This window comes from Melospiza melodia, chromosome 2 (assembly GCF_035770615.1).
Source record: "Melospiza melodia melodia isolate bMelMel2 chromosome 2, bMelMel2.pri, whole genome shotgun sequence".
Taxonomy (NCBI): domain Eukaryota; kingdom Metazoa; phylum Chordata; class Aves; order Passeriformes; family Passerellidae; genus Melospiza; species Melospiza melodia.
The window spans coordinates 66168886-66240446 of record NC_086195.1 but is presented as its reverse complement, the minus strand read 5'-3'; the positions used below and the strand labels follow the sequence as shown (position 1 = coordinate 66240446).

The following is a 71561-nucleotide window of genomic DNA, read 5'->3' as shown; positions in this document are numbered from 1 at the left end:
TCCCAGCTCACAAAAAGACATTCAAGAGGGGAAAACCAAACAAGAGCCACACAAAAGTGCATCCTTCTCGGTGGGAAGGAGCCAGTGAGGTTTTTACAGACCCACTGTCAGGGGCAGCTCTGATCTGATGTGCTGACTTGACACACAAGCCTCATTGGTAGTGTTCATGGTTGATCATAATTTAAGCCAAAAATAGATGGCAAGGAAAGAACAACTAAAGAAAACATTTGGAAGTGACAAGAATAAACTTCTCACATTTAAAATCGTGGGTGGTCAGACTCTTCTAAACAACAAAAAAAAAGGGCTAGAAAACCAGGGTTAGCTGCTGCCTGCCAGTGGCAGTGTGAATGCTTAAGGACATCTGCTTGCCACATAAGCAGTAATGCAGTGAAATTTTGGTGATAAAATTAGAAAGGAGGCCGTGCCCAGAGCAGCACTGGCCTGGCACAGGCTTCTGTTCCCATCGAGGTGTCACCTGCAGCTTTACGTGGTCACCACGAATCACATGAGTGATTCACCTCCGCTAGGACCAGCCATTTCCTCCAGTTTCTCATTATCTGAAACCCTCCTGAACTTCTCGTATTACGGCATTTTCCTGTTAGTTTTGTAATTTCATTACTTATTCAATTCATACAATATTTGTGCTACAATAATTTCAATTCATTTATTAGTTAAATGAATAGGAAAGCCAAAAATCTGTAGTTGCATTAAGGCTCTGTTTGGCAGCAAAAGCTGTTTTCTAACATTTTTTTTCCTTCTCTTTGCTTGTTTTCCCCTCTCCCCCACAGATCTCAGAGCTGCTCAAAACCAGGTGTTTCATACACCTCTGTTCTGTCCCCTCATTAAAATCACCCAAGGAAATGGCCCTAACCCTTGCTGTATTTAGGTCTCAAGCCTGTCAGTGCTGAACCATCATCCCTCCATGGTGGGAAACTCCAGCAGCAAAAGGCAAATAACAAAATAAAAGACAAACCTTCAGTCTATGAAGATTTTTAAGGGGGAAGAGCAGACCCTAAACAGGTCTCTAACCCCAGAATCCCCTTTATAGTCTTAAAACCAGCTGCCAGGCAGGCGAGGGCAGGGATGGAAGGTGCTGCTGCTGCCCCCTGGGAGGGCAAGGAGAGCATAGAGCCTCTTTTGATTTGTGATGTGTTTTAATTGAGAGACACTCCATCAGTGTAAGTTAATTAATGTGGTCATCCATCCTTCCTCTCAGCAGTACAGGTACCTCTTGCCCAGTTAGCCAGTGTGGGCTTGCTTTAACAGAAAGTAATTTCCTACTGAGCTGTTTCACCAGTTTGACCCCAAAGCTGCTGAAGGGGAGGATCTCACTGCTGGGGACATGGGGACAGAGGGGCACAGGGTGGAGTTTGTCACCCACAGGGGTGATGAATGATGCTGTGCAGAGCTGGATGAAAGGATTAAAAAGAGGAAAATGAAAAGAGAAAAAGGACTCACCCTTGAGACAAATCAACAGCAGGAGCCTGGCTTTTATTTTGTTAGCAGGCTGGAAAGCACTAGGGGAAAGCTGGAAAACATTAGGGAGAAGCTCTTCCACCGCATTTAAGCAGCAAGTGAGTCCCCAGACAATCCTCTTGCCCCACAGGGAAGTGGAGCCCCAGCCTGCACTCGTGGCAGGCCCAGATCTTCCTGATTAACTTAGTTGCATTTTCGATTTCAGCCTCAGTGGGGGAAGGAAAATTATGTAAATAGGATTTATAACAACACTTCACGTGTCCTCAGTGCCATGCAAATGAAGCCACAGTGACAGGGCTGACATGGAGGCTGTGCAGGGGAAAGGAAGAAATAACAATGCTTTAAAACCAGACCCCAAAAATAAGTAGGAATAAGGTAAAAGGCAAAGTGGATGAGGAAAGCTGAAGCTGGTGATTCCTCCAACAAATAGAATATCATGATTCACTCTGGGATTTCAAAGCAGATAACTTAGTGAGGTTTTCCTTCCTCCCAGGAATATTTGTTGTTCCTTCTCATTCTGGGGACCCCCAAGGTGAGATTTAATCCCGGGATGGTTCGAAGTGAGTGTCTGCCTGCCCAAAGCAGTGGGAGTTGAAGAGCTGCTCAATCCTGCCATCCCTGCTCCTGCAAGGCCAGCTTTCCACTCCCGAGGGCATGTCTGGGTGAGTAAAGTGAGATGATTGCAGATGGGCAGTTGGTGCCTGTATCCTCGCTTTTATGCCATGGAGATTCAGGGAGCAACCTCCAACAGCCCCATCCCCAAGGCAGGAGCTGCCTGGGGAGAGTTCTAACTCTGGTGAGTGATCCCATCAGGTTGCAATCTGCTACTCCTCTTTGAAGACATCACCAAATGAGCTTCTGGTTGTCCATCTGCACTTGAATGAAATCTCATTGTTCAGAATTCTGCAAAGTTTTTCATCCCTGAGTTGCAGTCTCTGGAATACCAGTAATGTATTCTCTCCTTTCCCTCTCCACATGATTGCAGCATAATCTCCTACTCACTTGATTTATTTAGGCAGGCCTTCAGATGCTCCAGTAATGGGAGTCATTTAGGTCCCTCTGCAGATATGTATTTATTTATTGCTGTTCATTTAAACTGCAGAGCCAGTTGGCAGGAGAGACACAAGACTGGGGTCACAAGGATGTTAAATTATTCGCTGTCAAAAATAGCTGGTTGAGAAAGTTAAATTAAGCAAGGTCACTCAAGGTCATAGTCAATCACCAGTGGGAGGAGATGGGCATTAATTAGCTCTTTTATTTATGGGGGTCATCATGACCAAAGGACCAGCAGTTGTAACAAAAAGGCCAACTGTAGCAACTCCTCGTATTTTTGGCAGAAGCAGCTCTTGGATGAGAAGCTGAATTGCTGCCCTTGACCATGTTGGAGAAGTTGAGGCTATTGAAAGGCAATGTTGTGATGCTCAGCAAGCCCCACAAAGCATGGGTGGGGGACTTACCCCTTTCAAAGCCTGTCTCGGGGCTGAACTCAGCAATGCTCCTTCCACAAAAAACCTTTGCCAGCGGTTGGGGAGTTGCTTAGCAGGGGGGAGGTCTCAGAAGGCACCTGAGATACTTGGGGATATCTGGCTGCTCATGCAGACAGGCCCTTGACTGAGATTTTGCCACCTCCCTTGGCAGACAGTTCAGAAGCTGCATATCCATTCTGCTAATACTTGTATTTCATTTCCCATTTGAACTTCATCAGCAGCTTCTTGCTATTATGGGACCTCGTAATACCCTTTTCCTCCTTGTTTAAGACTGCCTAGGGTCAGGCCTCTCCGGCCTTTCCATTCTCCTCTACCATGCACTGCCAGGGACATGACTTAGTGGAGGAATGGCTGGGCTCAATGACCTTAGAGGACTTGCCCAAGTAAGTGCTCCAACTCAAGTAAGTCTATGACCAGTTTAGGTGGGAAATTCAGTTCATAAACTGGGTAGGAATAACCTGGCAGCCAGAAGATCCTCACTTTGTAGCTTGCTGCATGACCATGCCCAGGAGAGCAGCACGAACACGACAGCCAAGTATTTAATGGCAGCAATGACATCTTTACCCAAAGATCTGTATTGTAACTGTTCATCATTAAAAGACCCCCTTTTTCCCAGTTTCTGCAGACAATGCAAGGTGGAAACCATAAGCCACCCTCTCCCCACTGAATACACTGGCTGTGGTTCGGGGTGCACATGCACTGTGATCCGCACTGCGGCCGGCTGCAAACAGCTCATGCTAATTGAGAACTCTGCTGGGAAATCCATACCATTAATTAATTGACTTTATCAGCACTCACTTCTGCACAGTCACAAATCAGCTCTCTACTGGGCTGCCTGCTAGTAAAGCAACATGGAAGGGAAACAACAAGGAGCTCCTTGATTAGAGGAATGAAATCAGGGCATCGGGGTTTGTACTGGAGGAGAGGATTGATGCTGCCCCTGAAATGAGGGTGGGAGCTGTGGCCCTGCGAGATGCTGAGACTGGCCTTTCTGAAAATTTAGTGAGGTAAATCAGCAGAGGAAAGGTTATCTGGGATTGTATGTAAAGAAGGTAACTCAGGTATCACAAACCAAGTTCTGGCAGCACCTGTCTGCTTAAGCATTTAGTCTTCTCCTCTATCCTGAATCCTCCTTGAATTCTTCTCATTGGAGGTGACACCAGGTGACACAAGCATGAGAAATGGGGCTGAGGTCCCCAGTCTCATGGCCATGTGAGCAACCTTTTGCTCAGCACTGCATAATCGGAAGAAAACTGGACTTACTCTAACACCTTTCCTACTCTGCATTGCTCTGGTCTCCTACATGAGTGCTTCACAGAACCACAGAATGGTTTGGGTTGGAAGGGACCTTAAAGATCATCTAATAACAGCCCCCCTGCCGTGGACAGGAACATCTTTTGCTAGACCAGGTTGCTCCAAGCCCCATCCAACCTGCCCTTGAACACACCCAGGGATGGGTGGGACCTCTGTTACAGAGACAGGCTGAGAGAGTTAGTGTTGTTCAGCCTGGAGAAGAGAAGGCTCCAGGGAGAACTTAAAGCATATTCTGGTACCTAAAGGGGCTACAGGAGAGCTGCAGAGGGACTTTTAACAAGGGCATGGAGGGGCAGGACATGGGGGAATGGCTTCAAAGTGACAGGGAAGGTTTATATTAGATATTAGCAAGAAATTCATTTATATGAGGATGTTGAGGCACTGGCGCAGATTGCCCAGAGAAGCTGTGGCTGCTCCATCCCTGGAAATGTTCAAGGCCAGGCTGGGTAAGGGCCTGGAGCAACCTGGTCTCGTGAAAAGTGTTCTGTGGATGGCAGGGGGCTTGGAACTAAAAGGCCATTTAGTTCTCTGCCAACAAAAATCATTCTACAATTCCTGGCCACAAACCCTCCAGGGCTTTGGTCAACATTCAGCCATGACCACCCTGCTGGAGAGGGCCAGGGCTCAGCTGCTTTGGCAGGAGTACACCTCTGCCTGAGAGCGGACAGTGTTATAGAAGTTCAGTCAATTATCTTGATTTTTACACAGGATTTTCCACAGTGAAAAGCAAGACTGTTTGGAAAACAAGCAGGTTGCCAGCAATCCTACATTCCCTAGAGTGGAGAGGAAGGAAAGGAGCAAATGGCACTGCTGTCCTCTCAACTGCTCTTTGTTTATGACAGGTTAGAAGCAACCCTAACAAATGCTGACTCCAAACCATCCTAACAAGCATTTTTCAGGCAATTTGCCTGCCCTTTCTATTCTTCCCTGAAAAAAGGAAGTTTTTTCCACTTCTGCCACCATCTCTGCCTTCACCTCCCAGCAGAGAGACATGGAAACTCCTGATCCAACAGCTCCTGAGCTGGGTAAGGCAGAGCTGCATATCAAGGCACTTCCACAAAACTCATCTTGCAGATAAGTAGCTTGTTTTGATATAAGATCAAATAAGATCTTGGATTGACAAGCCTAAATCATCCCTGGGATCACTTGAATTACTTTGGATTTACACTGGTATAACAGAGACCTAGTTTTGCTTGATAAAATCTTCCCTCTCCTACCAGACATGCTCTCTGTGCAAAAGCAGTGGCTTGTTCCTGAAGGATTCACAGAAAGGCAGAATTCACTTTTCCTAAGGAAATTTTGGAAAACCCTGCTGTGTTTCGAGTTTCTCCTTGTTTCCCAGCTGCCTAGCAATATTGTCCATTTATAAGGTGTAGATACATCAAAGCACTGCCTGGTTCCTGTGGCAGAAGTCTTTGTTGTTCCAGGCAGTGACCCTCAGATGTTACTTTTGGACTGCCCTCCTTGGCTTTTGGAGTGGCCATACCTGGAGAGGACGAGCAGGGAAGTGTTGGACCTCGTAGGAACACCTTGACCAAGTCCTTGCTACCACTAATGTAGAGCAAAGCTCCCAGAAGAAGACAAATGTGACTCAGATGATTCTCTGCAAGGCAAGACAGTAAGATGAGTAGCCAGTGGATCAAAAAGGACAAATTTTCCCAGGAATTTCTTAATTTTGTGCAGTATATTTCTTACTGAGCTACCTCCAATGAACTCCAGGATCTATGGACTGGCCACTCACATCCCCTGCACTTCAATGAAATGGATGTTTTGGAGGGGCTGAGGTACTTTCTCATGGTGGCCACGTTTTCCAACAGTGCCTTTTCCCCTGCACCAGGAACTATGCCCTCCTGTTTTCATCACTGACACCCCATGGGAACTTGACCCCTGTGAATTTCCCCACCACTTCCAAGGCAGATATTTTCATTCCACAACCTTCTCCTCTTCAGCAAGGAACATCTGTAGGACATGTCCTGGAGGCTTGTAGGGTACTTCCTTCTATGTATTGTTTATCAGCCTAACCTTGACCTAGCATCAGCATGCAGCCAACTCTAGCACTTGTGCTGACTCCTGCACTTGGTGAGGAAACCAACTCCAAAATCTGCTCCCAGGTGTCTCTGATTACAGAGCTCAAGGGAAATTGCTTGGGTATTAATTGGAGAGGTCACCTCCACACCTCAGCTTCATCCGGGCTGAGATTCAAACACAAGGCAAGCATAAAACCATCAGTGCAGTCAAGATTTATTTGCTGCAGTACAGACAGGCTGGAAAGGTAGGCTGTGGGGGAAAAACAATAGTGATGTAATTCTTTGTGAAAACTCCAGGAGCAAGGCACTTCTTAACATCCTCATCTAAGCTCTGAACTGTAACTGAGATGCTGTGCTTGGGAGTTCACAAGAGCCTTGACTTGGGTACTCAACATTTGCTCAGAAATCATCCTCACTACTTGCAGTGTCTGGTGATTGACTTCTGCCATGTCCTCCCCTCCAAGCTCTATGTTTTAGGGGAAAAATACTGTACTGTAGCCAAAAAGACTATGTAGGAGAAGGAGATGTTCCCAAGTGTACTTTTTTCAGAGATCTTTGACACCAATAGTCTTTCATTGCTGCCAGTCTGAGAAATGAACTCAAGCATAATTTTAAAAGCTCCGGATATGCTTTTTTAAAATGCACTGGGGAAAGCAGCAATTATCCAGCACAGCTGATGAGACTGATGCTTACCAGCAGACAGTCCCCTCACACACCCATAATCTGGATGCTAATGAAACCAATGACATCTTACATACCTCAATTTCCTGCTTTTACAAAGTTTTAGAGAATGGGAATGTTTCAGTCTTGAGGCGAATATGAGTATTTGCCCAGAGAAGCTGTAACTGCTCCATTCCTGGAAGTGTTCAAGGCCAGGTTGCATGGGGCTCTGAGAAGTACTCTAGTGGGAAGTGTCCCTGTCCATGACATCAGGGTTGGAACTGAAGATAGATGAGGAAGTAGATGATCCTGAAGGTCCCTTAGACCCAAACAATTCCATGATTGTAATTTTAGATGCTCTGTATCACCACTGCAGCCTCAGGCATTGCAGACAGGGTGACAAGGCCCCCTAAGTTTTCAGAGGGTTCCCAGAAATGCTTCTCCACAACCCGCAAAACTATGATGTGTCCAAGGCCTGCCTAAACTTCAGCAAAGCCTGCTGATTTATCTATGGGGTTCTTTTTCAAACTTTATATACTTGGCCCTCCAAATAGTTTTCTCCCATTTTTTTGCACAACACGACTGCATTAGTCAAGTAAATGAATAACAACACAGTTTCTGAGGAGAGCTGTGGTGCTGTCAAGAAGCAGTTGCCTCATTAAATCTGTGTCATATCTACTTTCACTCACACAAGGAGGCATGTCTTGGCTGCTGGACAGTGGTCAGGAGCTGGGAATTTGGGCTTTTTTTGTGTTTTGGATTCTCAGTGTTTTTTTTTTTTTAATGAGCCAGTGTTGCACAGCCTGTAGGATTCAATGACAAAGAAACCAGGAATGCTCTGATGCTGCAAAAAAGTAAATATTAATCCATCTTCTGGAGAAAATTATATGCAGCTCACAGTTAGCATTTTCCTTGCAATGTAGAAGAAGCAGAGTTTCTCCATTTCTCTCCTGACTCTGCAACTGTGCAGTCTCGTGCTGCAATTACTGATCTCATTAATAAAGCACTGCCTGACCTGGCTGGGATTTGGGGAGGAGATCTAGGGAAATGATAGCTGTTGCAAGAAGAGGTAGGGCTGATTCACAGCTTGGCTATCTTCCCTCTGAATCAGCAGGAAAATAATTAATATACAGGCTAGCAATGGGAGACAGCAGCCAGCAGTCCTCCTTACAATCTGAAGTTCTCCTTATTTTTCAGTAACTCAGGTAATTTTACTTACTTTCCAGTTGCGTTAATTAGCAAAAAATTGTGTGAATCATTTGGTGAGGAAAAGCAAAGACAAAATTATTAGCTTTACCTTTAATTCTCAGTGGAGCCTCTTGTTTCACCTGGGCAAATGTTTGCCACCTAAATGCCCAGGACTTGCCACAATGCTTTTAGTGGACCTCAAGTAGTCTGGGCTGTGGAAGTTCATAATTTCTTCTGCATGGGGTGTGTGGGAGGGATTTGGGATGCCTGACCTGGGTGTTGCATCCTTTGAGAGCCCCTGATCTTGCTCAAAGATTTCCTGGGGGATGGCATTATCTCATACGTACATCTCTGTATTTTAAAAGGGAAAAAGATAGAATAAACAGACCCAGCAGCAGTCATACAGCACAGAAAGACCAATCATCATGTATGAGGCTGGGAAATCTTACTGCCCAAGGATATAAATCCATCTCAAAGCATCCAGATTACTTCATCTTTGCATATGGCGTTTTAATGGCTGATGATACACACAGCCAGTGGAATGTCTTTTCATTGTTAGATGTCTTTGCCAAAAAGAAGGCATTAAGCCAAAAAGAGACAGAGGAAAAAGTGTTTCAAAAGTTCCTATTTCAACTCTGAAGACTGGAAAAAAACCTAAAAAAGCCCCAACAAAACAACCAGTTTACTGACATCAAAAATTTAGAGAAAAAAGGAAGATTAAATTCCCCTTCACATTCAGCTTCTTACAAGGTAAAAAACCCAAAGGAGGGACAAGGCTTGTATCTAATTGGTCTATTGGGGAATACTTTCCAAGTCTAACTTTGGAGGGGGCAGGCAGGGGATGCTGTAGGATCCCTGTCCCCAGAGGTTCCAAAGAGGCTGAGCTGTGCAGGGCATGGCAGCTGTAGGGGTGGAGCATCGTGCCAGCTCTCACTGGCTCATCTCATTCCCCCAAGGGGAAACAAGGTAAGTCCCAGGCACAAACACCCCTGTGCTTTTGGCACAGCTCCCACTGCCACAGTGTGGCTGGGTGCCAGTTTTGATCTGGGGATGAGTTAATCAGCGAGACTCTTCAGCCAGGGACACAGGGCACCCTAATTGGAGAGGCATTGCTCCAGTCATACCCACAGATCAGTGTTATCAGCCTGAGGTCTCTGTCAGGAGAGGTCCCACAGCCTCATGTCTGGGTGAGTGCAAGTGATTGCAGGAATCACATCAGTCACTTCTCATTAGCCAAGCCAAGGGAAAAAAAAAATCCTTTAATGCGAGACCATAGTAGAGTTTCAGTCTTCATATTGACGTGAACCATACCTTCACAGCTCATAGAGATATATGTTCTTTTCCAGGACCCATGTATGAGACTTAAAACTACTGTCACACCATAATGAATAAAATGAGACTTCTCCTGCCCTCTCTAATTTGCTGACTTCTGACTTCAAGCTTCAGGAGCTTGAAGCTTCAAGCTGCCATCTCTGATATTATCAGAGAATATATATATACAATTATAGTATGGCTCTCTAAGAAGAGACAGCCAAGCTGGGCATGGATTCAGGCAGAATAACACCAGGGTTTCATTTGAAATCAGAGGTTGTAAAGAGATGTTCTTTACTTTCAGCCTTCCAACATGATGATGTTTCCACTCCAGATAGAAATCACCACCCTTGCTGGAGGTAATTGTCTCCAGTACTGTGTTTAGCACTGTTGAACCTAATTAAGGCAAGAATGGCCAGGTTTTTATTCTGATTTAGGATTTTGCCCTTAATATGTTTAAACATTGATTTCTCCTAAAGCCTGATCATCATGAGTTTGACCTGGAGTTGTTGCTCTCATGGTTTTACAAACCTGACAAGAGGCTGCTGATGTGCCCTGTGATGCTTACTGGAGCGGAGGGGATCTACTGGGATGTAACACAGCTCATGGCTTGGAAAAAAGGCTTTTTATGCCACCCTGAACATGAACACAACACGATGTGAGCATATGGACAAAGCCACTTAGTATCAGATGTCCTGGGCATTACTGAAGAGCCACAACCACTCTGGAGGGATGTGCACGAGTGCCTCGGTTGCAAAGCAAATTGATAGTGAACTGTCAAATCCAGGGGGATGTGGCAGAAAGAAACAAGTCCACAGCATTAATCAGCCCTCCTGCTTTAATTAATGTCAGCAGCAAGAAAACAGCTGGAGTTTGTTTGTTTTTCAGATAACCTGTATAAAAATATCCCTTCTGTAGCAGCTCTGTTTTCATGCTGTGGCTTGCAGGTTCATTGTTGTTTTTCATTTTGTAACTAGCACTTAATCTTGCTTTCATTTCAGCCGAGGTGGGATGTTAAAAATGAGATGATTAAAGAAAAAATCCCAAACAAATAGAAGAAAAAAACCCCAAAACAAATGAACCCTCAGAGGACTCTAAATGAACAAAACCCTGTTAAGCAATAAAACCCTGTGAAGCAATGACTCACAAGTGCCTGGACAGGTTTGCCTGGCTGCAGAGGGGATCTGGTTGTTCTGCTCATCACTTCTCCTACCTGAGAAGTTGGATTTGTCCCCAGGCTTCTACAATACTGCAATATTTTAACAAATGTACTCCGTTCCACTGTTCGGCACTGAGTCAACCCACCAGCTATAAGGAAAAAGCAGTGCTAAGGTTAGACATCCACATAAATCACTGCAGCTCTGATACTTGGCCAGCCTATAAATACTAGGGCTTTGACATCAGTTTACATCAGCAGAGTAACTTGCTTAATTCCATTTCTGCGAGATCATGTGAGCTGCTGTTGATTAGCATTCACCTGCCTGATTTCCAGGATGAGAGATCAGAGTCAGCACCCTTGATGTCCCAAGGTGTTGTTGGGTGCTGTGCCATGGGCACGAGGTCCACAGGACCTGCACACGCTCCAGCTGGTCCCTGTGTTCACTCTATGTGTGTGTCAGGGCCACTAATTACTGCTAATTTCATTAAGTTGGTGTGTGCCTCTTGCATGCACTATAAAGTCAGTCTGAGTGAAGATGATTAATGAGGTTGGATGTTTTTAGTAGCTATTTGTATTGCTGTAGCAGCTGGAAAGTGTCATGCACTGAGAGCCTTGGGTGTTGCATGTGAGCAAGGTGAGATATCCAGCTTGGGGGTGACTTACCTTGGAAAGGAGTTTACGAGCCAGAATGCTAAATTAACTATAGTGATTGCAAAATAAGTCTAAAGTAAATCCACAAAGTTTCTGCTTGTAGGTTGGGATGTTTTATACATCGCACACAGCGCTTCACACAACATTAGTTCTGTCTTGGCAAATACAGAGTTTTATGTGTCGCTCACATACAAAAGGTGAATGAGGTGAATGAGGACATCATCCCAGCTCTGTTCCTGCTGAGGGTGCAAGGAACCTCTTCTTGAGCTCATCACATTTTCTCCTCTTGGGTGACCAAGTTTGCATCGAGGCATTTATCCTTGTCCTGCTTCTGTTAAGCCTCTCTCATGCCAGCACAACCATGGTCCATGTCCCATAGGACCCATCAGAGAACGTCTCAAAAATGACCCACAGAAGAGACAGACCCATCACAGCTTCATTAGTGCCTTCATCGTCTTGTCCATTTCCACAAATTTAGGAACAAATATCCAGGCTAGATAGTCAGCTCCTCTGCTAACTCTGTCCATACAGCACCATGAACAGCTAAATCTATGACTGGAGCCACGGGGATTTAAGTGGTGCAAGTACAGACCTTCACTTTTAGCCTCTGCACAGGCTGAATTAAAACAAACAAACAAACAAACAAACCAAAACAACAACAACAATAAAAAAAAAAAAACAAGGACCAAAAAACAAAAACCAAGGGGGAAGGAGAGAAATTAATAAAACTGCAAGTAAATTGGCAGTCTTGAAAGAGAATCATCAAGCTCAAAATTCAATTTTCTGTTTGGGAGGAGGGCTTTGACAGAACCACAGTGTTTTTATCCCCAGGGAAATTTCAAAGCATTACTCAGCTCTAGACCAGCCACAAGCTCAATATGCAAAGCTGGATTTCACCCAGCCTCAGAGTTCTGGCAATGCTTGTCTGCAGAGTCTGGATGTGCCTCTGTATGCAGCACCACTGAGGGGAGATGGCACAGCTTGCCCCAGCCATTTACACCACTGGCTCTGAGGTTTGCTGCCCTGGGTCTTGGCCCCTGAATAGTTTACTCCAGGTTGTCCCTGCAGATATACAGCTTCAAGAGAGAGAAGCAGGAGAAAAAGGGGTCTCTGAGCATCTGGGAGAACAGCCAGAAGAGGAGAAAAAACCTTATGGTCATTACCAGACTCTGGCTGCCGGGGTGTGACGAGACTTGCTGGATTAGTGCCTGGCTGTCCACAATTCCTGCCTGGAAAGGTTCTGCCCTGCAGTGATTATCCTCCTCTCTCACTGAAAGGAACAGGAAAAGGCTGAAGCAAAGGCTGTGCAAATTGCACACTCTGGGCTGCCTGCACGTTCACCTGACTCCTGCCTTCTCCTCTCCCACCCACATCACCCACCTGCAGTCCCTTCTAACTGGTGTGTGCTGGGAAAGGCCTTTGAAGGGAAGATGGTGCTGCAGTGTTTACAGCCAACACTACTCTCTGAGCAAGGCCCAGTGCCCAAAGGGCCCCAGCACAAGGCAAAGACTGGGGAACTCTACTGCCATGGAGGCTCTTGGCTGCAGGCACGCAGCTTCTTAATCCATGCAGGACACACAAACCCTGCTGTTGTACTTGCACACCACTGGCCAAGATGTACAACCACCCATCTACTGAACAGCGTCCAGAAGAACCAACCAGCCCTGTGCAACACAGACACCAAGAATCACCTGGGAAATGTTGTATTTAAAACAAAATTCTTTAATAGTTTGTACTATAAAGACACAAATTAGTGCTTGACTGCAGCATGAAAAACAAACGAAACATATTAAATATTTCAAAGCTACTGTGCTTTGGAAAACAAGATACGCTGATACATATAAGCCTAAGGTTGGTTACCAGCTGGTTTGGTAGGAAGAGTCAGTTCAGTGTATCAAAATTGTCAATAAGCATTTCTCAGTGTAGCTGTGTTCTACAAGTCAACTGCTACTCATCTGTCACAGTGTTATTATCAATCTGCAACAATGTACTGAATCTCAGGAAGAGAAGCCCACATGTTGGAACTCATAGCGTCCACATTAGAAAGTTTGGTCAGGTAATGAACAGGAGATTTCATATCCACTCCAGGTGGACAGATGGTGTTTGATCAGACTCTATCATCATCCACGCATTACACTGAGATCAACAATCAACATGACACAGTCATCAATTTGGAAAATCAAGAGAAAAGCTAGTTTCTGTTCAGTCTAAGGAGTAAATACTGCTTATGCTGCTTGAAACCCTCTCTTCCAAAATCCAGGGAACAATAGGATATACAAACAAAGTTCTTCCACACCTTTAATGTGGAAAACATTTTGGTACATAACTTGCTATGAGCCATTTTATTCAGCACTGTCTTTGGAGAAACATATATATGTTCCAGAGCTTTGGGGACAGAAGAAGGAATCTAAGATTGTGCTTATAGCTATTCCTGTGGATAAATAAGCAAAAGACCCTTTATCTTTGCATTGTTAAAAATCTTAACAATCTTCTCTTATCAATTTGTGTGATATACGTGCAAAAAACCCCCAAAATTGCAGGCACTGTTTTAGGGTCTCACATCAACTCTGAACTCAGTTCTTCTTAAATCTACAATTACATACTTAGTAAAACCTAAAAAATTTCAAGAAGTAAAATGGAAGAATTCTGCAGTAAAGCAAGAGGTTCGGGCATTAAACCTGCCTCTCAAACTGTACATACAAATCCCTCTGTCCCCAGTCCTGTTTAGAGCATCTGGCTGGGAGCTCCAATAAGGGGGCTCCACATAAAGTGCTTGCTTGACTGCTGCGCCCTCACCCTGCCTGTCACTGAACTACACAACCCGAAATAAACACCTCTTGTACAGCTAAATCCCTCACCCAGCCTTCAGAGCCTTGGAAAGATGCAACAGCATCAGGAAGGTGGGTAGCCAGGCTCAACTTTGAGTCAGAGGCAGACATGTATTGGATAACTAACATGAAAGCCAGTAAAAATAGCACTGGGATTCCTGCAGAAGCAGGACTTTAAAAAAAATATTGACCCCCACCTACCAAAGACTTTGTCTTAGAGACCTCAGGAGGAAACACAGCCCCAGATCTCATAAAAGCCTTGTAACAATGAGATCAGGCACTTGGCAGCTGTAGGCAGTTGTGCGTGAGAAACTGAACAAAGAAACCCAAACCCAATTTTAATAGTTACATAGAAAGTTCTCTGTCTTTAGGTTACAGACTCTCAAAATAAGCTGGCAGAAGACATTCCAGATAGGTCAGAAATGCATTCATTCATGTACAAACATTTCAAAACATGTGTCATGTTCCATCTTCATAAAACCACCTCTAAGTCATCTACAATGAACTGAATGTAACAGAAACTACATCACTTCTGTGGTGAAGAGAGTCAACATGGAAAGTTAAATGTATAAATAGCAAAACATCCAAGTATCTAAAGTGCAGATACCAGGAGGGTGGTTGACGTAATACTACGGGATTCTGTGCTTAATCTTTTGTTATTCTCTTTTCATGTAAGATTTCTTAATCTCCTTCTGGCTGTGCTCTGCTCATGTGTAATAAAGCCTCCATCCCCTCTTCATGGTAAAGTCTCACAGTCAAACAGCACTTTGCAGTTAAAGCCTCCCACTGCCTACTTATAAAGTGCAGATGGGGTTTAAAGTAAACTGAAAGTTTAACCTGAATATGTTAATCTAAATTACAGGGCACACATTCCCCCAAAATGGATGTGTGTTCCTGAATTCTGATGTCTACTAAAGAAAACAGCATTGCTGCTCTGTTACAGCTCCTCTGTACTGAATTGTTTTACCACCTGCTATTAAAATGCTGTAATATATCCACAGAGAGAAAACAGGTTTTAAAAAATGGTATTACTGAAATTCTTGAATGCAGATTAAACAAGTTGATAGTGACTGCAAGAAACACTGGTAGTATTGGGAGGATTTTCTGTTGCTGAGATTCACATGGAAGTGTTTGATGAAAAAGACATTCAGCTGCTTGAAATGAGGTGTTAGAAGCAAATCCACGATGGCCAAAAGAATCAACTGCATTTCAAATCATACAATTCGCCTTTAGCCAAGCAAGACAGCACAGAACAGGATTAAAAGAGAATTAAAACTAATTAAAGAGCAATATTTTCCACTATATCCCTCCCAGAAGATTTCACTACACCTGTCTGAATTGAAGTCCTCCTACTCAAATCTCTTTCTAAAGCAGCCAGACTTACACAAAGATGAGTGGCAGACTGAGCACAGGCTGTGGGTGACAGACACCAAACAAGTGAGGATGTTTACAGGCAGTGAACAGTCAGCCAGGAATCAATACAACACCACTGCCACTCCCAGGGGCTGCACAGGCTAAGTCAGGCTGCTCTGATGTGCACACATTCAGGCAAATGTAATTAAGGGCACAGGTATGGTACAATACATGACAGAGGTAGACTGGCAAGTGGTAACACTGCATATTCCAACTCTGACTGGAGGGAGTTTTTAAACACCCATGGGCAGTACAGCAGCCCTGTGCTAACAGAAAAACCATTAAGATGAAGTCTGGAGATGACTAATACTGCTAGCCAACAGCACTGCCTTTGAAACATGGATGAGATTTCTGCTCACTGGAGAATGCATATCTTGAGCTGTATCTAAAAAAATCTAAATTCCCAGAATTAGGTATGGGTTTGATCTGTACTGTGAGAGCAATTTTGAAGTTTTCCCTCTTATTTCCAAGAAAGAATTTTTCAGCTCATGGACTGCAGAGCTACTTACTGCTCATCTGTGTCAAATTGATGGTCGTACGGTGGCAGATTTCCTGGTTCTTCACAGATGTTAAGGAATAGAAGAGTTCATTGTTATCAAGTCTGTACAACACATCCTGCAGACACCTGCTACTTCCATAATTCTCTTTCCAGTAGCTGCTGTCTGAATCCTACTCAAAAAATAGGATCACACATGACTTGTGTGTCCAAGATGTAGTGCAGGAAAAGGTTGTGATATACTGCTCTAAGGTCTGTAGAAAAAAATCAACATTGTCATACAAGCGATATAAATAAAAAGCAATTAACAGACATTTAACACATTACAGGAGTAAGAATGTATGTCTTTCCAGGCACTAGAAAAGGCAGTCTGAATTTCAATGACATGTAGTTAAAACTGGCTTGTCATTTTCAATATCACTCACAAGATCAGTAAGGCAGTCAAACCAAAGCACCCATGATTTTAGATTATTTATGCTAAGAAGGATACACAAGTAAATTACATTCCTCAGGGTCTAATATAACCTGCTGAAAGAAAGGCTGCTGGCAAGGTGGTAGAAGTGTGCATGTTTTTGCTCATTTGGAATGCAGGAGAAAGCCAATTTGCATTTTTTTTAAAGAAAAAAACATGAACAAAAAACAATACATAAATGAAAAAATAACAGCACTATAAAATTAAAATATTACCTTTTCAATTTTTAAAAAATCCTGACAATTCAATCCAACAAGATCTGAACCCCCATCACAGACTTCCTAGTTGCAAATGTGTAGAAGAATCAAGAAATATAAATATACCATACCATTGCAGAGATGCCTGATCAATAAGAAAGTGGCTTTCCAAGACACTCTGGTTCTTGCAATTAATTAACTAAACAGAGTGCCCAGATCCTTCAGTAACAAAACTAAGGCTACTAAAATAAAGGCTTTATTCCATTTCCATAAAAATAGTATCATACCAAGCAGATGTCACAAGTGACTGTTGATACGTCTTGCTGCTGCACTGCTTCTCTTACGAGACTCCTTCCCTAACTTATGAACACATGTAAACATACTAAATGAGAAAATAGGATACAGTGTGTGGAAAAATGCTTGAGAAAGCCTGGAGGTGAACAGGCAGGCACTTATTTTCAAGCTACATTTTTGAAACAGTTCTCAAATATCTTTATAAAAAATATACCTTCTGGATAATTAAAGACACCTGATCCATAACAGCTTTTTCCTACCTCTGTGCTAGTTCTGCTAAGTTCTTTCAGTCTGAAGAGCACTCAAATTTCCCAGCACAGATGCTGACCTTGTCTATGGAACTGGAGCCTACTGATATCAAAGCTATTCTGAAATTACCCTTCAGGTGTCTTTATAGGGTGCACAGGTTGAAATGCATTGCTATCAGCATGTGCTTAAACCTCATTGAATTCACTCAAGGTTAAGTATCTTTTTCCAATGCAGTTTGGGGTTATTTGATCTCAAGGGTCCAGGGTTGTCACATAACAGAAGCCACATTTTAATTTGGAGGTTCACATCAGTAGAAGAGTTAATGATGGATGCGAGAGATGCAGAGAAACTGCAAACAGAGAAAAGAGACCATTTTAACCAGCACTGATTGTTCAATAGTCAAGACTCTGAGACCTGGGACACAGCTTTACAGCTATATTACCATGCTTTGCTGCTGTGAGCACATTGTAAATCAATACAAAATGGGATTTTGGATCAGTCTGAGTGTTTCCCTTTTTTCTTCATGGCAAGAAGGACAAATCAGTCAGAGCATCCAAAGCAGACAAAAATTGCATAGAATGGCGGCAAGTAGGCACAGAGATAGACTCTGTTTGTTGCCCCAAAATTAAGAGCATCAAAATCACAGCCTTCATATGAGGTATATTTTGAAAAACTGTGTTAGTTTAATGTTTTCCTTAAATTTACTTACTAACTTTCATCAGCTGGGTAGATAAAATTTGCAGAAAACAGAGTTTGTCCCCCTCATTAATCCCCTAAGTCTGGTTTCAAAAGGTGGTCAGCTTTCTCACAGACTAAGAATGTGATAGATTAAAAGCAAGCAAAGCACTGACCCTTGTATTTGGGGATATCCTCAGCCTCAGTCTTGTCCTTTACTCATCTTCTGAATAAGATGCTGCTGAAAGTTCCCACCAATATTTAAGACTTGTAAAGTAAGATGATGATGAATTCAAGGCTGAACTAGAGCACATCTAAGGTGTTTGTCAATCTGTAGTATGAATGGGAAATGGGAAGTTGAAGAAAGGGATAGAAAAGTTAGGTATGTAAATAACAATTACAAAAAATTTAAAAAGAGTGTTTCTTATGTTTCTACAGTCACTCCACATGTTTGCAATGAATCACTGGTCAAAAAATTAGGAACTGAGCTCCCAGATGCAAACAGGAACACCTATAAAGCTTCACCATTTCAGTATCTTCCGCTGGTCACACTTTGGAACATCCTCTATGATGAACCTCTCAGTTGGACTAAAGAGAAAACAAGCTTGGTAGAAAATGAACTAAATGGCACAGGTATCCCAACCATTTTGCTTAAAATATAAATTGCAAAGGAGGTTGTGGAAAAGCAAGGTAGAATAAAGGCCCAAATCAACCATTACATACTTCATTAATTGTATAAAAGTGCAAGGTTAAAGTAGTTTGGGTTAAGCATTCAGTTCACTATAGGCCACACAGATGCTTAACTTGGCCATCAATGGCCTAGTTTTGTCATTTTTGTCATTCAGTTACTAATATTAGTTTAGACCACAGAAAGAACAAAAACTGAATGAAAAAATGTAAGCAATCCACTTCAAAAATGGTTAGTTTTCTGTGACCAGCACGAAATATTACCGCAATATCATCAGCTGTACAATATATACATAAAACCCTTGTGTCTTAATCTTTGTTTTAACAACTTCGAACAAAGCTGCACTAAGTGCTATTTCCCTAGTGTGCCAGCTCTTTGCTCTGTTCCAGCCGACTGGCCTTGCAGCACAGAGAAGTCCTTTAATAGCAATGGTACTTGGATTGATCCAGAATTTTGACACTTCAGCCTGAGCAACTGTTGAAATGCTTTATTCAGCCAGGCCAGGGGATCACGTGCGGCTGCCCAGGGCTCAGTCAGAGGTTCTTGGGTGGCTCCACAAGAAGAACAGGCCATATTCCAAAAACAAACTGTCAAAAGAAAAATAGGAATAGGGGAAAGATTCCTTGGAACATTATGTTTCTTGGAACTGAAACCAAACACTATTAAACATAATCTAATGATAGGATGAAAGGGGAATGGCTTTAAAATGAAAAAGAGTAAGTTCAGATTGGATATTAAGAAGAAATTCTTTACTTTGAGGGTGGTGAAATACTGGCATGGGCTGCCCATAGAAGCCATGGATGTTCCACCCCTGGAAATGTTCAAGGCCAGGTTGCAGTACCCGAAGGGCTCTGAGTAACCTGGTCTAGTGGAAAGTGTCCCTTCCCATGGCAGGGGGGCTGAAACTAGATAATCATTGAGATCCCTTCCACCCCAAACCATTCTGTGATTCTAGGAAAATTTCAACTGCATTTCTTGGGATGTAAGCAGAAGTCAAAGACAGTACCCTAACAGGCATAATTATTGAGCCCCACCAACAGTTCAAAGCACAAGATATCCAAATGTACACTAATAAATACAAAATACAGCTTGCTTACCTTCACCTTTGGCCTGTGTTTCAGGAAAAGTGTCCTTGTATATAAACTGAGGAGAAGGAAAAGAGCATGCTTAAAATTTCAAGCATAAGACAGCATATAAAATAAGGATGTCCTGATCCCAGTTTTATTTTCCAACTATAAAAGAATTGTTTCTGTGATTGCAGAGCTACCCATTCTGCCTAGATTTAGTCAATTCAGGAGATGTTAACCTCCAGTAAATCGCCCTGTAGCAGACTAATCCACAAAATAATTTACCCTATCACCTATGTGGGGAGAAAGAAAGAAACCCTGAGAGGTAAAAAAAAAAAAAAAAACCAAAAAAAAAAACCAAACAACAAAGAAACCCCCAGGGACTGGAGTCTGCCATTTTAGAAGGATGAAATTAAATCAGTGTACCACAAAATACAGCAGATGTTAAAGGGGGGAAAAAGCAGCATAGCTTGATTCTACATCTTATTCTTAGATGCTTTCTCCTCTCAGTCGATCTTTTCCGGTGAATGACCTCACATTTTTTTAAAAGGCAATGCCACTTTGTGGCATGTTGGAAAAACCTTGCCTATGCTTGATTCCTGCAAGGAATTTTTTTTGAGGCAATATTCTAAAATATTACCTCTAGCTCTTTAGAGTAGCAGACAACCTGTAAACTAAAATGGAGCAACTGTTTTCCATATACCTTGACATATTTCTATGTATATATACATTTACATGCCTACATATATGTAAATGTATATATACATAGAGATATATATACACATAAATGTAACAATGAGCTATCAGGTCATCTAATGGAACTGTACTTATTTTCCTTGCATTTTCCTTTTATTAGTTATTTTAACATCTGACAAAAAAGGTCAATTCTATGTTAGATGTAGAAAAATTGATATATAATCAAGTTCTCAACTACATAGGATGTAAACATATAACAGAAATTCTCTTTGTTATTGTTAAGTGGTAAAATTTTATTTAATTAGATGATGAACAAACAGCAGAAATTCTTCACATTTCAGTTTACATTCTATTCTTGCCCCTGGTTCCACTAGATGGTGGTATAGAGCAAAAATGAGAAAAATCTGCTGCCTCCAGACTTGCTAACTTACATTCTTGTTTAAGCCCTTTTGAGAACAGCTCCTCTAAAACTACTTTAGCCATCACCTTCTGCACTACAGCAGGATGCCTGTTGGTTTTCAGGAGTGACAGTGCCTATGAAAAGATTTGTTAAGCTCCTGAATTTAAACATGTTTTAGTACTTCAGGATTGCTGCTCAAGAACAGACAAGTATTAATGGCTTACATTCTGAAATTAATATACTGTCAAACAGTTTTGGTTTAACTGCCACAGGCTTCCCATTTCTGAATTAAATTTTCTTGAAGAATCATGACTATTTAAAGACTAGTGATTACATTTTGAAAAATATAGATTAGTTTTAAGAGAGTTTTTAGATCAGTTACAAAGAGGAAAGAAAACAGTACACCAGTTTAATAAGTCATTTTCCTGCTCTTCTGGATGGTACAACATTCTGAAATCCATCTGAAGCTGAGAAAACTTGTAAGATCTCTGTGAACTTCCAGTTTAGAAAACATTTCCTACCTTAGCAGGATATGAAGGTAAGAGCCCAGCCCTGTAAGAATATGCCACCATGCATGAAACTGTGTCACAGCTCCCACCACAGGAGGCATCTTCTCTCGTAATGCTCTGAAAGAAAGGAATACCATGCAATGGAATAGTTTTTCCCAGCTAAGCAATCTCAAATCACAATGTTGGATTATCAGATCACCCATTATTGTTTCCATATCTCAGGCATGTGCTGGACAGGGGAGGCTTCATGGAATCAGGCTTTCAGCAGGTGAGGAGCAGCACTTACACTTTACACTGCCACTACAAAGAGATATCAGAAAACTGACTTTCTTATACATTTAAAGAAAACAGACATTTCCTCATATGATGAGTGACCAATTTCTTCTGGACTCAAATTTCAGGGAATATACTTATGGCATCCCACAGTCCCAAATGAATCCTACCACCCTCCTCCACAAGACCCTGTGAACTACTGTCAATAGGATGAAATGTTGAGTTTAAGGTCCAAGAGAGGAAATGAGATTTATCAGACATCATCACTTTAAATTGGGCAATCACACCACCTATTTTGCAGGTACATGAAAGCTCAACTTGCCTTTATCTGTTGGACTCTTAAAACAGGGACAAAATGGGTATTTAATGAGGAAGCAATTAAAGGAGAGGGTCTGAGATACTCCACCAACATGCTTTGTATTTTGTAGTTATGGGGTGGTGAGCTACTCGAGAAGGGGCTAAGGGATGGAGATAAAGAAATAAAGAGAAGGAACTACATTGCTCTTATTTCTCCTGCTCATTAGGCTTCTGCAGATAATGCCTATCTTGGTTGATGGTGGAGGAACTGTTTGCATCTGCTGGTCTTTTTTTCCACTTTAATTTCACTTGTCAAAGTAAAAAGTGGAAAACAACGATTGCATGTGTTAAGCAAGAAAAATCTGCAACTCCTGGAATATGTCCTTACTGCTTGATATTACAGTGCTTAGTCCAAAGCTGCTCAGTCACAATTACTAGCACAAAGCTCCAATTGAGTCAGCCCAGCAATGACACAGTGGAACATGCAGCCTGGCACAAACTTTGAGCCTTTGGATGGCAGGAAATTTCAAAGCTCAAATTCAAAAGTGCGTGGTTCCAACCAGAGAAACTGAGTGCTACAGAGTTTTTGCTATTTTGATTTTTTTTAAATAAGCTGCAGATTTACTAAAATATGGAACAAAAAACCCTGAATCAAAACGCAGTTTTGAACTTTAAAACCAAACAGAGCAGGTAGGTGGATGATTCACAAGCTAGACATCCAGAGAATAAAGAATTTCAAGGGATTTGAATGTATTTTCTCCAAAGGTTCAGAGTATAATACCTCCTGGAGAAATCCAAGGCTCTGCAGATGTCTGACTAAAGCTAGTAAACAAGCATATCTTTTTTTCTATCACCATAACCACACAAGTCTTACAGGAAAGATGCTGACTTTTTTTCCCCTTATGAAATGAGAAGGGAAGAAAGTGCCTCAGCAGCTGGTGTCATTTTTGGGCCTAGGAACCAGTTCAAAACCTCCATGGACCCACAGCAGCTCAGCAGGTTTGGTGAATTGGGGGTTGTGATCTCACCAGTGACGTGAGGCAGCTGCAAAAATCAACCCTCATGCCAATATTTGCAAAGTAACTGTAAACCAATGCCAAATTATTGGGCCAAATCCAGCACAGTTATTCATGCTGCCAAATAACTACTCTATCCCATCTCTATCAAGTGCTCCTAGGGATGAGGATCATGTATTATATTAATTTTTAAAAAGCTTCAAGAATACTCTGTTGGAATTAACTTTCAGTTTGCTTAACCCAGCACAGGGATTGAAGAGCCAGAAGGGATGGAAAACTTTAGACTTCTTTACAGCACACTGTTATTTAGCTCTTACAAACCAGCCTACTAGGACAATTCTGTACAACACAGATTCCATGGCATAACAGTGTTTCAAATTGTCAAAAATGTATTTTTCTGAATGCTGGAATTAACATTTCCATCTCCTCCAGCTTGCTGAACAATACATGAATTGCAACTAAGTGCTGTTTATTGGTAACACGGATATTGAAATAGGTATTTCCTGAGCAGTAGTAGCAGAAGTAGTTGTGCATGTCTTCTTTAACATGCAGAACTACTGGTTTTGATATTTTCATAGGAAATGGAAGAGCAGAAAAGAAAACCCAAATGAGCAGGATAAAAAACCATTCAGATGAAATCAAGTCTGAATAACAGGCTTTAGTCATCCACAGACTCTCAAAATTACTTCAGTGGCATTATTTCTCTCAGTTTAATTTGAAGTTAAAGAGAAATTAAAAACAAAAATTCTATAAATGGTTAAAAAATTTAAAAACCCCTGTTGAGTGCTGACTCTAGTCATGAGCAATCTGCATAAAATCTCATGGATGTTTTGTAGGCAGCATGCCATACATACAATGAGATGGACTTGAATATGCACCTCAGAAATAATCCAATCTTTGTACTTAAAGGCTATTAAGAGTTATCCAGACAAGTGAAAAAACTCACCTCAATTTATCACAGAAAATGTTGTCCACATTCCAGAGAAAAAATCCCATTAAAAACACAGTTAAAGATGTATATCCTAAACCTCTAAGCCATGGGTATACCCTAGAGAGAGAAATAATGCAAAGTTTAGTTCAGAATGGTTAAAGATACAGAAATATACTAATATATACTACACTAAATATGTGTAAATACAGAAATGCTGTTATATGTAAATAAAATTCTTTATCAATTTGGTTTTTCCCTCAAAAGAAAAAAATACCAGCTTCAAATTTCATCTGTTTAAATATTGTATTTTACTTCTTCTCTCTCCTAATCTCATATTCTCTGAGACTGTTATTTTACTTTTACTTCTGTAATTATGAATGTTTTCTAAAATACTGCCCTCTCTGAGTGAAACCAAAAAGTGGGAAAACTAAAGTTGGCTAAAAGGTACTAATTCTTCAGTCCTGTGTATATTCTTTCATTAAATAAAAACAAAAAAGAAAAAAAGATCTCTGCTACCAAGTAGGACTCTCATTCCCAAAAGAAGCGGGTCTCTGCCAAGAGATGATATCTCTGTACTAGGGAATTTGTATATATATGGTCTTTCAAAATTCCTCTTTTTTTCAGTGTAGACCACCATGACCAACAACTAACTAAATCAATGGTATTAAACCCCAGTACTTTTATGTTCATCTTTTAGTTGGATGCTACTGGAAATAGAAAAATGTCAATTTAATTTCAGCAGAAAAAAATTTTTCTTCAAGATATGGAAAACACACTGAAGAATCAGATGCAAGAAAGTGCATTATTAATAAATTTACTTTCCCTATCCACATTCAGGTTGGACCATGAAATTGTAAACTTCCAACATGGAAGGCTCCTTTCCCACTAATAAGACAAGTCCAAAAGTAAAACCAAATCCAACCCTGAAAGGCTGCCATGAAATACTGTTCAAGTTATTTTTAAGCATTATGAATGCACAGTTGAGATTCTGGGTTAAAACACATTCTTGAGCTGCCTTTTCCTCCACTGTGTGTGTTACAGCACATTTCAGAGCTGTGAGCACTGAGAACCAAAATGTGCAAAACACAACAGGTAGCTTGCCCTGTGGAGGAGGCTCTAACCAGACACAAGCTGTACATATTTACAAAATGACTGCCAATATAAACTAGCAAAATTATTATTTGTTTAGTCTAATAAATGTGTAGAGCACCATGCAGTACATAGCCAAGACTACACTGTAATATTACCCCCTCAGAGCTCCAGAGACAAGCAAGACCATGACACAACAGAGACCTAAATAGTATATCAGACATGCTGGCAATTAGGTAATTATAGCTGGAATTATTGAGGAATAAACAGTGGTGTTTTGTGAAGGAATCAACTGGCATCATTTATTAACAGGGAACGTGCTTTGTGAACAGAGAACAACATTTGCCCACTTGCAATCTTGGGAGGGAACAGAACTAAGAAAGAGATGAAAAGTGTGGGGGGAAGAGGCAGGAAGAGGAACAACTGGTGAGGATAGGATGAGGTAGTAGCCTGGAAGGAATAACATGCTGTTCTTTGGAATTTTTACTGTAATCTCAGAGTGACTTCAAAACCCACTCTAAGAAATACGAGTGACAGGAAGTGAAGATACAAGAAACAAGCAGAAATCAGGGTCAGTATGTAAGCTGGAAAAGGCTTTGCCAAGTGCTAGCACTACTGATGGAAATACAGGAATATGTTCTAGCCGTGCAGAGAAAGTAAATCCAAAAGTGTGCTTGGGGATGAATTTTAGAGAAAAGAAAGGGTACCTTCACGTTGGCAGAACTTCTCTAGCAGAACTAATTTAAAATTAGTAGTAGTTTAGTTAAAATTTAGAAGTAGTTTAAACCTACTTCTCTTCCCATCCCAACTTTCTACCCAGTTTGCATAGTAACCAACAAGGGAAATAAGTCTTTGTAGGGGGCTGATTCAATGAAGTGATCAAGCTAATTAAGAATATACACTCCAAGCCCCTAGAACTGAAGTGAAAAGTAGGTAGGACTTCAGACACAGACTTGGCGGGAGCAAAACAATCAGTGATACTTTGAGAGGAAAGGTGGTGATGTTATTGATAAAGACAGAAGACTATGAAATATTTCAGAAATAATGAGAAAGCATAACTGTGTGGAATTTGCAGATGCAGAAGAATAGGAAGCCCGAGAGTTTGTCTACACAGACAGAAAGAAATTTAATCTAAAAGACTAGAACTGTGTTAAATCCTTGAATAAGGACAAAATTAAAATGACTTCAATTTGATTCAATTTAGTTCCCCTTGGGGGCGAATAAACATAGTGTCACTTAAGATCTCTAGGCGAGGATTAAAATTTCCAGTCCATAGATTTAAAAAGTGCCTTTAAATTGATGATTGCTTCTGAAGCTGCAACACACTATCAGTTTTAAGTTCTTCTTGCTTAATAAAAAAGTCTGTGAACATTTGCACTTGGTCTGTGGGAATTTCTTGGGGAAAGCCAAACCACATGAACTGAAATGGCAATTGGAAGGTGATTCAATGAATGTACTTGATTCTTGTGGGCCTCTACCAACTCAGAATATTTGAAAATTCTATACTTCAAATTCACATTTTGTTAAATTCTTCCTTGTGTTCCTGAACAGACATAGGTGGAACTTGAAACAAAGTTTAACAAAAAGCACATTTAGAATGATGACAGAAATAAGTAATTTTCAGAAGCAATCCCCAAATGCATAAGAACAACAAATATTCACAGGAGATAGACAGAAATGGGCAACCAACTGAGCCCCTGAGAGCTAAAGGTATGTGTTTACTTCAATACTGATTAAATTCCATTTTCCTTCCATTTACCTCCCTTTTACATACCATTTTTAGAGTCTGTGCTCTAATGATTCTAATACTTCTCAGTATCTCCTAGCGTTTTAATACCTTTTGTTTGTTACAGTTTTAATTTCAATTACCATAGCATTATGCTTGATTTTATCCAATGAAAATTGTGAGAAAAACTATCATGTGTCATTATTTTTTAAATACTTGAACAGGGAAGAGGAAAGGAAATTACTAAGTGATGGTTCCACTCTGCAGTCTTAGTCTTAGCACTCTCCCAGTATTATCATTAGAGTTTGGACATTAGCAGCAGATTTCACACTATCCAGCAATAAGAAGACAAACTCCAATTCTGTTTAAATCCCAGTCTAACAGCTGAAGTCATCAGCAGAACACCTGACAGTAAACACTGACCATAAGTGTAGAAATCTCAGTTTAGTTTAATGTTATCACAGTGGCTTCAAAAAAGTGCAAGGTGATGAGCCAAACCCTTTCAACCCAGGGGAGTCCAGGAGCTAACATTATGTACCTAGTTAAATAAATTCTCCCATTGCAAATTTCTCGTGCTAAGCTGACAAAAAAAAAAAAAAAGGTGCAAATACTATGTTGTAACTTACAATGCTGAATTAAATGGTTACTTACCATAACACTATATAAACAGATCTTAGAACTATGATGGATACTAGTGTCCCATACATGATCTGAAAATAAAAAAGGAGATAAAATTCAGCAGTTGGGTTCAAGAGACCTTATAAAATAGTCCAGAAGTAAAAACTTTTGAAGCCTCTGTTTGTTTGTTTGTTATTTTATTTTTACATCTCAGGAAAATAGCATTCCTTCTAACTTCATCTCCAGAAAGCCTTCTGTTAAAGTTTCAAATAAAAGTGTGATTACAAAGCATGTCCTTTATACAATTACAGGAAAAGTCAGTTGTGTAAAACCAATGTTCCACTGTTCTGAATTAGAAAGCAAACACTAGATGGCACTCAGAAAGCATTCTGAAATCAAAAACGGTAACCAAACCCTATTATCTCTTCTCGGTGCATTTTAGCCCAGGATTGTGCAAGCATCAGCGAAAGCTGTTTTTGAAAGCTGTACTTCTTTCATTGATACTTGATTAATATGTTTTCCTGAAAGCAAACACCTGGATAGAGTATGTGCTATTCCCACACTGAGCATCACTATGGGGAAAAACTTTCCAGGAAGCATTTCAAGCAACTATTGCAGATTGTTTGGATTCAATATAATTATATAGTGGGAAGGCTGCACAGTCTGAAAAGATCCATGAGCAAAATCTGACTCATTGTAGGCTTGATGAATTTGAATGCAATCACCTGACTTATAAAAAGTCAAAGTAATATTTTTTTTTCCCTCGTGATCTTTAAATCACTCTCTTTTATTCACAAACTTAAAATCCATGTAACAGCACTTCAAAGACACAAAGATTAAAGAAGAGAAAAAAATTTAGCCAGTCATGCCTGAGAATGATGCAGAAGTCACTGCAGCAGAGAGGATTTTTAGACACTGGTGACATTCAATTACTTTCTTTATCTTTTATTCTGAACACTGGTTTCCTTCAGCCAAAAGGCAATTTGTTCCAAGCAGCTGTGCTTTGCTCTTTTTGCCTCTCTCCAGTGGCCCACAGGCCTTCCAGTAATTTTTCCTTCCTTGTTCACTGACTTAACTTTCTCATCTTGTTTCTAGTTAGCTACTATCAATTCTGCCTTTGCTTAACATGAAATAGAAAAGTTATAAACCTTTGCTGTCTTTTTTTAAAGGCCACTAAACCTCACAGAAAAAGTGTGGACCCTCACAAACCAGGGTCCTTACCATGTTCTAGTGACCTCCTCATATCCCTTCTTCTTTTCCACTGTCTTTGAGACAGGGACTGCCTCTCAATCTGCTGTAACTGGGACATTCAGATCCTACTATCCTGTAAGCATGTCTAGTCATCTCACATAAAACAGGTTACTGTAATAATGCAAAGTGAAACCTTCCTTCCAAAAGTCCATAAAGGCAAATCTGCAAACTCTTTTTAGATTTAAGGACAAGGTTAGTAGTGCACTGTATTATCAGTGCATGTATACAAAACAAGACAGACAACAGAGCCCTTATGGTTGACAACAGGTAAAATAAGCCCAATACTGACTATTCAAAGTCAGTCAGCACAGCAGCTCTTCATTTGCATTCAGAACAAGATTAAAGAACTTCAGTAAATAAACTACTACTACTGTGTGTTCTGCTCTGTAGAGCTAAACAAAGCAAAACTATTTGAAAGGCTAATTGGTTCTGGCTTGTAATTTATACAGAGCTGTTAGTTAATTCCAGTCCCCTTATTGAAGTACAGCATGTAAACCAGAAAAAAAAGAAAACCAACACAACCTGCTAGACACAGCCTGAGTATCAAGTGCTTATCAGTCCCAAGCTAAGAGTAGGAAGGAGAGTGCTCAGGTGTGCTAGGTGCTGCCTGCTGGTACAATTCTTCATTACTAACATTTTACCTAAAAAGATCCCACCACACAAATATATTATCAGACTCATTTAAAATAGCCCTTTTCATTTTTTCTAATCAAATCCAGCAATTTATTCTAAGAGAGGGATGGTGCACAGGAAGATACTCATAGGCAGGGCTCCTCCAGGATCCAAAATACAGTTTGATTTGCTGATTTTCTCCTTCTTAAAATTTCCATCACTAAAGCACTCCTTTGCAGTACAGATGTGGGAAAAACCTATCCATTAAGAGCAATTTCTGTCATACACATTAGGGGTTGTGACCACCCTTATGCTTGTACCCAAATTGCTTTTGAATTCTTTGTACAGGGAGTTCAATAGTGTCAGACTCTGCCTAGAGAAACAGATCTTACAGGCAGCCCAAAGCCCAGGTAAAATGTTACCTTTATCAGCAGTTGCTAAAAGCAGGAAAGAGCAAAAGCTAAGAAAAGCTTTCTTTGTAGAGTTTCTGGCTTGATATTTCCTAGTGAGTTAATGGCTTGCAGAAGAGGACAGTATTAATGGAGGAAGGAAGGGGGGAAAAAAAAGAAAGAGAACCTTGGAGTGACTGAAGAAAAATATGCCCATCGTTGACACTTCAATTTTTTGCCTTTTCCGCTTCCCCACCCAAACAGGTTGTTAGCAGTAAAACGCATTTGTGTTTAAAAGCCTGTGAAAGACTGGAACAACAAACGGTTCTGCTCTGCATGCTCCAATCCTCCTCGCTGAAGGTGAGCACCCAGGAGGTGCTGCTGTGATATACAGAGACTGCAGCTGCTCACCTCCCCCAGCTGTTTCTTTAGAGGCTACACATCAAACTGCACAGCTTAGTTCAGATGTCAGGCAGCAGTGCTTACTTCATCTCTTGTACCATCCATGGCTTTACTATTTTTATCATGGTAATACTTTGTTAGGTATTACCCATCCATCCAGAGAAGGACAAAGTATAATATTATGTAAAAAAAGAAAAATCTGCCTTATTCAAATTAGCTCAAATTTTTCCATTCCTTTAACTTCTTTTGTCTTTCTTGTCTTTAACTAAGACATCATTTAAATGACAGATGACAACCCAAGCAAGTTTTCTGCTATTTTGTCTCACACTGCCATTAAACTGTAAGCCAAAGAACATAATTTTACTGCAATTGAAACAAAAAGAAAGATCAGAATCTCAATCTTCTGTTACCACTAGACAGTTCCCTCTTTGCTGTTTCAGATGCAAATAAAGCTCTGCATATTTCAGCTTTGAAGGTATCTTTACAATTGAGGGAAAAATCCAAAGTCTGATGAAGACACAGTGGATTGTGTCATAAGAAGGTGAAATATGAATAACTTCCTAATTCACAAATGGGAAGTAAGCACTTCGGGGCTCAATGTCTGGAAGCATTTTTAATGTGGAGGCAATTAAGCAAATCATACATAAATTCACTTATGTAAGTTAGAGGCAAGGTTGAGAGGGAGAGCATACAAAACTGGTTCTTCATCTACCCTTCCAGTACAGAAAGCAGCAATAAGCTGCTATTTCCACTTCTCTGTTTCCTCTACTCCTGGCTTTCTACCTATCTTTGGTTAATAAAGTCAATTTATCAGCCTCAAATATTAGTATTCACATTGGGCACTGTACTGAGAGATTTTGGGTTCTTGGCAACCAGCTTATCTAATACTCCAACCAGCTATCAAAAGATAGTTCAATACTTGAATGTGGAAGCTATATTTGCAATTTGCAAAAAAGAAAACTGAGCTCTACATGGGTCTGGATTTCTAGAGAAGAAATGTGAGCTGAGAGAAAAAGGAAGGACAACCCCAAGATGACTCTGAAACACCAAGCAACTCGGCACAGTTACAGCTGTGTAGCACCACATGCTGCCTTGACAGCTCCTGAATGAACCACCTCAGATTCACTGGGGTTGGTCCTGTTTAGATGCATGCATGTGATAGCAAAATGACACACAAGTCACTGCTGCTGTAGAGCTTCTGGGACACTGTCTGCCACAGAAAGCCAAGCTTCCTCTCCAAGGACTTGTAGAGCTGAGCCTCAGGAGAGTCAGAATATCCTTCCTCATTCCCTAAGATACTGTGCAGGTAGAAGCACCAGCCAGAATGAAAGCTGTACTCGCTTGGGAAGACATCCCCCAATGAACTGTGTAAGAGTGAAATGTCACTCAAGTTAGTTTTATACGTGCTCATCAGCAGGACAATGCCAGAACAGAAAAAGCTCTGTGGTGTAGACACACCTGAAAAGGTCATTTTGAACAGAATACTGGGGAACCTGAATGTACAGAAAGTAAGAACACATTCCATCAAAAGGCACAATGTATCAGCCACAAGCCTACAATTAACTATTGCCTTAGCAGCAGGAGGGACTCTGGAGAGCTATAGGACATCCAGTGGGTCCACATACATCCCCCAAAATGGTGAATCCTGCAATTCTGAACAGGTTGTGCCTGGACATAATATATTCTTCATGCAGTTTCAGGCTCCCTTACATACTTTCATACTTCTACATGTTTCATCTTGATTTCACCTTGTTCTTTGCACTTGTATATTTAAAATACTCCTAGAGAAAAAAAATCTATTAATTTTTTTATTAATGCAAATGAAATGCCTTTTCCTGCCATGCTTACTTTCTTCCTCTTACTCAAAGTCACCTGAAGAAGTAAATCCAATACTTGCATTTTACTTCTATCAAAAGTTAAAAAAAATCCATGGTCATGTTGTTATGCTGTAAACAGTGAACACATCCAGGCACTCCCTCCCCTCCTTTGGTGATCTGTGAATAGTTTAGAACAAGAATAGTTTGTATTTGTCCATCAGTGCATCTCTTCCATTTTGAATCAGTCCTCATCCTCCAGGTATCCCAGTTATCTCTTCATTTCCCCCAGTACTCAGTGATAACGCTGAACTTTGTATCATCACAAATACCAGCAGTACACTCTTCTTTTTCCTGCTAGAGGTTGTTAAAAAAGAAACCAACGAAACAAATCAGTCCCTCTACTGATTCCAAGAAAATTCAGGCTTTTTCATAATCTCCTTTACTAATTTTTCACTAGTCACTACCTTACCCTATTTGCAACTCTCCTACTCATCTGTTCCTCCAGCTGGCTTTGTTTCACATGGGACACCACAAGAACATTCCAGAATGCCTATTTTTTTACATCACATTTCCTAATGTAGAAGAAACAGCTATTTAATCTAATTTTCTATTAACCTTTTAATTATTTGTTTGCTAAAATTTGCCCCAAACTGTCACAGCAGATGACTACACAAATAAAACCGGTTTTTAGAACTATGTCTCTATTCTCATAACTTGCCCCACTAGCTGAATGAGGTTTCTGATCACTCCAAGTGATCAGATATGGCATGCTGCAAGCAGACAAATCAGGATGGAACACATTGCTTTTTATGTAACAACTTCCTAGGCCTCATCATATTAGGAGGAGGCTACTTGTAAGTCTTGAGTTGAAAGTTTAACTTCCAGAGTAACTACTTCTGCTTCCAGGGCTGTCTCTGTATGTCTGTGGATCACTTTACTCTAGCAGCCATTCTTCCCCTGCCCCTTTCCTTGTATACATGTGGTAAACAGTGATGAAGAACTAATCTGATTTAAAATTAATTCTGAGGAGAGTTTCAACCTGTTGAGTTCCATAATCAAATTCAGATGAGAAAATAAATTTGTGTGCCAGATGGAAAAGAGGGGAGAGGCACAGCTGTTTTCTGTGACAATGATACTGGCTTAAAAGCAACCAGGCAGCTGGGACGTAGGGTTGTTTAGCACCTTGAAAATTAGGACTAACAGTGCTCTAGCCTGAGAGATTTGAACATAAGCAAGACAATATATGCCTGTAAAGGCCATTAATATATTTCATTTAATTGATGAGGTGGCAAAAATACTAGATCAGTTGTCAAACAGGAATTGGTTTTTTCCTTCTAATGATGTGCTGCCTCCACCTACCCAAAACACACATCTCATTCCTCCTACAGTTGAAGCACTAAAACTCTTAAAGATCTCCCTTAATATGTGGATGCAGAAAAAGTAGTTGGTCTCTATTGCTACTGTGCTGTGGATAACAAACTGAAATCACCTTTGTGCCCTGCTGGCAGCTGGCAACTTATGAGCCTAAATTGGAAAGACAAGTAGAAAGTAATTTGGGGAAAAATAAGGCTCGGATCCTGGTTGCTAAATATAATAGGATCCTTTTTTCCATTCTTACTGGCCTCCTTCCAGAGGAAAAAAAAAACCAAACCAAAACCATAATCCATACTGAAACAATGAACAATAAAAAGTTATCCTTGTAGTTCTTCCTCTTTTTGCAAGGCTGACAACTCAAAAAGATCACAGACAAACACCTAGAGGAGCCAAATGCTGCTTTATCTCCTGATGCTACTTTCTAACCGAGTAAGAAAAATTGTGATTTAAACTGATTGCATGAGCATATTTAATTTTACTTCAAGTCTAAGTGACTTGAAAAGCAGTTTGAAAATGCTTCCAGAAATTAACTTTTCTTTTTAATGCACTCTAAAATAATGTACAAGTATTAAGAACATAACCCTGTTTAGCTGTGCAGTCAGGGAAATTATTTCCTCAGGATTTACTACATATTTGGCAAAGACTGTGAAAAAATAGGTAGAGTACTTGAACATTTGGAATTTGGCCATAAAGTTATGTTCTCCATAAAAATCAATTTGCCAGGAATTGTTGTAAAAAGTCCAACAATTTTATGGGATCTAAATATTTTCTACGCCAATTCCTCATGTATAAATTATAACAGGGAATTCATATTCTGAACCTAAGAGAAATCAGATGCGGAAAATTAAAGGTCTGGGACACCAGTTTAAACTTGCTCTATTTCCCCCTTTCCCAAAAAATTGTAATATCTACTGTTTTAGTTTTCATGACATGGGGCAACACCTATGTCAATGCATCAAACTGGACTATAGTGAAGCTGTGATGTATTTATTCCAATAAATGCACCTTGGGCAAATAACTGATTAAAGAGATAAAAGTTCATTATAAATACTACGTTTTGCCACTGCTGTTAACAAAACTATTCTAAGTCACTTCATTCAAAACTGGTTATGACCAGCTCAGTAAAAGCACGAGTAATGGTCACTTTCTTCCCAGCCAGTATTTTTCTGCTGGAAATGTAAATAAGGGGAAAAAAGAAAGGATTTAATTAATACCATCAAAAAAAATCCACACTGCAATTTTCTCTTTTATCTACAGGTAGGGTAACAATTCATGTTTCTAGGGGAGATTTTTTGGAGCAGCTGAAGATTTATTCTCTTGATCAGCACTTCACTAATCCACCAACACAAGCCAGTTATCATTTTTACAACTGCTGATGCAGCAGGCACACTTTGACAAGCAGTGGCACTACCAATTTCAAAAATTAAGGCTTTAAAGCTCTGTCCTGCAAAGAGCTCTGTGCTTTTTGCTTGGCAATTTTTCAGCTGTTATCCCTAATCAAAAAATCATAAATGAGGGAAAACTACCCATGGCATACAGAAATGAGCATAATTTCTAACCTCCTGTGAAGAAGTAAGCGATGCAAGTCCTATCCCCAAAGGCAGGGGATGCATATTAATACTCCTGGGCTGCTACAAAAGGAGCCTGTATCAAATGTTCCATTAAGGCTGTACAAAGCAGTCTGCTACATAACCCTAGAAGGCATTCTCTGCTTAAACTCACCTTGAATTTCCACAAAGTAAAACTGAGTAGTTAAAAAACCTAGTAAACTAATGTGCTAAAGCTGAGAGAACGTGGTGCTAAGTCAATCAAGACATCTAATGATGTAAGGTCATAGTTTCAAAGCAGCTGCTAATGGAAAACAGCAGAAAGACTCATTTAGATGTTCCTCTCTCACACACCTTAGGGTCACGTCATTACACTTGCCACTGATGAAAACCATGGGAAATATTAGGTCACAAGCTAAAACACAACACACATTGAAGCATTCAAGTTTTTCAGGTCACTAAGTAAGAGGATGGTGACATGACAGGCAGCAATACTGCTTAAAGAAAAAGCAAACAGCAAATCGTGCTTCCCTTCCATCTTTCTTTCAGCAGTAAAATACCGCAACATATTCCCCTAAAATAGCAAAGTTGAAAACCAAAATTAGCTGCTCCAACAGAACAAGATTTACCTGATGGAATACAGGCTCTTTCAAATCTAGGTAAACCTGGAAAGATTAAAAAAGAGAAATAATTTGCAACAGAACCATCATAATATTATTCATCTAAATATTGCCAAGGCGTCTTCTGTTAGAATCAAGCCATGAGTGCCTGTCCATGCACCATTAAAGTTGATCCAATATTTGAAGTTTCCTCTGGCAGAACCTGAGGTTTTAACTGTGGAATTATTATAAACTAAGAAGCACCAATAAATACCAATATTAACAACTAACATAAAGCTTCTAATTTAATAGAGTTGACTACATCCAAAACCAATTAAGATGCTGAAGTTACCAGATGTTCTCGATACGCACAGCAAGAAGAAAACATACTCAACTCTAATTTGCTTTTCTTGTTTTTGACAATATTTAATCTTTCAATTATTTTACAAAAAGCTTGTAGTTCTTCCTATTTGTAATACAGTTAATTTATGTTCTTGAAGAGGGAAGGGCACTAGACCTCAGGCATAATGTGCCACAAGTGTAAAAAAATTTAGGAGAAATAGAAGAGGCAAGTATTTCGGCAGCTGACTTATAATAATACTTTAATTTTAAAATAAATGTTTATCAATAAAAATTATGTAGGAAATTCCATCTGTGGCTGACAATCAGCATGAAACTGAATTTATTCATACAGGAAGAACACTCCACTGACAAAGGGAGTCAAGTTAGCTGTGACACAAAAAAAATTAGAAGCATTTTAACTAACAGCTAAGTTCTTCTCTTATTCTGCCTGTTTCAGAACACCAGTCTGCATCCTGGACTGGATATAAAAGTTCACTTTTTTGCAGGCAAACAGAATGATTCTTATTTCTACAGATGAATTAAAGTGAGAGAAGCAGGAACATAGCTTATCCAAGGTCTCATACCAAGTCACTGGCAACTGTTTTTCTCACATTCCTGTTCTAGCAACTGGATTATTGCTTTTCTTCCTTATTTATTCTATACAGTGGTTTAGATAGAAAGGTTTTAGGTTTCTCTGGCCAGCAACATAATTTTCTCAACAAAAGAATAATTTGTCATTCTTGACTGGAAGTGACAGAGATTTAGTATTGCCTCTATAACATTTCTCCACTGCCAGAAAAACTGCCAACCTAAGGGTGAAAATGCCATATTAGAAAAAGTTACTTACTATGCTGACTACGACGCTGTATGTTATTAACAAGAAAAGCAGTGCATAATTGACTGTATTCTTGTACTTGAAACATTCATACCTGGAAGAGAGGATAAAGGAGAGAGACAACATTCATCACTTAACCATATAATGGATCCAATTTCCAAGGTATAATATTAGAATTTTTGTGAGAAAAATTGATCCAAATTATTCTTAGGCCCCTCAAGAAATTCTAACTCCTTAAATAAAGACACATTATTGTAAGAAAAAATTCACGCTCTTAGCAGTAAATGTTTTTTAAAAAATCTAAGGCAAAAAAACCCTAACACCAATAAGCTCAAGCATATGCCAAGAAGTAATCCACTCTAAGAAAAGAGTTTGTGAAGCAGAAGTGTTTTCAGAAGGTGCTTACAGAGTGATAATGGATGGCAAATTAGAAATTAGTTTAAAATGCAACACAGCTGTCAAAAACATTACTGAGCAAGCAGCAGTGTAGGAAAAGGACTGCCTGACAAAACACTGAACTCAGATTTGTTAAAATGTAGACTGTTATGGCTTGAATACAGTTGCAGTACATTTGCTAGATTGGGAACTGGTAAAAGTGGAAGGTTAAAGTACCTGACTGCTCCCAGTATGTAAAACAAACAATTAAAATTACCTTCACAATCTCTGCACTACAACTCAGTCTCAGCTGTGATGGAAATACACACACATCCCAGACTGTACCTACATCAGAAAAAAGGTCCAAAAAACCCCAACAAAAATGAAGTTTGAGAAGCCCATTATCATCTGGGCTGGAGGAAGCTGTCTATGTAATTCCAAATTATATCTGTCTAGCTCCTTTTTTTATAAACTTGGAGAAACAGACACCATTGTGAATTGATAAAAGGTAATAAAATAAAAACACACATGGGAAACAAAAAGTCTAAAGGCAGTACAATGTGCTACATTGCAAAATGGCTTGCTGAAGTAATTACACAGTTTGAGAATCAGCAGAACTGAATGATGTATAAGGGAATGTCCTGTGCACAACCACCTGCAACTTACCTTCAAGCTAACCAAAACAATTATTAAAGGCCTCCTAAAATACATATTTGCTCATTTTTTTGAGCATTTTAATTGCTACCAGACATAAATACACAGAATCTTATTTGAGTTAAAAATGCAGTAACAGACTTCAGTACTTTTGAAGATAATAAAGTAACCACTGAACTAAAAAAAAAATAACAACTCAGATATATTTTTATAGCCACTCCTCATGCTTTTTTCTAATCACATTCAAATCAGACAAATGCCAAGGCAATTTCAAGGAGATAGGGAGCTACAGTGGAAATATTTCTACTAAAAGAGGCATTATGATTCTGGTCCTGAATTTGTACAAATCATACTAATGTATGAGTCACAAACTGAGGGCAACTTCCATAGATACGGATTTAGTCCTAAAGCATCCCATCTCCATTGGAAGCAACCAGTAATCTTCACTGAGACATCACAATTTTCAACAGCTGAGTATTTGATATGTTCAAATATTTTTTTTTCTCTTTTAGTCTGCAACAAGTTGATCTATCATTTGGATTTGCCAAGTGACAGAACAAATCATATTAAATCCAGACCTTGCAGCAACAGGCAAGAAAAAGCCAACTTAGGGTATCTTTACAGTTGTCAAATGCTACATTGCTCCCAAAATTAAATGGGATAACATATCCTGGCATCGCATCAAGCTGTCATGCATGTTCCAAGACACTCTGCCCAAAATATGCATTCAACTCCTCATAAAATCTTGTCCCTTTAATTTTCCAGATGAGTGAAAAGCAGGTTTAGCCAGAAACCTGAAATTTGCATTTCGAGCCAGACTACATAATAGAAATATAGCTCAAATAAACTATAATGTTGCTAATTTTGTAGGCATTACTGAAGTTGATTTTATTGTATCTGCTGTTTTTATACAAGTAGCACTGAGTTCTGATTGTATACTACACATTCTTTAATGAGTGGGGCTTTTTTCCTGACTGAAAAAAAAAACCTCACTGGTAAAATATATTTAAATTATCAAAAACTAGGACTAAAGCCAGCCTGGTTCTCTAATATCATAATGCTGTACAAAAACAGATCTCACTGAAAGTAGTAGAAGCTTTCTATACATGCTAAATTTGGCTTTGGAGACTCTACATTTCAAAAGTTAACATTTCATAAATATTCACGAAAAAAAATTAATAAATACTTACAGGCAGTAGACAAACACACAACAACTGTATATCATTGGCAGTTCATCCAACAGCTATAAAAAGCAAAGACATCAAAACATGAAAGCTACTTTTAACTCACAAGCTTGTCTAAGTTAATTAAGGAGAGAGTAAGTCTTAAGTAAACAGGACTTTTAAAGTCATTTGGATATCCATCTTCTGGCTGTACTCTAACACGTAGCACTGTCAAACCCTGTTCAGCTACTGAAGCTGCTGCATTAAAACCTTATTACTCTGAATCTTTTGAATATTATGCTTCATAAACGCCCACACATTCAAAGAGTCTTGACATTTTTGCTGCTCATACCTCTTAAAATATTTGTAAGAATTAATTCTGTAAAGCCAGGCTGAAGACCTTCCCATCTATGGCCTTAGTGTCAGTAGCATCTTCTTACTTGACAGAGAAATTGTAATGTAATATTTCCATAGCATGAAATACAATTTTAGTCCATTAGGATGGGCAATATGCTCACATGTTTACTTCCTAATTTTAGAAATTTCTTACATTGCTTTAATTCAGAGACAGGGTTTTTTTTTGTTTGATGTGGGGTTCTTTTGGGCTATTTTGTTGGGTTTCTCCCAGAAATTATGATGGCATATAATGTTTTATTATCTTAAATAATTTTTATATTTTGGGAGAAGACTGATGTGTTACAGCTGAAACAGTTATTTCTCCAGGAACTTGGCATCTTAATGAACAGAATTAAAATGGTAATCACAACAAAGTTGATTTCTCATTAGCAGGTAAACTCAAAATTGCCATTTATCATTGTAAGAAAGAATCATAGCATCATTTTCTTGTAAAATTTCTCACCAAAGAACTTTCAGGAATTTCTGCTTATAAACATACAATTAAACTTACCTCCTCGTAAGAAAGACTGAAAATATTTCTTTCATGAAAATGGGAATGAAAAAGGATAGAAATGGATCAATGAAGATCCATAGCCTCTGATTTCTAATATGTTAAGCAAACATTAATAGTTAGGGCTTTTAGAACTTTTAGAGCTTGACTTTTAAGAAAAACAAGAACTAGATGCAAAAAAGATTTTGACCTTTTTCCATCATCACTCAAAGTTCTTGGTGGCTGTGTCTGTAAATAGTTTTCCTACCATTGCTACAAGGTACTTAACAAGTTCATAACCATGTTATTCTGAGCAATGAAACTTGTTAAAAGCAGTAAGCAGCTTACTCAAACTCTTTTATAAAGCCAGTCTGATTCTGCTTGGTTTGGAAGAATTTTCTAACTGCACAGTCAAAAACTTCATCTTAGCTTTGAAGTTTCCTATTGTGGGGAAAAAAGAAAGAAAAAAAAAGAAAAAAAAAAAGTGGATCTAATTCTTTACAGGAGGAGAGAGATCCATTACCTTGAGTGTGAAGTATTAGCTTGGTGTGATTTGGTCATATAAAGCTCAGGAACTGTTTCACAAGAGTGCTCAACAGCTCTGCTGCCAAGCTGCCACTGATAGGGCAGATGCTGCCTCTTCCCCCACACTGCCACTGCTTCTCTCCAGTGGGGGGATCTGACTGGTCTGACTTACAGGGAGCAGGTGCAGGTGCTGAGCCAGCACACAACCAACCTTGCAGAGCAGGGTTAAAATCCCAGGACCTGTGCATTACAGGGTCAGGGACCACAACAGGCAGCACAAAGACAGTATCAGGAACATTGGCAGCAGCTGAAGCTAGCGGGCATGTTCCATGCCACCTTGCCATCACAGTAGTTTATCTTTGCTGTGATGCCTTAGAGGGGACAAAAGAGAAGCAATTGCTGAATTCAGCTTCATAGTAATATATTTTATAAATTCAGAGATGTGCCTTTCCAAGGCTGATAGGCATTAGCTACAGGATTAATTCATGTGGTTATTAAAGAGTGTGAGTCATTTAACACCTCATTAAAGAAAAAGGTGGGGGAAGAACGAGAAATACAATACAGGAAAATCTTTCAAATTTGGACAGGTGCTTACACTCTTAAGTTCATATGCTGGCAGCATCTCAGGGATATTACAGTAGCAACAAAGAGCCTCTCAAAAGATCTTAACTAAAATTTGCATGCAGAAGACAATGACTTCTGTATCCAAAGGAATTAATGCTTCTACGAATACTGTCAAAGGCATGCCTGGACAATGAAGAACCATGGAAAAAAGGGAACTCAGGGAGCTGATTTCACTGGCTAAATAAGTATTTTGTGCATTCCTCAAGAATCCAATCAAGTAAATCCCCATAAAAAAAAAAAAACAACAAAAAAAAAAAACCAGAAAAGGGGTGAACTCCTCAGAAGTATTCTAAACAACTGCTTTCAAGAACAGAAGTGTTCACATTTTTCTTAATTAAGCAAATTGAATTGATCATTTACAGTATTAAGACTGCAAAACAAATGTAAAAAAAAGTCTCCTTGAATAACTATGCTGATTTTTAAACATAACAAGGGATAAAGTGAATGAAGAAAGTTTATTTACAAGTTGAACTGTTTCCTCCATGGTGATCAGAAAGCAAACAATTGGAATAATTATGGACCACTTGTGGATTTCACTTAGCTGCCAAAATAAATGTACTTTCCCTGCCTCACACGAAGCCTTTTACATCCGTTGACAAGATGATGCAAGACATTCCTGTTTCCTCATCATCTGCTTCTGCCCCACTTTATTCACCACAGTTCATAGGTCCCTTAGTTGTTCTTATGCAACACAAGAAGTATTGAGCAAGTAGCAGCAAAGTGATTTGGAAAACCCCACCTGAAACAAAACAAACAAAAACCTACAATCTCTCCATTCATAAAAGGTTTTAAGTCTGGATCATTTTAATGATCCTGATTTCGGGGTGCCCTTGCTCACCTCTACATCAGTGTGAGAAAGAGGATTTGAAATACTGGCCATGATAGAAGCAAGGAGCTGAGGGAAGTAATATGAAAAAGGTGGAAATTCAATGCAGTTTCAACACCAAATACAGGTAAATGGCACCCTAATTTGGGAGAGAGTGGTGAAATGGCTGTACAAACCACATTTTCATGCCAAGAAAAGCACCAAATATTCTCACATGGTGACAACAGTACACTCTGTGGAAGCTGACAGTCTCCACCACATGCCAGAGATACAAACCAGAGCATTATGGAGGCAAACATCAAACAATCAGCAATATGTAGGTCCCACTGTGATCAGCAAAAATGCAGGATTCAATTCAGCTGCCACAGCATAGTTGCCTAATGCCACCTGAGATGCTCTCTCACTCCCAATACACCCATCCAAGACTGGCAGATGTGACAGGAGTCTAAGAAACCTGCACCTCTGTGGTAGGGAAGCTGGAGGCTTGAGAGAACACTCACAGGGTCAAAATAACACTAAACATTTCTGTTTAGACAAATGAATCTTTTTTGAGCAAAGATTGCCAATGGAGTCTGGACAATGATTCAGCCCAGCCAACTGCCTGTCTCCACTCCACTGATTAAACTGTATTTCCACTGACTGTGGTGGGAACACAGACTTCCAGCACACACTTTTAAATGTAGGTTTCTTAATCTTGAACAACATCCCACTTCACCCTGACTTAATTCAAAGATGCATTTCCTTATTCTTTGCAGATGTAAAAGAGGACAACAGGACAAGACTTCCTGTGTCCATTTAGAAAACAGGAAATACCAGGACAATCTCTATGTCCTGTGACTTGTTACAGAATGCTGTCTACTTGAAAATAGAGGGAAAATGACTCAATTACCACTACTCAGTAGATACTGATTTCAGTATTAATGCTACAGCTCCATCTAGATAAACAGAAACATAAAGATGAGAAAAGTTACAATAAATAGCAATAACTCCAGTTTATACTGCTTGCTATTATGCCAAAGCTGTGAGAATTTTAAAATAACATCTTGTGTAAAAAGATAACATGATTTCCCAGAGGATAAATTGTCCTTTACCACCATAAGCAATTGATGATAGCTCTTATTTTAGATGCAAGTACATATTTCTGTATATAATCGGTGGAAAATACCTACTGAAACAAGACCTGCATTACTGCCTTGTTGAGAGCAGGAGTGATGTACAATGATACTTAAGGTAGATTAACTCATTTTATGCAAGTTTCATCTAGACAAGAAATGGCAAAATGACTGTACAGCAAGATAGGCACAGAAAATGATTCACAGCTACTTATCAGTACTCACCTGCATTTCATACTTCAGGGTCATGTGAAAGCACCAAGATCCCAATCCCACAGCTGAAAACAAATCAAAACTATCATCAGCATAATAGTACCCATGTAAAATTTTCAGGTACATTAACTTAAATGCATGAAATGCATGCTTAACTGTGAGAAAGAAATTAGAACATCAGCATTCTACTGCAGAGACAACCCCCCCTTTTTCCACAGCCTTCTACTTTATATATTAGTCACCAATGAAATCCCTGAATTTATGGGGCTTTGTGAATGTCCTCTTTAATTCCTCTCAGTACTGTGTCCTATGAATTGGGCATAATCTCAAAGAGGAGAGGAGCAGAGGGAATCCAGAATGAATGGAATATTATATATCAATCTATCTTTTCCCTTTTTTTTAAATTTTAAGTGAATTAAGATTTCTCTGTTCCAACTCTTCTATAAGGCAAAGCATCATTCAATAACCAGTACTCCTGAAAGCCTCTCAGTATTTCTGCTCACTGTCCAGTTTTAAAACATGTATTTTACCAAAAGCTTTTTGTTGTCTCCATAAAACATGGTGTTAATAACACCAAGGTCTGGGGTTTGATACCCACAGGGGCTGCTCATTAAAGAGCTAGGCTCAATGATTATTGTGGCTCCCTTCCAACTCAAGACTACTCAGTGATTCAAAAACAGAAGTGAATTGCTACTAGAACTCAGAACTAGAAATTCAAGGTAAACAAACCAACCTGACATAGGGTGGATTTGTTTTGTGATATGAGAACACCATTTCCAAGCCTTCTCTATAGAAAGATGAGCTTCTAAGAAATTATTTCTATTTATTTGAAATACTTTCTTTACACATTCTGAGTTTACTTCTGAAATTACTTTATGAGACATATACTTTGCCTATACAGTTTTTTCAGTCAGGCATGAATAATGCTTCTTGGAAGTTAGATTTCTCTGTTTAGAGGAAAGCTGGTACAGTATTTAATACATCATTCATTACTTTGAAATATTATCAGTAAAACACTCTCAATAAACACTAGCTCAGTTTTATATTGCAAGAACAAGTACAGTAATGTGATATCTTGTCTTCCTTCAAGAAATTATGTTTTACCTCAGACTGTAGTTTTAGAGAAAGCCAAGTAATTTGCACTCAAGTCTTGATCACTTAGTAGTGCTGCTATATTTTGTGGCTAGACTATCACCTTGTCTACACACACCAGTCAAGTTTCACTGATGCATAAACAAGAATTCTATCTCTCTGTACTCTCTAAAGGATTGCCAAGACAGTCAAGAGACATGTCTGGAGATGCTTCCTTAGCTGTTATTAACTAAAACTGTGATTATTACACTTACTCAAGGAAATTAAATACCTAAGCATGTAGCTTTACTGAAATACAAAACTACTTTACTGTAATACAGCAACATTTCAAAATGTATTACCAAACACTTCAATGTCATTATTTCTCTGGGAAAATTAAGCAGAGTTCCTACCAGAAAACAAACAACCACATGCACTTCTGTAAATTTTGATTACATTGGTTTGCTTCTGAAAAATCTTTCCAAACAGCAAGCTATAACTGCTTTCACCTTCATTAAGATTCTGATGAGAAATTCTCATAACCATTTTTCTATGTATACAGAATATGTGACAACAACTGTTCATTCTGGAGGAAAAAACCCATTAAAATCATCATTAAAATAGTGCCATCCATTATCCTGTCTGTCACAGAATACAAACTCTTACAATTTATAATAAATGTCATTCTCAAGTACGGGCAAAACCATTGCATAAGAAATTTCAACAGATTTTAAATTAGCAAAATATGTGGTTGGGGTTTTCTTGTTCGTTTTTGTTAATGTTATTTGTGTTAATAAATCTCAACAATCAAGGAATTCCTCTCCTTCCTCCTATACAGTAAGAAGCAATTATTTCTACACTAATTCTTCTTCAGTCCTTGAAAAAAATCTAGCATGCTGCAGATATTAGTATTTCAAGTTCATTAATCCCATGACTATAGGTAGTTTTTACAGTTAAAATTCATAGAACCCCTCTTTCTTCTGTGCAATAATCACACCTGGAGTTTCTCTGATTATGAAATTTTACTATGCATTGTAGAAAAATAATGTTTTATTTATAGTATCTATATAAAATAGATTCCTGGAAGAAGAAAAGCTTACAGGGACAGATCTTATGGTTCCAGGCTCGAGACATTTTTAAGAAATATCTACTTCACAAAAATCATCTGCAATGAGACATTCTGCCAGCTTTGTACTTTTCAAAATATGAGTGATCACAATCACTGCAATGACACAAGTTTTCAAGAGAAGCAACTCTCCCATACAGCCACTGACACACTGAACAATAAATTTGCTCCTTACCTTGTAAGCAGCTTTCATATTTAGGTGGGTTTTTTTGGCAAAGGAGCTTAACTCACTAAAAGCTGCATATTGGTTGGGAAGCTTTAACACCATCTGAAGCAGTAAGTACCATTTCCTCTCTAACTACTGTAACTCATTTTTCATAAATGCTACAAGTCACTTGGCATTTTTACATCAGTGAACCTCCCAAGTTACAGGGGATATTTATAAATTATGTATTAAGCACAGAATACACATTAAATCACATTATTATTAGATCAAAATTGCACTTCAGAAGACTAGAAATGCAAAGTCAGGGCTGTTGCTCTATGCAGACTAACAGGGTCTTTTTCTGTCCTGCAGCAAACACGCTGTGTGGTTACTACCAGGGGATAAAATAGTGGTTGCTATGATGATGTAAAATCAATGCACCTACAAACTTTACCTCATACAAATACTGTCAAAAAACTTATGGGCAATACCTATGACTAGAAATAATTGAATATTATACAAAAGATCCAGCTCTATATATGAACTCTATAAACCTCCAGGATTTTAATCCTAGAGGGATTTTTTTCAATAGTTTTAGGAAGTATTAGAAGCATCAGATAATCAGTGATAATTCAGTTTGATGTAACTATTCCACCAGCACTCAAAATTCTCATTATGAGCCTAAATCCTTTACAGAAAAAGCAGTTCATTAGGATTTCACAGAAATGGTAACTATACAGGCACTGTATGAAAATATTCCAAAGGAAGTATGCTCCAGATGCAAATACCATTATTTAAGTATCTAGACATGAACTAGTTGTCAAAGCTTCCACTAAGAGAATGTCATTATTAAGAGTAAAGCAGCTGGCCAAACAGGTGTTTTATAACAAGTGAGATGATTCTCCTGACTTTACTGACTGCACTGGCAGACACATACATTTAGGCGTTTAAATTTGCAGCTAAATTCCGTTTTATTTTTTTACAATGGCAGAACCTAATTAAAGATAAACAACAACACACTGCACTATTAAAAGTTAAAGAATGAAACAAGATGAAAAAGTAGAATTAAATTAACTACTTTTAATGGATTATTTTGTGTTGCAATGGTTTCCCCTCCACAGCATAAGAGACAGGAGAGACACTGGTTACTCCAGAGGTACAGCTCTACAATTCACGCCCAGCTTGGCTGGTACTGCTCCCAGACTCTGCGGTACAAGTGAGTTGTTGGAACAGTCTGTGCTATGAATGTGGCCTGTTCCAAATGAGCACTTTCCCCAGGCAGCTTCCAGGCACAGCCCAGCAGCCGGCAGAGTCCGGGGCCCACGCTCAGCAGCAATCTGTACGTGGTCACCTTGTTTTGGAGGCTAAGATGAACAGACACGGGCTGTTCCTCGCTGCCTGGCTTCAGCACTCAGGAATGTTCCCAGCCACAGCTGATTTAACAACACTGACATGGCCCTGGGAGCTTCTCTACAGGTGTTAGGTAAGAAGAAGCGAATTAACTCTGACTGAAGAGGTTCTAACAACTGTTTTCACAGACACAGAGTTTCACTGGAAATTAGATTTAATAAGTTGCTTAAGAGTTCCTATGGCTATTCCTAATATAGAAAAATTTTTACACCTTTTTTCTTTCCTCCACTTTGGCACTGCTTGAATGACTGAGCCTTTATTAAACAGGCCAAATTTCCAAATTTCAAGTGAAATATCTAACAAACATTACTTCATCAAGTGCTTTCTTATTTCATTAGGTCCAGAAGTTACACTTCTTTATATATGTACTTATATACACACAAAGTTTTTTAAAAATCGAGACCCTTCAAAATCACAGTTCCCCAAGATGTATGATGAACTGGCATGTGTAGAACCTGACACAACACTCCAGAATTATAAGGAACTACTCAAAACCAACTGCTTATTCCTTGAGGTAGGAATGGTCTGATTATTTGTTCCACCTACTTCAGGTGACGCAACTTACTGAAATAATGGCTTAAGATTATTCTTCATAATTTATATGCTGATTAAATGGTTCTCTACAGCTTAAAAATCATACACAGGTCCAACTGAGTTAATTGAGAACATGCACTTTATGCTGAAAGGCAGCTGAGAACAGTGTGCTGTATCTCAAAGGCCTTGCTGAAAAGTGTACCTCAGTATTGGCACCAGTACGAACAAGAAATTTATTTGAACAATTATTCAGAAATACCCCTTGTTGTGCTGCCAAGATCTTACCATGTATATGAAACAAACAGAACTTTCATAGTGCAAAATGCATTTACTTCAAAAAGGAAATAAATGTCAACCAAAGAGATTGTGGGTATAAAAGGCAAGAACTGAACACGGTGTGGTAAAACACAAAGAAAATGACAATCAGCTAAATGTCTGGAAGCATGCAAAAGAAGCAGCTGATTTGGATCAAAATAATGTCTAGAAACAACACCTCATGTTCTCAAATGCTAACAGATTTAATTTTAACGTTGGCTTTGACAGCTGTCTTTTAGTATCTTGTAAAATCTCAGTAACTATTCAAAATTGCTAAAACCGAACTAAAGTACCCTCCCTTCCACCCCCATCTTCACAGCAGAACTGTTAAAGAATTTCTCCTTTAACAAAAGAACCCTCACTTAGAAGCTCTGCTGCATGGTCTTTAATGAAGCATGCTGTCTCAAGTGAAATCACAAGTGTGTGTTAAATTCACTATCTTTTCACAGATTAAGTCTACATATATTTCTTATAAATTAAATAAATAGAGTGAAACCTGTTAATAAATAGAATTCATACAATGGAAAGCATTCTGTCTGGTACTTCTTACAGAAAGAATTTTCTGTACACTTACTCTATCTCCACTTCAGTATGCCTCTTGTTCAGTCACATGCACAGAGAGAATGGCAATGTTCCTGACATATTTCAACCATATTTAAAATTCTTTTTATGTTTTCATTCACTGCTTTTATTCTGTAGTAGAGCAAATGTTAAGTGGTTTGTGATTCCAAATCATCTTGTTCCTGTTTTTCACTGCAAACTATAAAGTCTTCTACATCTCTTTACATCTTTCAACTGCTGTAAAACAGGATTACAAATATTGAAGCAGACACAAAGCAGAAGGGAAACACTTTTGGGAGAGACCTTTAATGTTAGGTTCCAACATATGAGATAAAAATCAAGCCATTTATCACTTCAGACAGGAATCAAAGCCAACTCAGTCACAGTTGAGAACTAGATGGAACTCAGGACTGCCTTCCAGCACTGCTGTCTTAATACAGGCTGAGCTCCCCCTTCAGCAACACCAGAGAGAGGAAAAATTGAAATACAAGGTATTTACTGTGATCAAAGACAGTTGGGTTTGCTGGCTTTTTGTTTGTTTTTTTGTTGTTTTTTTTCTTAGTGTTTTTTTTGGTGTTGTTTGGGTTTTTTTTTGGTTTTTTAAAAAATATTTTAAACATTGAATGGGATATGAGAAATGCCCATCTGCTGTGACAGCCTGACATTCTGGTCAGATAGTGACTGCACGTTCTGTCCATCATAAACTGTCACTGACAGAGGTCGCCACAAATCATGGTGAAAACAGCTTCAAACTGAATTTTAATTTAAGGAGTTCCTTTTCATAGTTTAAATAGAATGGCAGTATGGGACACTTTGATTCAAGAACACCCAAAGTCAACTTCAGCAAACATTTACAGATCACTTCTACCACCTCTTTTTAAAAGTAATCCCTGACCTTTAAGAATTCTCTCTGTTTCATACTGAGACAAAAATTAGTAATTACATGAAACCATAGAAAGCCTACAAGTGGCTTATTAGAAAGTGCTCAGACAATATGAAAAGCAGTGCATTGTTGCTGTCTATATTTCACATAGATCAGGAAAGCTAATATAACTGAAAACTGGTGAATTTGCACCTTGTGTATGTTACAGTTTAACTGGTATCAAGGATACATTTAGCACATGGATATGCATTTTTCAACAAGGTCCATCCAAATACATAACAGGCCAATTTTAAAAGTAACTTTTATCAATCCCTTACCACTCCAAAGACAGGGGAAAACCTCCATAAAGACAGGAGCTATAGCAAATACAGAAATCCTGTGAAACACAGAAATTCTATGAAATCTAGTTTTGAGACCCAAGTGCCAAATCTGAACCATCTTCAAATGTCTTTTCTCATAAGGAACAACACTTCTAGTCATACAATTAACATTTAAAAGGAAGTCGGTTATTTTCTGAATTTTGTCATTTTAGAATGGACAGACTTCCCTTGAGTTGATCTAAACATGAATATCATGTTGCTCTTCCATTCTTGCAAAACTTCCCAGACATGATGGCTGGGTGATATATGCCAAAGAGGAACTGGAAACAAATTTGAAGTCATGAAAGAATGCCTTTCCAGTTCCCTCTACATCTTGGCCACTTCTTATATTACTCTCCCAAACAAATGTCACAAAAATACTAATATTGTGAGAAACTGTTTGTAAGTAGAATACACAAAACACCTTCTGTAAATCATCAGAAAAGTACAGAGAGTGAGCTAAGATGCACTGAGCAGAACCCAAAGCCAGAAAGGGATCACTTTAAAATCTTTTCAAATTATTTAGTGAATTCTAATCTCATCTTCCTCTAACAGATACAAAATTTCTGTAAACATTAACAAGTGTAGCAAATTGAGGTCTACTTTTCGCACACATAGTATTTGGATTTAACTACTGGGTTTATCAATATATAGATATATTTTCCAGTGCATATCTGAGCTCTCTTTATAATGAAAGAGCAAATTAAGTTTTACACATACCTGTAAGACACAAATATGCAGCTAAATACCGTTTTTCAAGGCCATCTTTATAGGTCTGAATCGCACCATAGATTGGAGGTAGAATGAAAATCAGGTTACTCACTGTGTTCCCTGTAGGACAGAAACACAAAGCAGAGATTTAGAATTGGGTACTATGCACTTTAACTAAATCTAACAAAATCACATTCACTCATTAGAGACAGGTTCAACAGTTTTCATCCAGAAAGTGACCCAGCAAAACACCACTGCTCTCCATCCCTGGTCCAGTGGAAGGTGTCCCTGCCCCCAGCAAGGGGCTTGGAACTAGATGGTCTTGTACGTCCCTTCCAGGACTCTATCCTACATTCTACCCAATGCAAAAAAATGACATGTGCTGCAGAGACCAGAGAAAGCAATAAAAGCCAAGAGCCCAGCTCTTGTACAGTGATTTAGATTTGGCTTGTTTTTCTTTTCCCAACGGTGCTGACCTAAGCAAAAGTGCAATGAAATCCTGCAAAGTTTAAGTGAAACAAAAGGAAATGGTGCATTTCTCAACAGAAGGGATGCAGATTCAGCTTTTTTACTTAACCACAAATCATAATTTTGAGAATAGAGGTTATGTTATGGGAATTAAATGCCATACAATCTGGAAAAATGAGCAAATCTGTTTTAAAAAAAGACTTATACAAAATAAACTGCACATTTTCACACACCATCAGTTAAATAGATATAAAACTGAAATCTAATTTGCCAATATCCCAATGAAATACACAATTTATGAGGTTATGAAGACACCTCCCTCATTTCTGTATTTTTTATTCAGCAGAAAATCCCAAAAGCATTTCACATTCTAGAACAAGGAACAAGAGTGAGCAGGTCCTTTCTGAATCACACCCCCCTAATTCAAGCAGCTATTTTTCAGGAGTCCTACTTGCCAAGATCCATCCAAAAGAAAAACAAAACATAAAAAATACGTTCACATAACCCTAAGGTATTGCAGCACCTCTAAAACCAAAAATCCATACTTCACAATTTTAAAGAAAATTCATACTCAAATGGAAAAAAGGTTATTTCAGAACACGTGTAGCAGAAATGTACCCAGCTCCCTTGAACAAGGTAGCTCTTCCATATTCTCACAAAGTACATACAAATCTCACTTTGAGACAACCTTCTCAACCAGTTAAAAATCTCATCCGATTTTTATCAGAACTTCTTGAAATCGCTTCCTTACTGGTTTAACATAATATCCTGCCCAACCACGAATTTCACCAAGTTATAACAAGTCAAATCAGATGTGCCAGAGATCTCACTCTTCTAGACAGCTTTGAATTATGTTCCTTCATGTAAAAGAATCCCAGCTGAAAACAAAAACCTTCTGTAAGGATATACAAGTTTATACCAATATAAAAGGCCTTTTTTGTGTTTAAATTCTTTGTGGAATCTTTACTTTTTTACCACATTCCCTTATGTGTTGCAATGGGTAGTGATTCACTTTCAACACAGACCACGTTTGGAAGAAATTCACTCAGAAATGCTGTTGTGTGACACACTGACCATTGCCATGTCCTCCTGTAAATCATGCAAACATGTCATTTAGTCTTGAAAAGTAGAATAAAGGTTACATAGTCTGGATAGCGAAACTTCTGCTTTCTAAAGCAGTGCTCAACTATGCCCATTTTCAAGAGAAGTCAGTAGACATTATATAAATGTCACTGTTCAAGGTCACCTGGTTATGAAACTGTCAAAAGCCTGGCAAAAATTCAAATATGAAAATTCCAAAAAAAAAGAAATACCATGATGTTTATCCACAATTGGGAAGGCACATGACTGTGGAAGAGAGTTGCAGTAGGATAACAAACTTCAGATGGGTGTAAGAATGCAGAAAACAGATTCTTCTGTAGGAAAGGGAAGGGAAGGTTTCAACACTTCCTGTAAAGCTATAATGACATTAAATTATTGAAAATTTATGAGCATTTAATCTGGGAACATCTTGCTGAGAGAGGAAATACCATAGACCTAATCTAGCTGTACATTCCTGCCACTCCTTCTCTGCGCTTTTTGGCCCATATTATTCAGAACATTTGCAGCATGGATTAGGCAAGCCTATCTGCAAACATACTTATTGAAAGTTGTGTACATTTTTTTAAAAGGGGAAATGGGGGCAGGGGAACAATAAAGTCCTCTGGCATGCTGCTAGCAAAATTACTTTTTTCAAGAATAAAAACTCCAAGGCCTCTTGCAAACCCAGGTCCCCAGGAATACATATTTCATAAAAGTCTAGCTAGTCTTTACAGGATTATCCTCACACAGAAGAGCTTATAAATTCATTAAAAGGGATTTTTACTAATTCCACCAAAAAACGGCAGGGGGATATGCACAGAGATTAGCAAAGAATATCAAGAATGAAGAAAAAAGTGACACAATGCAGACCCATAACTCTGCAGTTATTTAGCAAACAAGGAAGTGAAACAGTTATTTAACAAACAAGGAGGTTGAAAATGGGAAAACAGTTCAAACTGCCAAAAAGATTCTTATTTTTTCACTACATTTCCTTTTTTTAAAACAGGGGAAACATAATGCAGCAGAGCTCCGTGGGAAAACCAGCAAATGGAGAAATTGCAACTAAGGCACGAGGCAAAAGATATGTAAAATAACTAAAGAAGAAATTATTGGTTGTGCCTATAAGAAATAAGGCACATCAGAAATTTGACAAATGCACATGGATAGACCTGAGCTTAACTCTGTACAGCATTCTTATATTTTACTACTGGATTCCTTGAATACTGGTCCAGGGAGTGACCTAACTTTTCTTTAGTGACCAAAGACTGCTTTTCAACATTTTATCTTCAACATGTCCATCAAAAGAAAGGCAGAGCACATTATCTGGGAGAGAAATGAATGAACTTGCAGACTGAAATAACAAGAACAGGATTAAATATGATGGCCATGAACACACCTTTCAATGTGAATATGAATCCTTATTCCATACGTAGAATTAATCTATTTGAAGAGGCAGAAAAGTAAGGTAACTGACCATAAATCATCACTGTATGCATCAAACCCCTTACATTTATTTCCAGTAGAGGCAGTGAAAATAGTTATGTCTTCATGCAAGTCAACAGTGGAACACACTGTTCTCTAGTTATTGATAGAAGAGAAAGCTCATCAGGTGCAAAGAAGCTGCACTCAGATGGGAGTGATGAATGGGAGCCTATAATTTCAGAAGGGACAAGAATTGCTCAGCTCACTGTACAAAACAACGGCTGGATGGAACAAGACTGTGCTCTGTAAAGACATCGTTTGTCAACGCCAATGACAAAAGGGAGCTGTTTGAACTGAAGGATAATACTGACAATGACTAAATAGATATAAACTAACCCTAAATAAATGCAGGCCAGAATAAAGAGGAAAGCTTCCCATTAGAGAGGAAATATTTACAACTGCTTCCCAACAGAAATGAGCAGCACAGTGAACCTGCTTTCAGAGTGGCGCTCGGGAAGCTCCACAATCAGATTACATGATGCAGCAGCCTACCAGAGTACTAAACCAGACCGTGTCCACAAAGATTACAGATGGTACTAGGTACAGGGCTAAATTAAGGTCTAATCATGATAATGTGACTGACTGCACAAATTTCCATAAAAGTCTTTCAAGACTGTTTTAATGCAAATCATTGTTTCAAAGTAATGTTTTATTCATTGAGAGAATGCCATAAGGTACCAGAACAAAATCAAATTTATGCAAAACATCTTTTCAACAAGCTTCTGTCTGTAGGAAGAATAGTATGAGTGTTAAACCACATCTGCTTGCCATTCTACAAATACAGCAGTAAAACCTGGTAAGTCTTTTTCTAATGCATGTACATTCACAGCCATCTTCAGGCCCTAAGAAATATGTGTGCTATCATTACACACAAAGATCCATATAAAGACTAACCAGAAATACAAACAAAAATAACTTGGAAAGGGAAATAGTTTCTACAGGCAGACCCAGGTACAATATACAGCTTACTGTTAGACAGACATTGCAAACACAGTTAGGAAAGACACAAATTTGAAGTACCTTTCATAAAATCTCCATTTTTCCAAATATGTAGTTAATTCCACACTAGAAAGTAAGTGCTACAATAAATTTGGATGAAGAGTCAAAAGAGGAAAAAAAGTGAAGCTGTAAATAAGTTGTAAAAGAACATGGTCATAAAAGAATAATAAACAATGCAAAAAGGTAAGGAAAAATGCTGGGTGTTAGAATAAACATGCTGGTTTAGGTGAGGAAGGAAAAGTGCTATCATAAAAAAGAAGAAAAAATTATCATGTTCAACTACTGACAAGGTGATCAGTGTGATTTATCCTGTGTTAAGAGATGCTTTCTCCTACGTTTGTATACAGAATGACAGGAAGATTCACCAAGCACAAGGATCTTTTCAAATTTTAAAATGTTTGACAGAGAGAGCAAGAACAAATTAAGACTTTTCACTCTCTTATCATTTTCAAAAGACTCAAATCAATAGAAATAAGTGATACCCTCAGAGAGAAAAGAAGAAAACATTTGCTGTTTAAAAAATTGACTATACATAAAGCATAAAGAGCTCATTTAATATCACTACTAACAAACGCAACATTCACCACAGTAAGATTTTTTATTTTTTATTATTGTAAGGTTTTTGCATCCCACTGTGAATCAGGAGAAAGGTATATAGTTTAGAAAATAGCAGCCACTTTCCTAAGTTTTAATAGAGTCTAAGAATCCCTTTAAGTAAACACACAGGCAAACATACAAAGTTTTGTGTCTGAAAACATCAATTTCATTGTCTGGATATGATGGTGCTCTGCAGAGTCAATTCCTGGATCATGTAGCTTTATCTTTTTACATCACTGCAGGAAGAAATATAATTATAAAAAACAAAGCCTCTCAGATGGCATCATGTAGAACTTGACTCATCCTTCTATCTGCTTTCAGATATAAGGAATTCTATTTCATGGTTTTGTTTCTGGAATCACCTCATGCAGTTCTGGTGCAAACTACAGCTCATTATTAGAGAGTTTACCAAGTTTCAAGAAACTGCAAAGCAATGCAATTCAGGCACATTTGAGAGCATAACCATCTACCATTAGGTATGCTCTCTGCTCAGAAGAACCAACTACCCAGAATCACCTGGTTTGGCCACTAACTTCAACCTCGCGCTATTTTCGCTCACGGCTTATCACCAGGAGGGCAGAGCAGCAATTAGATTTTCACTTCCAACAGCCAGTTTCAATATATTCCACTTCAAAGTCCACAATAACTGCACTTCAGAGTGTCAGGAAATGAAAACTCCTGCTTCCATTTGATATTTCAGAAGGACCTCAAGGGGAGAAAACCAAGTCATCCCAACAGGAATTTTGCCAATTTGTAATTACTGGACTCCCTACTTGCTAATGTGCATGAAGGATCAATATAAACTTCCCGTCACTTACTGAAATACAACACAGTGTTACTGCAGGCTGGAACACAGGACCAATGCTGACTTAAAAATAAAAATTATAAAATAAATTTTTAAAAAATGGGAGCTTGGGGTATTTGCTTTTAAGCTACAAGATTCGTTTCTTACGTTGCATAATTTTCCTTTCCAAATACTAAACTAGCCTTGATTTTGTTTACTGGGACATTAATTGAAGTTACAACTTCAGCAATTCAGCTGCAACTTGAACTGGCTACCACATTTCTAAAAGCAAAATGGGAAAAATACTGAAGGAAACAAATACTGAAGGAACTAATGAACTGTATAAGCTGTGTATGAAAGCTTCCTGAGGAACTATAAAAATGAGTACACATAAATAACAACACCAATCAATGGATCTTTACTGAGACTACTAGATCTTTCATGGTGTTTAAAATAATATCAGAACTCTATGGAGCAAGTTCACATAGATCACAAGAATCATAAAATTAAAAGAGATAAAACAGCACAGAAAAATGTAATGAAGTGCATTACAAAGGAATGCTGCATTAATCTAGCTCTGTATAGAAATTGTCATACTATTATGAGAAAAACTGTAAGGCACAAATGAGAGGGAGGGAGTAGCTACAACAACTAGGAAAAGGAAGACCTGAAAAGGGAAAGAACAGCTACCTAAATCTCAGCCTGACAGAAGCAACAAGAAAGCAATGTGGCATCCAAAGGGTTTACATGGGGGAAAGATTGAAAAGAAACATTATTTGCATTACTTAAGAAGAGCATTCTGATGAGCACTAACAGGCTGAACCAAGGAAAAGAGAAGTTTCGGTAGAACATCTAGAAATCTAACATCTGGCAGCAGCAACATCTCCCAAAAGAAGCTGTCAATCCTGGAAGAGTTTCAAACAGAATGGATAACACACTGCAAGATACATGAAGGAAACAATGCACTGTGGGTGAAGAGAGGTGGCAAACAAGGTAGGAACACAGGCTCCTTCCCAAGGCCAGCACCAGCTCAGATGCATACCAGTGGAGTGAGCACACCACGTTCCAGTCACACGTGTCTCAGCCCCAGCAGCAGCAGAGCTGCTTCCAGAATGTCCAAGTGCTGGGACAAGGCCAAAACAACTGAAGGCAACATTGCTGCTGCAGAGCTGGTGGCCAGCTGGAAGGTTTAAGTGTTTAAAGTTGGAATGCAGGGCAGCACTTCTAGACCTTCTAGGCTGCTTCTCCCTTGCTGGGCCTCCATTTCTCCAGGATAGCACAGCACAGTTATGCAAGTTGATACCCTTCTGAAGAGGTAAACCATTCCAACGACAGATTGGATTGGAGAGGGGTAAAGAGGCAATTTTAGGGAAAAAATTAGTTATTAACAACACAATTTTATTTTTCTTTCCAGTGCGTATTTATAAGTCGTTCCAAAATGCTGCGTCAAGTGATACATTCCAATATATGGTTTCACATGCTTTATATCCCAGCTGCAGAATTCATTCCCTTGACATTCATCATACTAGTCCAGCTAATATTTTTAGATGGTTTAGTCTGATTACACTATTTCATGTTGTACTTGTGTTCTTCAAAACAATCAAAAAATATTTAGAAGAGAAAGCTCTCGACACTGCTGACTAACAAAACACACACAAAGTAAGCTCAGTTCAAACCTGTAAAGTGTGGGTGTATTTTCTTATGCACAAGCCTCTTTGGAATGCACATCCTACAAAAGCCCTTATTATAAACTGCTTCTGAATTGCCCTAGGTTACAATTAAGCTATCCCTTTCCTTACCCTCATCTCTGCAAACTGCTTTGCTACTGTATAGTAAAAGCTTTAGAAAACTACAACCTAACAGAAGACTATACTAACACTGACTTTGCTTCTTATGTAAATTATACTAAAAATAAGTGAGAGAAAGCTGATACTTAAATTCATATTTTAAAGCTCCACTTATGTCCTCATAAGAAACCAATACCCTTGAAGAGACCCTTGCAATCCCAGAAATACAACAGTTGTGTTTATAGTGCAAGTTTAGACAGTGAAACATTGTGGGGGCAAAGAAATTTTTGCTCTTTCCCCTCAAATCCAAAACACGTTGGCGACCTATTTAGTCTCTTTTACTGGAGGGTCTAAGCAACCCCAGTCCTCTGTCTCAATATCCCTGCAAGACAGGCTGGATAAAGCTGCCTGAGCCATAAAGAAACCTGCATAAAACAGAAGTCCAGACCTTCAAACACCAAAGTGTTCCTCTAGCCACTTGACCATCCTTAGCTGCCACAATAAAAATGAATGAGTTCACCACACCACTTCTCGTAAGTAAAGCTACAAAGTAGAAAATGCAGCCACAGTAACAGCTGGGTACTTTCCAGAAACAATGTTTTTGTTACCAATTCTCATGTTTAGCATAGTGAACTTCTCCTCCTGGAATTTTTAAAGGCTATCACAAGTGAAGAAGAAGTGCCTAAAGCCCCAGAACTTGCACTGATTTTTTTTGTTTGTTTGTTTGTTTGTTTTGAGGAAGGGTGATTCTGATTTTTTCTGAGGGATCTGTCTCAAAACTTTTCATGAATGAAGTCTGAGATCAGCATGAACTGCTCTTCCCCAGAAGAACATTAGAAGGGCAGATTAAAATGTGGAGGACCAGCTGTGAAGTTTAACAGATAATTTGAAGTTTAACAGATAATTATGAAAGCAATTGCAATGAAAATATTCTGAGGTGATAGGCCAGAATAAGGATAGCTACAACACCTAAATTAAAAAGCCAAGTAGTCTCTTCTCTTTTGAAGCCTATTATCTTATTGTAGTTGTGCGTTTATCACACCAATGCCTGTCACAAGCACAGGGCATCGTGGAACATTAATAAATGGTTTTCGCATTTTGAATGTACCATTACCTGAAAAATAACAGTATTTAGAAATGTAATAATAAAGATGCAAGAATCTATTCATGACCATTTTTTTTGAGACTTCAGGAAGCAGCTTGAACAAATATGATAGTACACACCTTCTTTACAGGACATTTTATTCTTAATCCAAGAAATTCACAATTAACCAGACTGCAAGGAATAAACTTGCATTACAGCCAGCTGCTATGCCATCCTGTCATATTTTAATATTGCTTTCCTAGGGTATGAGAAACCACATGGAAAAGAAAGCATAATTTCTCCAATAAACATGAATCTAAGATGATAGCAAGCACACCAATTACTTTGAAGTACACCTGGAAGGATTTTGAAAGCAAATTTAAAGTAAAAACAGTTGACATAGGCAGATCATTTGAAATACCAATCTAGAAAGCTCGCTAAAAGCAAGTGCTTACATCTGGAAAATGCAATCAAAGTCTAAAGAGATTAGGCTGAGATGATGTAAAGTTAGAATATTACATGCAATAAGCTTGTTGCTGAAGGGCAGATTTACTTCTTTTATATCCTTTACTGGAAAACAAAATAAAACCTATTTTAAATGTTATTTTAAGGCAGGTTGATGATGTCAGACTGGAAGGAAATAAAAGACATGGAGATTACTGTTCAGCCCCTGCTAAAACTAAGCAGTGACCAATATACTACACTGATCATCCATGTAATTTTCATCATTAACTCCTTCCAGCCATTCTTCTCCTATGGTGGCATCAGCATCCTGGCTTCCTGTTCAGTGCCTGCACCAACTCCTTTAAGTCTAAGGGTCTGTCCAGAGGAGAAGGCACAGATTTCAGAGCTGACAGCTTTGAGCTACCAAGTACCTCCAACCCAGCATCTGTCAGTCCTCACTACACTGGAAAAACTAACCTGAGGCACAGAAGCTGTGGGTATCAGCCCAGAGGCTCTGGCAGGACTGTCCCAGGCACTGTGCAGTGACAGAGGAGAGCTGAGCCTTAGGGGAGCCCAACATACTCACTGGACGGTGAACAGCAGAGAATAACGTGCGCCAGTGCTTCTGTCCAGGTATTTGTAGCTTTAGCTTGGGTAGTCCATCTTCAAAATCCAAATCCTCTCACCTTCTCTTTCTTCCCTTTCTTACTATGAATAGAGATTTCCCCTGGGTGTCCAGAACAATTAAAGCCTCTTCTACCAATGACTCATGCCATTCTTTTGCCCTATTTGGATGGCAGGAAATTAAAGGTTACTACAATACTACATAAAAAAATAATACTACATAACTGTAGGAGAACACATGAGGATAATGAAACTGGTCAGCAACCACAGCCTGATTCAGCCACTCAAATACTGATTGGTGACATTCACCCTCTTATCAGTAGTAATAAAACATTCCTTCTGCAAATAACCATATTTTTTCTTTTCTTTTTTATTGCAGGACTGCCTCAAATGAAAAACCCTAAGGCTAACTGGAACATGTGATGACAGGCAACTGATCACAGATATGACCTGGAATCAACATCTTCAATCCTAAACATATAACTATCTCTATTACGTAGGTACTTCATTTCTCCAGTCTTCATAACCTTTTCCAGTTAATGTAACAACCTCCAGCAAAAAATTTCAACAGTACCCAATTAATTCAATAATGCAAGAATCAAAGGTCGTCACTCCTAGTCTACAACTAACTCCAACTGTACTCTTTAGTCACTGTTCAATTGTCATTTCAAGACAACCTTCTTGTTCATGCTTGAAAAATTAAAAGAAAAATAACAGCAATCATCTATCATCCACAAATCTTGGCAAAAGCTATTCATCCGGAGGGAAAATGAAGCTTTTCCACAGAGACAGTAAGATCAAAGCCCATATCTTAAGTATCTCACAGTCTAAACCAAATAAAGAAAGAGATATAAAATACACTGAAGGTTCAAACTTTAAACACTATCTTTTTGTTATAAATATAAATTAATATAGTACCTACACAATAATAGTTCATAAGGTGGGTGGCAGGAATTTGGGCAGAAATCTGTTTTAATGAATAAGATACAAAATAGTTGAAAACCATATACAAATTAACTGTGTTCCCTACACAAATGTGGCCCAAAGGCTGGCATAGGAAATCTTCCAGAGGAAACGCCTGAGACAATTGTAGAAAAAAAAATAATACAAAAGTCAAGTGGAAATCAGCATGGAACAGCTTGGAAGGAAACGCATTTAAGAAACGGAAAGAGCTTTACAGTATTTCTCTGCAGCCCAGAATAGAGGGGGAAAAAAGGACATGAAACATTAAATTGGGATAGACTCAACAGTTTCAGCATTTCAGTACAGCACTAACGTTATGCACTGTGCAGAAGAATGTATCTGAGGAGCCTTGCAGGATTATAAAACTTGGGCCTTGAAAGATTTAACAGCCACCAAAACTCTGAGTGTAAAGCAACTGTGCTATCACAGATCACAAAGGCATAGCAGTTTGTTTAAGTGAATGAAAACAACATCTGCTGTATGATTTCACTACCACAGTGCATTTCTCTGCTGCTTTCCAAGGCACTGACACAAATCAATTGAACTGATTCTTAGAGAGACACTGCTCACCAGTAGCACAAACCAGCAATGATCCTCTGGTTTTTGCTCTGCTACATCAAAAGAAAGCCCTGAACTTCCACACTGCTACTGCTAGCAGCAGCTTAGGGAGACAGCATTAAACTGGTATGAACAGAAGTGCACTGCCAACATTTTTTCTACTAAATTGAAAAAATAAAGCAAAAAGTTTTGTTTCTCTGATTTTCCAGGCTGTTTACTCATACCCTGGGGTCAGCACATTGTACATAGCTTATTCTTTCTGCTTATACAGCTTGTTTTCACAACTGTGAAAAAGACTTAGAAAAGACATCCATTTTCATTCATGAACAAAATATCACCTGGAGCAACTCTGAGTTTATATATTTGTGAGTTTTTTCTTAAGTCTATAAGATTCAAAGTCTAAAAAAATAAATAACGTCTGCATCCCGTGTAAGGAATGCAGGAATATCAGTAGAAATACACCATGCACCTGTGTGCAATAACCCCCAGAGCAGCTCAGCTGCTGCAATCTGGGGTCAGCACCAGACCTGGAAGTCTCTGGCAGGAGAGCAGCACTACAAACTCCCTCCAAGAACAATCCAATCTGTAATGAGACTCACACAAACATGAAAAAGTTTGCTGTGCAAGAAAAGGTAAGTACTTGTAGAAGAAAAATACATTCATTTTACCTAGAAGTAATGTAAACTCCTCTCTGTGACAACAAATTCAGTTCATTAGTTCTGTTGGTCATTTTTGCTTCCTGTTGCAGATGACCCATTTGATTTCAGAGCCAGCCAGATCTTCAAACTCTTTCTCAAAGACAAACAAGTAATTTTTCAGTTTTCCCTGGGTTTCCTCAATGAAGCTTAAAATACCCATTAGAAGGGATCACAATAGCATGCTTTCCAGTCAGGAAGCAGGTCTTTGATTGAACAAACAAATGGTGTTGACCAGACAGGATGAAGAAAGAGATGTCATTTGTCCATCAGGTTAACACAGAAATACCTCTGTCCCAAGACTGAAAGTGTCCAGACTAATTTTCATGCTCAGCGCTCTAAAGGATTTGTTTGAGTTAATACTCTGTTTCCCAGGTGCTGATTCTTGTTCAAATGAAAATCCTTATCCAACATGAATTAGCAATAACTAAAAATCTAGCCTACAGAGCAGTGGCATCATGAGCTTACTGCAAATAATGAGTTCATTAAAGCATTGTATAAATCAAGAGCTTCTAGGGTCATGTCTTATGACTATTAAGTTGATACCTTGAAATCCTACTAGTTGGAATACATACAACATTCATACAAAACATGAAGATGTTCAGATCACCCCTAACACCATATCTTTTCCTAATTCTGCTTGTCTGCTTTCCTGCCTGAAGAAGTCTAAATCTTGCCATCTCAAATATAAAAGTCAAGTCTCAAACTAATATCCTGAACCTTGCCCAGCTTAATCAGGCCACACTCTCGTCCCCTTCTCCAGTTCCTCTGTTTATAGAGGAGAATTGCAGTATTACCCAGACTTGGCAAAGGGAACATACCTTCCTGTTCACAAAGCCAGCCAGAGATTCTTGAAGAGACACTCACGCTGCACATACCATTTCAGGGTCACTCCAAGGACGCTGCATTCAGAAAACATGTCCAAAGGAATCAAGGAACAATGAAAAACCAAATATAAGAAACTAAAGCCCCAGAACACAGCTGGGAAATAGACACGCTACTGGACACTACTCTCAAATTTCAAATAAAGTTTGGAATTTCCTTCTGGAACTGCTACAATGTGCAGGGCAGGTTGAGTCACCAGTTGGTGGAGAGGCAAAGAAATCAAGAGGAATCTTGTAAGGCTGAGGAAGGGACACAAAGGGTGCAATCTCTCCACCAAGACTGACAGAAAGAACAACTTCTGCCTCCTGAACTCCAGACACACTGAAGTACGTACTCTGCCAGAGGATGACGGACCTGACTGTAAAGGAGATAATGATCTGGAGATGCTGACTGCAGTAATCATTTAGAAATATCAGGTTTTTAGTCACTGGTCACAGTGCACATGCAGCATATTTCTTCAAGGAAATTAATTTTTAGGAACTGAAAAAAAAATATCATGGTTAGACACTTCATTTTTTTGAGCTAGCACAAAAACTCTGAAAATTTATAATTGCATTTTCAAGTACAAAGAAGGATCTGTGCCTGAGATCTTAAATCTAAAGAGTACCCAGCAAAACAACTGAGCCTCTACGCTGAGCTTGCCTATATGAGCATATTCAGATCAATTAATGGTAAATGATTGACAATAAAGCAGTGTTGCTCTGGGCTTTTTTTACTGCAACGTTCTCTAGAATTTCTCTCTTCCTGACACATTTTTTTGCTTTTTGTAGTACTTCCACAAAGACAGTATAACCAAGCACCTTTAATTCATGCAGCAGCTCAGCTTCCCTGCTAATGGACGGAAGAATGAGTGTAATTAATGAGGCAAGTACAAAGAGCCTCCCAGCTAGAAGGCAATCTAAGGTATGTAGCTTTGCCCTGACAACCATTTGCAAATGGGTTCTCTTCTAGCATTATAATGTCCTGTTTAGACACACATTTTGAATTAAAAGAACTTTTTGCATTTGATAAACTTTCATGAGCCACAAACCTTGCCATGATCCTCTTGAGGTAGTCAGACAAACAGTCAAATGTGTGAGCACTCACACAAGTTGCAAGACAAAGAACCATATACTGCTGAGCTGTTGGAACTGGAGACAATTTCCAGACTTCCTTTGAACATTTTTGCATCTATAATTAAATCTTTCTTCTTTAAAGGAAAAAAAAAAGCTTTCCCACTTATATGTGAAAGGCACCAGCAAATATAGAAAATGCATTATATAAATAGCAGTTTCACACACACAAGACACAGCAAACCCCAGACTGAAGTCTTTCAATTATGACAAAAGTTTTTAATCTGTGACTAAAAGCTCATAAAAAGTAACTTTAGAGTCAGCAGTGTTCCTTTACAATAATTTATTTTACATTAATATTCCTATTTCTAGACACAAATATATATTCTGCAAATTCATATCAAGCAGTTCATAAACCAGTCTTCCTCAGTTTGCACATAAGAAAAATTAAAATGTAGAAATGCCATTGCTGTGTTACCATTTGGAGTGGCAGATGTCCAACTGCCAGCTGTACAAGTACTAAATATGAAGCACTAATTATAGAGTAATCGAATGCTTTGTTAAACCATATTTAAGAATTTTATTGTCGCTTAATAGCTGCACACATTAGTAGATAAACACACATGTGGTCCATTAGCACAGCATCTATCTGACAGGCTTTAAGCATATCCATAACATGATGGACAAATAAGAACTGATGATTGGGGAAATCAACTTTCCAAGAGCCTTTGACTCCATCTTTCAACGAAGGCTGGTGGGAAAACTGAAAATTAAGCTGTCATGAGATCAAAGGTAGAGTTGCATCATGGGGAAAGATAAAAAGCAAGGAAGAATTAAAATCATACAAATCATTAGTGATCTCAAAATGCATCAAAACTCTGTGACAAGACTATCTTTAGGCTTTAGCTAAGAATGTACTTTTACAGCCTAGGAAAGGAAATAAGTTAATAAAAGAGTATTTGCTACTGATTCAAAACCAAATAGAAAGAAATACAAAGAAGTGACAGCAGAGACCATCTGGCTTATGATTTTGGTTCTGCTATATTATTTTTTTGGAGAAAGGAATCCCTCTTTCAACTTCTTTTTGTCTGCAGCACAAAAAGCAAGCTAGAAGTGTTCATCCAAAAACTCACTGCACAGCTGAGCACTGTTCTGCACACTCCACTTGACTTTGCACTCACCATCAATTAGTTTAATGCTTCCTTTACCTTTTTGCTTGCAGTGCTTCCTCAGTTCAGGGAGCTCCCTCAAGAAGCCAAATAAATTTCCAGAGGAAAGTTGTGATGTGGTTTCCTCCAATGAGATCATTAAATTTATACACTCAAATCCCTTTCAGTCTTAAAGTGTACAGGTCTGTGACACTGTCTTCTGTTAAAGCACTCTTTAGAACTCATCTGTGTCATGTCATCTTTAAATCGCTCCATCTCAGCCAGGCAGTTGGGCTCATCACACCCAATTAAACTTGATGGTGTTTCCTTCATCTGCCACTTTATCACTGAAAGAATAGGAAGGGTTCTTGAAGGCAGACAGTTGGCTTTATTTTAGTTTTCTTACTCTCACTTGGAGAGTACCTAGCCCAACAGTCTCTGGCTGCTTTCCAAAGCCTCTGGAAAAAAGGCAAAATGCAACAGGACACCCACGAGGAACAAGTGATAATCCATACGTGGCAGTACAAATTCAACATTAATGACATTATTCTATGTTTAAGTAATTTTGCAAGTTTTTATGTTTTAAAGTAATAAACCCCATAGAAAATAGAGATCTGTACAATCTGCAGCTGTATTCTCTGAGCAATGCCTAAAAGGAAACAACAATATTTTTGTGTCACTGTTCACAATGTCGAGAATGCTGGGACAGCGCTCTATGCCATCCAAGATGCAAGATAAAGAGATATCTCACACTGAAGAACACAAGTCACCATAATCTTGTCTCAATCTCTTGTCTGAGGCAAAAATCAGAAGCCTGAAGGAAGTGGAACAAAAATAGCTAGAAACATGGGCAGATTCTCATGACATGGGTGCGTTTTTTTCCCAAATAAGAGTCCCATAAGGAAATCCCAGTTACAAGAAGTCACTTACCAGATCTCTAATGAAAACAAAAACTAATGGATTTAACTCTGATATGATAATAATATGATAATAACATAATAATTATGATAATAACAATAATAATTTAAAAATTCTTATGCAAAGATATCAGAACATAGACAAGACCAGAAGCCAAGAAAGAAACAATTTCACTAATTCCTTGAGAAGCCTGAAGCAATGTTCTAGACGCTTGCTGCTGTAAATGCCAGCATAAGGATATCTCTAAACCTGTCATGTTGTAGATGATGCATATTACTCATGGACAATGATAGCTCAAAGCAACATAACTGGAAACATGACTCAAGTTTGATCCAAACTGGAACACAGCATTCTGTTGTTAACTACAACAAATTCGCCCCCATGATTCTCCTGACTGAGAATTATAAGCTCTCATGTACCACACAGGGCTCCTTTGAATCTAAAATATTTGCTTGAATTGGTACTACTCTACGTGCTCTCAGCAAAGGGAGTATGTGAAGACTACTTATATTCACTCACCATATTCTATAAGAGGAGCTCTTACAGGGATGACTGAATCCAAGAAGGGTAAGGCTCCTGTGATAGACATTCATGTCAAAACAGACCCCCAAAACTCAATGCTACGTGGGCTTAACTGGCCTGAAACATCAACCCTGCTAAAATAAGGAGTAAGCTGTAGCATTTGAATGATAAGTGCTAAAACCCAGAACTTATATTTGCCCTTTTTCTATTTTTTTGTGTGGGAGGATGGTGGGTTTATCCTTTACTATTTTTTCTTAACCAAGTGTACAAAAGTTTGGATAATTCAGCTTTTAAGAACTGAGACCTCGAAAGGTTTAAAGAAGAGAAAAAAACCCCACGTCTACTACTTGCTCTCCAGCACACGGGAGTCAATCAATGAGAAACCCTGAAAAAGGAATTACCACATCATAAAATAGGTTTGATCAGTGGGGGATATAAGACTCATTTTAAGGCTTAACAGAGTTAAGCTTGCTAAACAATTCTTTTTAACTGGTTTTTCATTTCAATTGGTTTAATATTCTACAGAGGGATGTAGAGCAGTTAGTCATCCACCTCCACAGGGGAGAAAAACTGACTAGGTGCAGACTCAGAAAGGCAAGAAAAAGCATTTCTCATTATTAAAAAAATGAACTTTTGAATACATGCCACTGTGTTTGGGTTACACCAAGGGAATTCAAATATGAAGTGCTACACCACCACCTTACCTCACTGCCACATCTCTCACTACATACAATTGATAAGCTGCTACCATTTATATTAGTTCTATAAGGAGTAAAGAGCAAGGAACTGCATGTGGGCTTTTATAACACAATGTAGCAATTCTGTACTAAAAGTAGCATGTCAAAACCAAATTGCTAAATGGCACAAAAATGTAATTTGTACAAGCTTTCTGTTTGGTTCTTTAGCCTGCAACCTATTTGGTTTGGACCTGCCAGTATTCTTCAATCTTTGGGCCTCCAAAGTTTCTTATAAATTATTAACAACCATTAACAACCTACTTATAACAAACATTTAATGCAAAAATTTTTACAAACAATCAGCTGTACCTGAGTGGTACCAAGTCAGAAATGGATTTTCACTCTTGCGTAAGGTAAAACTTCAAATACTATCCCCAGAACACTTATTGCCTCAGACCCTGAAAGCACTGTTAGAGAACCACTGCTGAAGAAAATCTAACCCATCTTGGCATCTGGACTGAAATTAGCTGCTGTTAAGCTAACCCTACACCACAGCAGGCTTACTTACTGTTTTGCATTTTAAACTTAGATCATTTAAATGCTTTACATTACAGAACAGCCCTTATATACAGTTTTTTTCAGTGCAACTGACAGACCAACAAATTGTGGTCCCAAACACCAAAACCATAAGGAGGGACCAGACCTTGTATAGCTACTCTCTTTTTCCTCAGAACACAAGCCTTTCTGCCTCCCATTACTCTCATCCTCATCTTCCTTCTCCTGAATAATCCAAAAGTAGACAAAAAGTATCAGTTAACAAGGCCAACAATGCAGGAATTACTTTAAAAATTTACATGCTAGTCAAATTCATTTTTACATTAGTGAAGAAAAAGAACTTCCTCTTCCCTATGAGAATTATCTCACAAATTATGCTTGACAAAAAGGAAAACACATATATACATACTCTGCAAAAGTCTCATTCTATTTAGACTTCTAAGTTTGTCCCTTTTTAAGAGTATTTAATTTTGTTTCCTTTTCAGCCAGCCTGCCTCAGCCATAAATCTACACACTAACTTCCTTTTTCCTCTGAGCTTCTAAGCTGCTTATGCTGCTGTTGTTCATTTCAGATCCTGTTCTTCCTATTCCTACACTCTGAACACTCTTTCACAATTATTCACTTTGGATCCGCACCCATGTCAGTGCTTGCAACCAGGAGCCACAGCTGGGCATGGAAACCCAGAACCTTCCATCTTCTGCATGCCAAGCTCTTCCAAGCCACTGCTGAAGCATCCCAGCTATGTGAAAGGCCTCTGCAGATTGCCCACTTCAAGCACTTCAGGGTGGGTGAGCCTGGTCACTTGAGCACCCAGGGCCCTAACACTTCAAAGGCAGCCACCTACCTCATGCGTGTGAAAGTTTTTCGCAGCACAGGGCGTGTGCCAGGCAGAAGCACATAATTATAACTACTACACCCTTTAAAGTCGCTGCCCAGGACACAAAAATACTTAGTTTTTCAACAAAACCTCAGTGATATAGGGCTTGGTCTTTTATCACCTGCAAGACACTCCTTTCTCAAGCACCTGATGAATGGCCCTGCAATTGAAGCCCCTTCTTTTTTTCCCTAAAATATGCTAAATCCTGAGTGTTTCTGAATAACCGTTTCGAGGTCAAACCAATGGCCTGCTCTCTTCCCAGTGCTCTGAGCTATCCTAAAAGACAATCACTTGAAACAGAGCGACCCTTCAAGCCTCGCTTAACTCGCACCACCTGCAGCGGAGCCACCTGATTGACGACGGTCATCACGGGGCACCAAAGGCCACCTGGGGGAAGGTGTCATCCCTGGATGAAGCCGTATCTTGCACAGGACGATACCTTTTCTCTCCCTGAGCAGTTTCACTTGGTTTGACAGTCCTGGCTGTGCAGATGGTTCCACCTCAAGGGGAGCAGAGCAGAGTGTGGCTTCGAGGCGTGACACGCCAAGCACGACTCCAGCGAGAGTCCTTCCCTCTCTTCACCCGTGCTGCGGTGCCACACAGCCAGCCCAGTTCCTGCGACACCCCCAGGACACAGCTCACGGGCCACCCCATCCCAGCCACCGCCGCAGGCCCCCGGCACCCCCGCTACAGCCCTGCCATCCCTATGGACACAGGCCGAAAGGACACGCTTGGGATGGGGGCCCAAACCACACGCTGGGGAGAGAGGGGCTACACCATCCCGTGCTTCCGACAACGGATTTGTGCGGGAAGGCGGTAAAAAACACCCATTTCCACCCACCGGGGCTGGCTGAGGGGCAGTGGCACCGTCACCCCGCAGGAAAGAGGGGCCAAGGAGGAGGAGGGATTCCCCCGCCGCGGGGACAGAGCACGAAGAGCTGCGGAGAGGGAGAAGGAGGCGGCGGTGGGACGCGGCCCCCGGGGCCGGGGCAGGACCCGGGGCCGGCGCGGCCACTCACAGAACTCGGCGATGTAGTAGGAGACGGCGTAGTTCTCCTCGCACCACTCCAGGGTGGAGGTCGGCGGGCCCCAGTAACCCTCCCGGTCGGCGGCCGGAGCCATCGCGGCGCCCGCTGCAGGCTAGAGCGGAGCCAGGGCACGGGTCAGCGGAGGGAGAAGGGCGCCGGGCCCGGAGCGCAGCGGCGGCGGCGGCGGGAGAGCGGGCGGGGCCGGAGCTGGGCCCGCCCGCGGGGCGGAGCCGCGGTCGCCATGGGGACGGTCTGCGGCCTGTCGGACGGGGCAGACCGGGGCGGGGAAACACATTGTGGCGGAAAACGTGGATGTGGGGCGAGTGTGTGGGGAAACACCGGTGCGGGGCGCGTTTGGCTCTCAGGGAATCCGCGCGATGCCCCTGTGAGGATGAGGCGGGACGTGCAGCATCACGGCACTCTCCTCACCCGCTTTTCAAGCCGGGGGCAGTGAAGAGGTTTCCTCCCTCAGCTTTCCACTCCGGTTTTCGTTATAGATTTCGTGGAGGGTTTGTAAGGCGAGCGGGGCAGCGTGCTGCCTTCATGATGTTGAGACACAGCTTCACAGCATCGTAGAATGATTTGGGTTGGAGGGGACCTTAAGGACCATCCAGTTCCAATCCCCTGCCATGGGCAGATTCACCTTCCACTAGATCAGGCTGTTCAAAGCCCCATCCAGCCTGGCCCTGAACACTTCCAGGGATGGGGCGCCCAAAGATCCACCAGGCAACCTGTGCCAGTGTCTCACCACTTTTACATTGAAGAATTTCTTCCTGAAAGCAATGAAGAGGCAAGTGTTCCTCATACTCGTGGGCTGGGAGAAGGAAGGAGTATTTTTATAGCACTGCCTACTAAATGGGGGTTTTCCTCTCCTCTGATGCCTTATTTAGTTTCCTCAGTGCTTACTATGCGTACTATACTTACACCCATAATATGCAAACTGCTTCTCAAGCAGAGTTGGTATCCAGAGGCAAGTACAATCTAAAAATGGAAAGACTTGAGACATAAGGGGAAAGAATAAAGTGTACCAGTAAAGGTCTGATAATGCTGTGTGTGTTTTCTGCTTCAGAAGGTGATCCAAAACTTGAGGAGAAGCTTTGGGCAGACCTTGGGGGCTGTACACAGTGCTTACACCCCGCTGGCCAGCAGAATTTATTATACCTGTGTGTAAACACACAGACTTCTTTTCCACATTTTATTTCTTCTCACCTTTCCTTCTGTAGGCTAAGAAATGCCAGTCTAAACACAGGCCTTTCCTACTGTAAATACATGGCAGAATACATACTCTATCTTGAAGACCATCTTGCCTTCTGAAGTTCAGTTTGTGTATAATTGCTTCCAGCATCAAGAGATGTAGTTAACATATATCACTACTTTTGTCATGCTATAAAGGACTAAAATAAAATTTATTTTAGTGATGGCAGTGACAATACACCTATATTGTCAAAACATCATCAAAATCCCTCTGGAATTTTTATATGCAGACCTGTCTTCCTATATTTTTCAGACCTACATTACTTCCACAGAGTTAGACTTTCAAGATTGGGGTCTGGAAGAGTATCAGACTGATCAAGATGCATAAAACTGGCTGTAAAAAATGAGGAAGATTCTGACCTGCTTGATGCACTTTAGCTTTTCAGACTTTTGAAGGTTCAGTTAAAAGTTCTTGACAGAAAAACAATAAAAAATTTGAAATTGCAGTTGCTCAGAAACTAAGGAGAGATTTATGAAATATTTTAAATATTAACTAATAGTTAAATATTAAAAAATAAATATTTACTCACGAGGAGCAATAATGGCAAAAATGTGGGAAAATGTAGGCAATTTTTATAACACTGAATTACAGTTGGCTTTAAATAAATAATTAAAATTTTTTGGGTTTGTTTCTTTTCTGATCACATGCATGCTGGCCATGAGAAGATTTGCCACCACACTAGAAAAAGAAGTCAGACATGAAACTAGCTTTTAAACTGGGCAAGATAAATTAATGAAGGGGTTTATGTGGTACATATCAATAATGTGGGTTGTCATCCATTCTGATTTCCTCAGAAACACAAGGAAAATTCATAGCTAGGCCTTGATTTCAATTACTAGGGAAGTTTTATTTATTTGGCACTTTTCTGGAGTATTCTCCATTGGAAAATGCATTTACTTCTGACTTGTTCTGTGGCTTGGTTCTCTGCTTTTGAACTCTGACAGACCTTTCAGTCACTGCTCTCAGAAGGATCGTATTGAAGAGGCAACCCCAAACTATTATAATAGATGCTTTTTTTCCCCTGAAAATATTTTGTAGAAGTAAACTTGACTTCCACAAAACCAACTTTGACTGCTTCAGCTGTTACAAGCATACATATTAGAATCAGAACTTTTCCTCTGTAACCTTGAGCTATGCCTTGTTCTGCCCATTACTGTGCTGGATATAATGTGACAGCCTGAAGTTCTTTGCATCTAAATGTGGTCTGTCT

General features: G+C 39.4%; 1 protein-coding gene across 3 annotated transcripts; it reads right to left on the bottom strand.

The window, feature by feature from the left end:
- Nucleotides 1-12972: 12972 nt before the first annotated feature.
- On the bottom strand, nucleotides 12973-69245 carry ACER3 (alkaline ceramidase 3). 3 transcript variants are annotated; one of them, XM_063148684.1, is made up of 11 exons: nucleotides 69088-69245; nucleotides 49878-49988; nucleotides 42766-42818; nucleotides 38595-38647; nucleotides 36388-36469; nucleotides 35229-35264; nucleotides 27241-27299; nucleotides 23790-23891; nucleotides 21270-21374; nucleotides 19683-19728; nucleotides 12973-19172 (listed from the first exon to the last, which is right to left on the bottom strand). In XM_063148684.1, the coding sequence occupies exons 1-11, from the start codon at nucleotides 69188-69190 to the stop codon at nucleotides 19119-19121; spliced, it is 804 nt and encodes a 267-aa protein (XP_063004754.1). In that variant the 5' UTR covers nucleotides 69191-69245; the 3' UTR covers nucleotides 12973-19118. The 3 variants fall into 3 exon arrangements, with proteins under 3 accessions (XP_063004754.1, XP_063004758.1, XP_063004755.1); XM_063148688.1 differs by lacking the exon at nucleotides 69088-69245 and adding an exon at nucleotides 68418-68487; XM_063148685.1 differs by lacking the exon at nucleotides 69088-69245 and adding an exon at nucleotides 67339-67591.
- Between the last annotated feature and the right edge of the window lie 2316 nt (nucleotides 69246-71561).

Coding starts and splice junctions, on each gene's coding strand:
- ACER3 (XM_063148684.1), bottom strand. CDS start 69,190: ATGGCTCCGGCCGCCGACCGGGAGGGTTACTGGGGCCCGCCGACCTCC. Junction 27,300..35,228: donor AAGAGCCTGTATTCCATCAG/GTAAATCTTGTT, acceptor TTTTATTTTCAG/ATCATGTATGGGACACTAGT. Junction 19,729..21,269: donor TACCTTCATATCCTGCTAAG/GTAGGAAATGTT, acceptor CCTTCTCCTCAG/TTTATATACAAGGACACTTT.